We start from the raw sequence: 60,948 nt of genomic DNA, 5'->3' as shown, positions 1-60,948 counted from the left end.
GACGCCTGATGCCGTGAGTGCTGGGAAGCCCCGCAGCGGTGCCCGGTGGGGCTCCCCGGCAGGCACAAGGCAGCTCCGTGATGCCGGTTTCCCTCCTGCCCACCTTCCTTTGCTCCCTGCTGCTGCTGCATTCGTGGGACGAATTGACTCCCCGAAGGGTGAAAAGCAAGTTGTGTGGAAGAAGCTGGGAGCATCTGGGTAGAGCTGCTTGGACCCCCAGGAAATGCCCGCCTGCAAGCCAGCTTTGTGCTGCTTTGCCCAGACAGCTTCTCGCAGAATCACAGAATCATTAAGGTTGGAAAAGACCTGTAAGATCATCAAGTCCAACCATCACACCACCATGCCCACTAAACCATGTCCCGCAGTGCCACGTCCACACGTTCCTTGAACACCTCCAGTGATGGTGACTCCACCACCTCCCTGGGCAGCCTCTGCCAGTGCTCCACCGCTCTCTCAGTAAAGACATTTTTCTTAATATCCAGCCTAAACCTCCCCTGGTGCAACTTGAGGCCATTTCCTCTTATCCTATCACTTGTCACTTGTCTCCTCTGGCCCTCCAAGTCCTCTGTCCTGCTCTGCATCCTGGAGGCTCTGCATCTCTTCCGTCACCTCCCCGGGCTGGGAGCCTTCCTGCAGAGCTCAGGCTTAGCAGGGCAGTGCCGGCGGGCTGGTGCCGGCTTGGCGAGGGCTGAGGAAAGAGTAGAGCTACTACAGCCTTTGCCTTTGATGCACAGAGCCCACAGCTGCTGCCCGTGTGAGCCCCCCAGGCCCTGGGTCTGCTGCTGGAAAGCACCGGGGATGTTTTCTTGACAGTCCTTGGCTAGAGATGTCTCCTCCCGGCGCAAGCCCTGGGGTGAAGGGTGTATTGCTGGGAGGAAAGGGGTACGCCGGGGGCGCAGGGGAGGCAGCAGTGCCCGGACAGCGCCCGCAGTGTGATGCCCCAGGGAGGCAAGCTAGGACAGGACAGGAGCATGGCAGAGGCTCTCAGTGGCCTTGGCATTTCTGCCTCCTTTCCCGCCAGGGCCCTGGCCAGCCTCCCCTGGGGCCTCCACCAACACCTTGCCCATGGGTCCAGGAGCCACTCAGCTCAGCCCTGGGCCTCCAGACCCTGCCTGAGCTCGGTTCTAGGCGTGCCCCCCCTCCAGCTCCACCACAGCCATGCCCCTGCCTGGGCACGGACCTCGTTGATCCACATCTTGACCTGCGGAAGAGATTCATGGCTCCACCTCAGACCTGCCTCTCACCATCAGCTTGCCCGATGATCTGAACTTGTGATTGAATCTAGGTAGCGTCTCCGCTCACCCCGCTTGGAGGGCGGTGGGACGGGGCCCTGGCTGGCGATGCCCTTGTCCCCTGGCCATGGCATCTCCCCTGGTGCCTTGTCCCCGAGGGAGCAGCCAGCCCTCGCTGTGGCCTGAGGTCAGAGGGGATGGTTCCAGCTAGGCAGCACAGGACCTAACCTCCTAACTGCCCCAGGAGCCCCTTGCAAGGGCCAGGGCCAACGGGAAAGCCTGCAGAAAGTGCTGGGATGCCGCCTGCCTCCCCTTCCCTGTCCCGTGGAGACGCCCTGGCAGCAGCGCCAGGTCCCGGGGGGGCCTCAGGCTTGGGCTGGGGCTTTGAGCAGGGATGTGCACCGGCACTGGCTCTGCCCTGCTCGTTGCCGGCTCTGTTCCTCGCCTGCATCCGCCCGACCGAGAGCGTGCTGGCCGTCCTCGCAGCCCCCCCTGACCTGCAGGCTGGTGGTGGGACCTGGAGGTAGCTGGGGGTGGGAGCCAAGGGGTAGTGAGAGGGAAAGGAGGAGCAGGGGGGCTCGGGGGGGCTGTGGGAGCAGGGCTGCTCCCTGCTTTGCGGGTGGGAGTTTGTTAGCTTGGCAGCGGAGGGATGGATGGAGCGGGGAAGACTGGGGCCAGCCCCACAAAGCCGCAGACCGGCAAGCTTCCCCGGGAGGGGTGTAGAGCCCTAACACTGCCGCACGCAGCAGAGCCTGTGTAACATCACTAGGTGGGTCTGCGAGCTCCCGGGACACGCAGGGCCTGGCCAGGAGCATCCCCAGGCTCCGGGCGGGGATGAAGGGCCAGCTTCTGCCTGCAGCTCCTTCTCTGTGTTGGGCTCCCTCATCCCGACTCTTGGCTGTCTCCTCTGAGGACTGATCTTCTCGCTCCCTCTAGTGGGACGGTGCTGTGGCCTCCCCGCCGGCACACAGACCTGCGCCCACGTTTCTCCTCTCCAGCCTTGAGGCGTTCCTGGAGATCTTTGGCCACGCTGGATCTGGTCCCGGTCCGGCCACCCCTCTGCTCCCTGCAGCCCTGCTCGCCTCACTGTTCCCAGTCTGCAGGCTGGTACCCATGGAGGGAGCGGAGCATCCTCCAAGAGACAACCCTGGTTTTACGGGAAGCTGGCTCGCGGTGCCGTGGCTCGCTCCCGGCCCCGCACACGCAGCTGCGCACCTGCCCCTGGGAGCACCTTAACGCGGCTGCTTTCATCCCAAGTCAGAGATCCTGGCACAGCATCTCCCCTCCGAGGAGGTGCAGGATGCAAAGCCACTCTCCTCCCTGGTGTAGGGACGCTGGTTAACCCCTCGCGGGACAAGCAGCTCAGAGAGCTGACCCCGATATCGCACCATGCTGTTGACTGTTAACGGAGGTTTCTTCCTCCGTCCCCTGGGGCAGTGGTGTCCTGACGGCTTGGGAAGCGGCACCCGCACCGCAGCCCTGGCCCCTGATCAGGCCCCGATCCCCGATCACCCATGAGGTGATCTCTGGCCTTGACCCACCTCGCTGGCGAGGCAAACGTGGTAGTGAGCACCCAAGGAGCCACATCATCCTCATGCCACCATTGTGTTATCTGCAGCAACCACCTCAGTGTGGGACTGAGGGGCGGCCAGAGCCAGAAGCCCCAGCAGGTTTTGACTCGTGTGAAGGCCAACACAAGGGGCTTTGGACTAAGCGGGTCTCCATATCCCGCTGGAAAGGAGGGAAGAAAGCGGCCTGTTCCCTGCCTGCACCACGGATGGGTGGTATCCCCCGGGATGTCTCTTGGCAGCAGAAGCAAGGTGGTGAGATGTATCCTACCGCCACCCCTGAGGAAAAGAGAGGTGGGAAAAAGTTTCAGTGTTCTTTCCACTGAGCTCATTTGCGTAGCAGCGAGGAACATCGAGCCATGACAGTACAGTTCCTGGTTCTCTCCTCGCGTCTCTGCTAGCTCCCATTGGGACCTGTTCAACCCCGGGCATGGCCCTTCTGTTATCAAACGTAAAAGATGCAAATCCCCAACCACAGCTTCAATTCCCTCCCTCTTGTACCAATCAGTCTTTATTGTACGAACTTGCATGAACTTTCTTAAGATCTAAACAGTGTACATTGCCTTCTGCACAGGCAGGGGTCCGGCAGCACGCTGAGAGGACCCCAGCTCATTGCAAGGACAGCCCCCACCCTGAAGTTCAGGACCTTTGTTTCTTGGAAGCTTAAAGCCATCCATGAAGAGTGGATGAGGGAGAAGGGCTGTGACCACCCGTGGTACAGAACAGCCGACACAAACCCAACTATCTTTTTGGCTTTACCTGGGCTGCTTCTCCGTTTTGTTTTAAAACAAGTCCTTTCTTAAACCAAAGGGGTTTTTCCTTGCTTGGTTCCCCCATGTATAGATCTCCCTCACCTACAGTCCCTCAGTCTTTCTCCTCTTTTCATTAACTCTGGGGCAGTTAATTGTAATTAACTTTTCATCCTCAGTCCATCCCCAGGCTGGCACGTGGCCTTGACCCAGGAGGACAAGTTGGGAGATGACAGCGATGAAGAGCTGTCGGAAGAGCAAGACCCGGCCACCTACGGCATCTGGGCGTGCCCCAGCCTCCCGAGCCTCCGCCAGCACCCACAGTTCCTGCAGCGATTTTTTCAGCAGTTTGTTCCTGCGCGGTTTGTGCATTACTTGGCGCTCACTCAGGTTGTACGTACTCAGTTTGCACACATTCGGTTTCTGCATATTCCCTTTGTGCAGCACTCTGCGTGTGTCCGGGTTGCGCAGCAGGCTGTTGCATAGCCGGTTAGAATAACATAGCCAGTTACGGTAGCATCTGGGGGGGCATTGGAAGGTCCCCCAAACACCAGCACCCACCCTCCACGCTGCTGCAGGCATCGGGGGGGGGACCGAGGGACCCAGCCATGGCGGGTGCTGAGCTCACTGTGTTTCTGAAGTTGCTTGGGGCTGGGACTAGATGCCGCGGTGTTGTCTGAACCTGCCTTCACCAGGAAGCTCCCCTGCATGGAGGGTTCTCAAACCAGTTTGGTTTGGCTTAGTGTTTTTATGTATCTGTATCTCCAGGGTAGGTTTCGTCAGACACGAGGCCACGCAAAGCACCACGTAGGGTTTTGCTGCGGCAAAACAGCTGTGTTCATGCAAACACCCTTCACCGCCCTCCTAGGCTGCTAAGGTGACGGAAACAACGTGGGGAAGGGGAAAAAAATCCCCACCCACCTTGTACTTTACGTGATAAACCTTATGCAGGAGCGGCGGGAAGCTCGTTGGTCTCCCCTGCATGGGAAGAGCCATTTCTCAGCCACGATCCCATCCTCTCGCACACCCCTGCCTCGAGCTGGCGGGCTGCTCCGGCAAATTATTGAACCCCCATTCTTTGTTGCTGTCGTGGGCGCCTTTGCCTGCCCTCACAGTCCTGCAAAGGACCCCCGGGGCCGGGGAATATGTCAGTGCCGTTCCCCCAGCGCCCTTTTCGACCTGGCATTTGGGGGTTTTTTGCACCGTGGCAAATAGAGTGGGTACGTGAGGGGCACCCGGAGGCATCGCCTTTGGGTCTTTTCCTGCATGGTGAGTTTGGCCGCCCTAGGAAGGAGAGGGAGAGGGAGAAGAGAGGAAGAGGAGAGGAAGGGGAGAGGAAGAGGAGAGGAAGAGAGGAAGAGGAGGAGGAGAGGAGAGGGTGAGGGAGAGGGAGAGGGAGAGGGAGAGGACAAGAAAGCAAGAGAGGAAGAAGAGAGGAAGAGGAAGAGAGAGGGAGAGGAGGAGGAGAGGAGAGGGAGAAGAGAGGAAGAGGAAGAGGGAGAGGAAGAAGAGAGGAAGAGGAGAGGGAGAGGGAAAGGGAGAGGAAAGGAAGAGAGGGAGAGGGAGAGGAAAGGAAAGGAAGAGAGGGAGAGGGAGAGGAGAGGAAAAGGAAGAGGAAGAGGAAGAGGAAAGAAAGAGGAGTGGGAGAGGGAGAGGAACAAGAGAGCAAGAAGAGAGGAAGAGGAGAGGGAGAGGAGGAGGAGAGGAGAGGGAGAAGAGAGGAAGAGAAAGAGGTAGAGGAAGAGGAGAGGAAGAGAAGGAGGGAGGGAGGGAGAGGAAGAGGAAGAGGGAGAGGAAGAAGAGAGGAAGAAGAGAGGAAGAGGAGAGGAAGAGGAGGAGAGGAGGAGGGGGAGGAGAGAGGAAGAGGAAGAGGGAGAGGAAGAAGAGAGGAAGAGGAGGAGGGAGGGAGGGAGAGGAGAGGAAGAGGGAGAGGAACAAGAGAGCAAGAAGAGAGGAAGAGGAGAGGGAGAGGAGGAGGAGAGGAGAGGGAGAAGAGAGGAAGAGGAAGAGGGAGAGGAAGAAGGGAGGGAGAGGAGAGGAAGGGGGGCCGGGCAGGGGCTGCCGCAGCCCGGCGAGGCCCGCTCCGCCGCGCCGGATTGCCCAGCAGCCCGGGGCCGGGCACCGGGGCGGGCGGGGGACGCCGTGCTGCTGTGCCGAGGTCACCGCGCTCAGCGACAGCGACAGGGGCCGGGCGGGGCGGAGGCTCGGGCCCCGCCCCGCCCCGCCCCGCCCCGCCCCGCGGTGGCTCCGCCCGCCCCGCCCGGCCCCGCCCCGGCGGCGGGAGCGTCCCGGGGCCTCGTGGCGGAGCTGCCTCCGCTCCGGCCCCGCAGATGCTGCCCGTCCTCCTCCTCCTCCTCCTCCTCGCCGGCCCCGGCAGCTCGGCAGCCGGGCTGGGGATCACAGGCGAGTCTCCGCCACCGCGGGCGGGGGGGTGGGGGGGCTGCCCGGGCCCCCCCCCCCGCGCTGGGGCCGCCGCGGGGCTCCGCGCTGCCGGGGCTGCGTCCCGCCGGGGCGGGCGGGCGGTCACGCCGCGGGGGCGCCCGCGGACCTGGGACCGCGCGGGGCGGGGGGGGGTCCGCTGCCTTCTCCGCGGTGGCGGGGCGCGGGGGGGGGGGGTCCGCTGCCTTCTCCGCGGTGGCGGGGCGCGGGGGGGGGGGGGTCCGCTGCCTTCTCCGCGGTGGCGGGGCGCGGGGGGGGGGGGGTCCGCTGCCTTCTCCGCGGTGGCGGGGCGCGGCGGCTGCGCCCCCCCGGCTGCCCCCCGCGCTGCCGGGGCGCGGGAGGGTCTTCCTGGCGCCGTTTGGGAGCAGCGGCGGCAGGTGCGGGGCGGGGGCACCCCCTCGCCCCGCTCTTCCCCGGGAGAAGGCGTTTCAGGGAGGGTCGGGAGGCGCCGCGGGCTCTCCCCTCTCTTCCAGCCCCTTCTTGGCAGTGACCCCGCGGGAAAGCGCTTCTGCGCGCGGCGGGGGCTCCCTCGGCCCGGGCCCCCCCGGTTTGTGCCCGGGCAGAGCGGGGGGGCAGAGGGCTCCCCGAGCGGGGCCGGCTCTCACAGCCGGCTGGCAGCCGCAGCCGTACCCCGCTATGAGCCGTGCGGGTGCCTGGGCTGGCCCTCAAGGTGAAGAACTGCGGGTTTTGGGTGAGAGATACGAAGGGAACTCGTACGCGCCCGTCGGGGCCTTCTGCTTTTCTGTGTCGCTGCTTAAAGCCAGAAATAATCAAGTCGCTGGCTTGGAAGCTTAAAGCCATCCATGAAGAGTGGATGCTGTAGAGTAACATCAGATTTCTTTCTCAGCCCGCACGCTTTCTCCGTGCTACTCCGCTGACCTCAGGCCGGCGTCGGAGAGACTTGTCTCGGCCGTGGGCTGCACTGTGCTCTTGACGATACCGCCGCTGAAGGCCAGCAAAGTTGTCTTCTGGGAATACAAAAGCGGCCCGCAGGAAGGAGTCATCGTCAAGTATGCTTTCGATAGACCCGCCAACACGTCTCGCCCCTATGAGAATCGCACGAGGTTCAACGAAACAGACTTCTCGCTGCAGATCGTGCTGCAGCGGGGGGACGACCGGCTGTACCGGTTCAGGTCCGAGTCGGAGGCCACGGGCTGGTTCCAGCTGCGCGTTCTGGGTGAGTGATGAAATGGCAAACCCTCCGCCACAGCCGGAGGGCTTGAATCGCTGCGGAGGAAGATGCTCTGGGTCTGGCATCCAGGGAGTTGCTGGTTTGAATGCTGACAGTCGCTCTGTCTCTCCCAGAACCGCTGTCCGAGCCAGAAATCGTGGGCAACTCGTCAGTGAAGGCAGGCGGCAACACCAAACTGGTTTGCAATGTCCTGGAAGGTACGGCAGACTTGTACTGGTGGAAGAAAAACGGGGAGCTGCTGCTGGGAAGCGACCACATCCAGTTTGTTGACAACACCACCCTGTGCATCGTTAAAGCGTCGATGAACGACAGCGGCTACTACGCCTGCGTGGTCCGCAATGAAGTCAGCCAGAATGAAACCTCCTTCCTGCTCCACGTCCAGAGTAAGTGGGGATTTATTCCTGATGCCCAGGAACGGAGACAGGGGAAATAGCCCAAAAAACCTGATCCTCTCGCCCGGCGCCTCCGCGTCCCTGTGCCCAGTGTAACTGCCCGGCAGCAGGTTTTTGCTTGGAGGGTGTGGGCAGGGGGTTAAATTCTGTCTGGCTGCGGAGACTGTGGATCCTCTCCTTTGCAGACGCTGCGAACGTGGTGTTGCCCGTGATCCTGGCTTGCGTTATCGTTGGCTCGCTCGCAGGTGAGTGCTGGGGCTGGCTCTTTACCCTGGCTTTTTGGCCGGCTGGTGGGTGCTGCGGCAGTCGCTGCGTGGGAGAAGGGATGGGGTGAGAGGGTCTGTGCTGGCTGATGTGGCACGTCCTTGCTGGGACCTGGGTTTCCCACCCAGGCATCCCGTGGGCAGGGGCTGGGGCTTTGTCACTGCCGCTGTTTCAAGCAGGGCATCCCCAGTCCGGGGAGGTAACGTTCTTCTCCGCTGCCTTCCCTTGCCTCCCTGCTCCCAGACACGGGAGGGAAGGTTGTCATGAAACCGCCTCCTGCGTGTCCAGAGCAGGCATGGGATTATACTTTACTTGCCTTATCTGGGTCAACCCCCCCAAAGTCCCATGGGCGCTGGGGGCTGTCGCACATCCCTTCTAGGGTAAGAGCACTGAGCCCCCCCCCCCACGGCCTGCTGCGGTTTTCTGCCCGCAGAAGGGAAACGTGCTTCCTTACTCAGTGGTCTTGCTTTTCCTCCTTTTTTGGAGCTGGAGAGCGTTTTTTCCGGCCCATCCCCAGTCCCTGGCAAAGTGGGGATTTTAATTCTCAGATTGCCAACCGCAAACTTGGCCGGGGGCGGGGAAGAAACACCCGAGTCTGGACCTGAGAAGAGGATCTGGCAGTTTAAAATAGAAGCAAGGAGGTTCTCCCTAGGTGATTTCTGTGCGTGTTTTGCTATTGCGCAAAGTTTTCAGGTTTCGCCTGTGAAAAGCCTCCAGGGGCTGGGTAAGTGCTGGAAAAGCTCCTCGGTGTGCTCCTGCTCCCGTCACCCCCGGGACACCCCCCTTGTCCCTGCTCACACGTGGCCAGAGCTGGTGGCCGGCTCTGCTCCCCAGCCGTTGGCCGGGCTGGGGCGACCGGTACCTGTGGGGCAGCGTGGAGATGGGCAGGGGTGGTTTCCTCCCGACCCCAAACACCAACCCTGCGTCGGGGAGCGCTGACGGCCGCTCCCAGCTCGAGGTTTCCTGGCTGAGCGTTGCCACGCTTTGTCTGAGCACCGTCTCTGGGGTGTTTAACGGAAACGATGACTGGTTTGTCCCCAGGTGTCTTCGTCTGGTGCAGGAGAAGGGACCGCCAGTGTCACAACGGCTGTAGGTAAGATGTCTTCAGCCCCTCTCTTGGGGGTGGCCCTGCTCTTCCAGCCATGGCTACAAGCCAAAATTTATTGTTGGAACTGAGTAAGCCGGAGAAGTGGGAGGGCTCGGGGTCCTTTGCCAGCCTCTCCTTGCAGATGTAAGAGGCAGCTGAGGGGTTGCTCTCCCCACTCCGGGGGCTCAAAGAATTTGCTGTCCCCCCTGTTTAGTCCCCACTGGGATTTGCTCTGGAAATATCCTTGATTCCCCACCCACAGCCTGATACTGCTGGTTATCTCTGGCAAAGCAGGTGCCGGGCACCCCCGGGCAGGCTCGCCGGCAGTGGGGAACCTCGGAGTTCCTCCTGGCCCGTCATCCGTTTGCTCCATCACCTGTTCTCCCTCTACGCTGGCTTTGTAATTCCCGTTAACACATTTTCTGAAGCCGGGTGTACTGGAGTAATAAGTGGTGGTCCTGTCTCAGTTCTTCCCATCGCAAAAGCAGTCAAAACCTCACGCTGTGTTTTTTGGGAGAGCAGAATCCTGCCCGGAGGGGAGACGCTCGGCTTCTCCAAAGCACGTCTGTGGCTCAGATGGGGCCAAACTCTGGTTTCCAGTAATGCTTTCCAGATTGGCAGAAACCAAGCTGCCGCAGCCTCCGGGGCGGAGCAGATGCGGAGATGTGCAGACCCACTCTGAAACATGCTCCTTAACGGGTGGGGTTTTTGAATTCCCCAAAGGGCTCCAGAGGTTTCTGGGAAGTGAGTGATTCTCGAAATCTTCTCGGAGCTTGCTCACTCTATGTGACCACAGAAAACTCGGGCTGTTAGCTGAAGCTTCCTGGAGGGTGAGGAGAAAGATGTGATCCCCTAAGGATAGGAAACCCTGTCCCAGGTTGCGGCCAGTCGAAAATAAGAGAGCGCTCGGTTGTCTTGTGCAGCCGGGTCCCAGATAACTCCTCCCAGAGATAAGTTGGCTGAGGTGGCTCCTGAAATTGGAGTAGGGCACAAGTCCAGACCTTCTCAGCGCTGCCTGAGGCCTCAGAGGGTGTCTAAGTGAGTGGCAGATGGAGGATCCACACCCAGGAGATGGCTTAGATGGAGACCTCTCTCCTCCTTGCAGGTAGAGAGCTTGAGCGGCTGCGCCCTTGCTGCTTCCCCTGATGGTGGTGGATCCTGCCTGCGGAGCGCTGGACCTCTGATGCTGTCCCAACCTCTTCTGGGCTCACCTCTGAATTGCTCAAGCTGCCGAACCCCACAGATATTTGTAGAACACTGGCGTGGACTATTCCTGTGTCGTCCTGCCCTTCCCCAGGGCCCCTTGCACATCCCTGGGGGAGAGGTGGGCATGGCCGTGCCTGGAGCCCCGGCTGCTGCTGTGCTCCGCACCTCCTTACCTCTCCTGGCTCCCTCCCGATGCCGTGTGGGGCAAGTGCTTGCGGATGGGCTGGAAAGAGCCACCACCCCCGCCGGACAAACGCGCGGTCCTGGTGCTGCCGGCGAGTGCCGCGGTGCCAGTCCCTGCTTCCCCAGGGCTTGAGCCCCTCACCGTGGCCTCCCGGTGTGCTGCTGTGCCTGGGAATTGTCAGGGTGGCTCAGGGGCTGAAACCATGGGCATTCTACTCCGTTTGGCCCTCGGAGGCAGGAAAAAGGGCAGGATTTTGCTGTCGTGTGCACTGGGGAGTCCAGGAGATGAGCGGAGCCAGTGGAAGGCGGCAGGGGATGGAGGAGCAGCAAAGTAGTTTTGTTTCAGAAAGCAAATCCCAAAGAAATCCCTGTGTTAGAGCCCATCTCCTCTGTCCTCCAGCCTCGGGCTCTGGCAGGATCTGGGGACGTCCCCTCCTCTTCCAAGCACTAGCCACCTGGGTCGTACGTGTGCCGACGCAAGCTTGTCCTTCCCTTTTGCTGCGCCTGCGGGTGATGGTAGACTTGGTCTGGTTTGATGTGGCCAGGGCAGCCCCGAGTCCTGCTGCCGCCCCTCCCCGTGCTGCTTCTGCAAAGCTCTTCTGGGCTTTGCTTGTGAAGGGGTCGTTACTCGTTCTAGTTGAAATGACTTTGCCTGGAGGGCCCAACTGGCATCTTCACCCTGGAGAAAACTGGACGCTCTCCCAGGAGTGCTGGACCTCACAAAGCGCCTTGCTGGGCGTCAGGCCGGGGCGTTGGCACCCATCTTTCGTTCTGATGGGGACAGCCCCAGGTCCAGCGCCCTGTCTGAGCCGGTCCCCAGCACCTCTGCGGGGGCAAGCGTTTTGGGTGCCCTGGTCTAGCTACTGCATGGTCACTTCTCTCCCAGAGCAGCTGGTGGCTTGGGAACCTCTCCTTGCTCCCAGCGGTACGGGTGGATGGTTCTCTTGCTTGGGTCTTGCCTGTAGACCTGCTTCTGCAGCAAAGGGCTCTCCGGGCCGGGGGAACGGTGGGTTTCTCTCTCCTCGGAGTTATCCCTTCTCTGTGGGGAATAGAAGTGCACCCGGGAGAGGCTCAAATCATATCCCACGGCATGAGCGGTCGCTAAGCTGTCCTACGCCTCTTTCTGGGGCAAATAGGAAGATTGTGGGAGAGCGAACTGGCTCGTGGCTTGACCGTCTTGGACGCTGCCTGCTCTGCCGCTGCTCTGGCAGACGGCACAGCGTAGCTCTGTCCCGGGGAGATAACCGGGATATAAGGGGGCTGGCAGCAAAGGGCCACCTCTCAGCCTGGGATTTCCTGTTGCAATTAAAGCATGAAAGGAAGCAGAGCGGTTTAGGTGGTGTAAACTAGATTTCAACCTCAGTTTTAAGCTGCAATGCAGGTTGTCAGGTTCCCTGTTGCGCTTGCAGGTGTAAAACGATTGCAGCCACAGGTTTTACAAAAAATGCTTTTCTAAACCTTTCGGAGAGTTGTCTGTAAATCATTTTGGAGATGTTGTGGTTTTTTTAATGTCTGTTGCTACTAATAAAAGCGCGTGCATTATCCCGGTTGATATTGTCGTGACCTTCAGGGGTGGGAAATAACCCCTCGGTCCCCCGAGTGCTCCCCGCTGCCGGACCCTGCGCGAGCTTCAGGCTTGGGTGGTGGGTTGTGGCTGGTGGCAGACCCTGGAGATGCTGGATTTACCCGATGTCCAGCTCTGCGGGAGGAGCTGCTGCGCTCAGGGAGGTCGTTTGCCACACTGTGGGGCTCCTGCATCCCGGTCCCCTCCCTCCCCGGGGCAGCCTGGCTCCTGCTGCAGCCGTCGCAGCCTGGGGGACTGAGCTGGGCTTAAAACCAACCTGACAACCTCGCTCCGAAGCCGGGTGAGGGTATTTTTAACCAGTATCAGTTCCCTGAGTCACTGGGCCCTGGCAAGCAGCCGCCCTGGCACGGCGGGGCTTGTGAGAAGATGAGACAAGGTCGGAGATGCCTCTGGGGTTCACCCTGAGGATGCTTTTCAGGGGCGGTTTTCGCTTCGAGGTTGATCTGGTGGCCTTTGTATGCAGGTTTATGCGTAGCAGCTGTGTTTGTAATGAGAAAAGCCTCCTCTAGGCTGTTGGAAATAACTTTGTGTGTTGTAACAGCTAAATCTGGTGGGGGAAAAATAGCCTTTGGGAAAGATAGACAGTATACGCAGAGTCTAAACATGCCCTGAGGAAATAGGTCCCTGCGTTTGTATGCGTCAGATGCGCTGGGATGTACCTGTGGAAGAGCTGTTGCCAACATCCATCTCCTCCGCATCCTCGTGCTTGTGCCTTCGTGTCCTTCCTCCCTCCTGTGTCTCTTCCCCCTCCGTGGGAAGCCTTGGCAGCTTAACGCGCCATACACCTAATTAGCAAAAGACTGGGAAATTCCATCATTTTGCTGTAGCAGTGTAGACGAAATCTGACCAAGCACCTGTCCCAAGCAGCAGAAGCGTTTTGGCGTGCTCAAGTTTGCCAGGCAAACAAATTAGTACCAGTAAAGCAAGTATATATTTCAAGGTACTACAAAATTACGCCCAGAAAAGCAAGTATATATGTATATTTCAAGCTACTACCAAAATTACCACTACTAAAGCAGCAAGTATCTATGTATCTAGATACCAGTATTAGAAGTATGTATATCTATGATTAATTTCTTATATGAATATCTATGCATTATTTGAAGTGTTACCAGTATAGTGCTCATCAAACTGCCTCCAGGAGTGAGGCTAATTGGTGATGGACAAAGTCTCCCTGCATGGATGCTCCGTGTCAGGGAATCAGGAGCCATCCGGGCCCGTCTCACACAGAGAAATTCTTGCAGGGAGAGGCTCCATTTTGGGTAAAAGTGGGTAATTTCTATACCCTAGCGACATGAGGGGGTGTAGGACACCACTATTTGGAGCGGATGTTTCTGTTTCATCTGGAAGAGCCTATAGATGACGTTGTTTTCTATTTTTCTCAGACCAATTTTTGCTTTCCCGGGCTGTTTCTCTATTCCTCCCGCTGAAGCAGCCAATACCTGTCACCGATTCCTGCTTTCCCAGACTGTTTTTCACCTTTTTTGACTAATTTTCCCCTTTCCAGATGGTAAGTTTGTTGTCGGTTCTTGTTTTTGTGGTTATCGAGGGCGTCTCGGGCTGTTTCAGGTGCTCGGGTACCCAGCTGCACTTCACGGATGCCAGCTGTGCTCCTCAGGGATGCTCCCGGTCCCCAGGCTGGCAGTCATCTTCCGCTGTCGGCATTGTAGCAGGCATCTTCTGTCGGTGTTTTTCCCATTATAACCTTTATGGCTGCTCCCATCGGTTGCTCACACCAGTCCCCACCCGTTGCTGGCACTGAGTCCTTACAGCACGGGATGGAGAGTGAGGTGACACGGATGGTTAAGAAAGGGTTTAATAAGAGGCTGGGGCAGACCGTGGCGATCAGGGCTCGGTCAGACAAGTGCTGCTTACAGACAACCAGCCCCTTTTACCCTCCTCCTCTCTACCCCTTCCCCCAACCATTCCTTGATGAGTTTTGCATAGTGCCACATCCTACCTCAAGTATCCCAAATCCTCATCTTCCTCCTGCTTCCCCCCTCTTATCAATGGCAAACTCCAGGTGTGTGCTCTGCAAAGCTCTGCCTGTTGGTTCTTCGCGGCCCATCAATCCGTGACTGGAGATTTTTGGCATCGTCTCCCCTTGGGGTCCCCTGCACCCCAAATCCAGCTGAGGAGAGGGCTGTTCCTCCCCGCTGCGAGGAGGGACACCCTGAATCCAGCCTGGTGTGCCTACGTGGGGACGGGGGATGTCCCAGCGCAGCCAAGAGGAATAAGTGAAGGTGGGAAGAGAGCCCGCTGCTACCCACAGCATCCCTGCCAGCGCGGCTGGGGGGGATCCGGCACGGCCACGGGCGCTCAGCCAGCCGGGGCTCAGGCAGGGGAAGCGGGGCTTGAGGTAAGGAGGGCAACGGAGGTGGGGATGGGGTGGGGATGGAGTGGGGAATCCCCCCAGCCAGGGTGCAGCACCCACCACCCTCCTGTGGCTTAACAGCCCCGACGATTCCCGGCGGCACCAGGGGAGAGCTGGAGCCCCATCCCAGACTTGCAGTGCTCAACAGCCAGGGAAAAGCAGGTCCAGCACAGAGTGAGAAGCCGCCGACTTCCCAAAACAGCATTCCTCTTTCATGGACGGGAACCAGCGCCCGGCTGGGAGCCGAGGGCAGAGGCAGCTGCGGAAACGGCAGCAAAACCCTAAACTCACGCCTGGGCAGTGAAACCCGGTCCAGCACGTGCCAGGGCAGGAACCAGCCCGGGAGCGGTGTCGGGGATAGGATGGAGTCGTCTTCTGCTTGTGGAAGCAAGACAGGGATACACATGGAAGTATCCATGTGAAATACATTTATTAGAGCTGTTATAACAAAGTGAAGGAAAAAGCAACATAAGGGGTTTTTTTCTTTTTTTTTTTTATGGATGGACATGTTTTAGAGCTGACACCCTGTCCAAGGGGGACAAAAAACCAGGACCAGGTAGAACTTACTCCAACTTCACCTAAAATGCTACAACCTGCAAAGGAAACTGCTGAAGGCCATGGCATGAATGCAAGGTCGGTTAAGAGTCCCATGGAAGGGAAATCAGCTCAGGCCAATCTAGTTCTGGGCCCCTCACTACAAGAAAGACATCGAGGTGCTGGAGCGCGTCCAAAGAAGGGCGACGGAGCTGGTGAGGGGTCTGGAGCACAGCCTGATGAGGAGCGGCTGAGGGAACTGGGGTTGTTCAGTCTGGAGAAGAGGAGGCTGAGGGGAGACCTCATCGCTCTCTACAACTGCCTGAAAGGGGGTTGTGGTGAGGTGGGTGTTGGTCTCTTCTCCCAAGTGACTAGTGACAGGACAAGAGGAAATGGCCTCAAGTTGCGCCAGGGGAGGTTCAGGCTGGATATTAGGAAAAAGTTCTTTACTGAGAGAGTAGTGAAACATTGGAATAGGCTGCCCAGGGAGGTGGTGGAGTCACCCTCCCTGGAGGTATTCAAGGAGCGTGTGGATGTGGCATTGTGGGATGTAGCTTGATGGGCATGGAGCTGCATGGTGTTGGGTGGGTTGGTTTTTGGTGTGTTGTGGCTTGTTGTTGTTGTGTGTTGTGGGGTTTTTTTTGGGGTTTTTTTTTTTTTATTGGTTGGACTTGATGATCTTACAGGTCTTTTCCAACCTTAGTGATTCTGTGATTCTGTGATGCTTTAAAATACATTAAAAAAAAATCCCACCCTGAAGGTCCTTAGGGATGCTGATGGAGCTGCCTTTCCTGGTCCTCCCTCCCAAAGGCAAGGCAGCTTTTCCAAGGTGGGGAGCACAGGGTCACAGGTGTGCCCGGAGGAGCTGGCAGCAGCCAAGGAAGGACAGGAGCAGGCGTAGGACAGACGGACAAGGGCTTGGGCTGAGTTTTCTGAGGATTTGGTGTGACATGGGGACGTTTGCCTTGCAAAATCGAGGGAAGGCAAGCTGGAGGGGAAGGTGCGATCGCAGAGCTGAGCGGAGCTGCCACCCCTGAGAACCACCAGCCTGACTCGCTGCACCTTAAAAAGGGACTTACAGAGGCAGGAGGAGGAAGCGGCGCAGAAGGCGGCACCTCACATGGGTGGTGACCCTGAAATCCTCGCATGGGCAGAGTCCGGCAGAGCTCTACAGACAGCAAGATGCGGTCAGCTTAAAGCTTCGGAAGCAAAAGCCCGGGCAGGGCAGCTCTGGCAGCAGCAGACCTTGGCAGTGCTTGGGCAGCACAGGATGCGTATCTTTTTTACTGGAACAAACACTGGCCAGGCTAGCAGCTAAAGCTGGGAATTAGTCTGCTCTTCTCCAGTTGTCTACGCTAATTAATAGTATCAGTACATTCCAGCTGGGACAACTGGATCAGCATCAGCAAGAGCAATGGCTGGTATTGTCTCTCAGCCTGGGTTTTATGAATAGAGGGCAGGGAAAGTGGGGTGGGGGGAGTGTCATTTGTCACCTGGAGCTATTGCTTGGACATCTGCGTGGCAACATTTTGGCAAGATTTTTCCCAAAAACCATCGTCCTAAGGTAGAGGCAGAGTTTATGGATGCCTTGCTTTGGCCAACGGCAGCTTCCCAGCTCCTCAGGGCTCTTCCCTGGCTGCCTGCGGCGTGTGGGTGCAGCTCCCCGGCTGGCTGAGGGACCACTCTTTACTTCCCTCTTCCTGCTTCTGTCCTTGGGGTTCTTCCACCACCTGCTGAAAACAACAGGGACCATGTACTTTGGTGACAGGAAAGGGACCGGGAGTTCTTCAGCCACACTGCGAAGCATCCCACAGCAAGCCGCGCTGCTGGGGGGGGACAACAGGTTGTCCCAGCCCTGGGACGAGCAACCCCCGGCACACGGTGCCGTTGCGCTCCCCTTAAACATCCCAATCCCTCGAATCACCCCCAGAGACTGGCCTGGGGCAGGCAGTAAATCCCCCCCCTCCAGAGGCGGGGGGAGGCTGCAGCTGCACGTGCGGCAGCACCCCGAAATGCAGGGGTGCAGGATCAGCCGCCCCCGTGCCGACACCAAGCCTAAGGCTCAGCTGCAGGAAAAGTAAGGGGGGGGGGGGCTCCCCTGACCCTCAAATCCTTCTAGCATCTCTGAAATTAGGAGGCAGGAGGAAAGTGGGGCTGGGGCAATCTCCCGCGGCCACGGCGAGGCTGAGCGCAGGCGGTGCTGGGGTGGGAAGGAGGGAGGGAGGTTTCTCTGAGACAGAGCGGGGCGGAAGAGGGAAAGTGATGTGAGTGCAGGAGGTGTGTGTATTTAGTGTTCATGTGGGGGGTATAGGACCTGTGGTCTTCTGCTGCGTCTTATTTATAGCTGGTTTGGGTTAGTCATAGCAGAAAAGTATGTCTTTACCCAACTCAAGCTGCAGCAGCCCTGAGAACTGGCATGCTCAGGACACCAAGGTGCTTCTCCAGGCAGCTGAGCACATCCCTGCAGAGCTGGCACAGGCAGGTGAAACTGCAGCATCTGGGGCATCGTCCACCACACCCCCAAACCCAGGAAAGCTCCCCAGGACGTGGCAGTGACCCCCCGGATCCCATGGGACCCAGCTGAACTACGGCACCAGCCACCAGCACACTCGCTGTGTGCCCCCCCCAGGGTGAGGACAAAGCCCATAGCATTCTGCAGGAAGGCAGGCAGATGCTTCCTTGTTACTACGAATTAAATATTCATAAATATTCATTATGAATTAAATATTAAGCATTAAATAATAAGGCTTTGCAATAGTGGGGAACCAGCTAATGGCAGTGAGTTACCAAGGTGGCCGTGACTTGTGCGCTCCAGCTGGCACGCTGTTTTTTCACCATCTTCCCCTTCCACTTATTCCTGTGGTCTGGAAATAAAGGAAAAACCAAGTAACTCTTGGGTTTCCAACAATGCCCCGGCAATTTGGGCCGCACCCCGCATTTCATGGGATGGGTGAAGACAAGCCAGCTGCAGAGAGCGATGAAGACGGGAGCCTTTCACTGGGCAGAGCCCCTCTGTTTCCAAAACCAGGAGAGCCCTGTTTTGGGAGGGGGAGAAGCAAGAAGGCAGCACGGAGAATGGTCTTCTGCCTGCGACACCCGCCTTGCCTGCAAGTCCCCGCAGCTCTAACCTGCCTCCCTTTGGCTGTATGGACTCCGTGCAATATTGCCTCTGTTTCAGACTTGGAATTGCTCTGTGCGCTCCGGGAAAGCATAAGCATCCCCTTTCAATCCTTTCCTCCGGGGCATCCTCTCCTCAACATGCTGTTGACCCTCCTTCTTGCCAGTTCCTGAAGATGCTACACATGATCCCGAAGGCTGAGCCAGCATTTTCAGGAAGCCCACTGGGATGGCCAGCTGGCCCTCGAGACCGGGCTACCGCAGAGCCCCTGCAGGGGAGGCCAGATGCAATTGCTTACGAGGGGAGTCACATGGCAAGACCACAGAAATCAGGAACTTTAAAAGGAGAAGCTGGAAAACCCACGGTAGACACGTGGAAATCACCCCCCTGATCTCTTCCCTCCCACTCCAGAGCTGGAGGGATGGAAAATGAACTGTTCGACCTCACTCTGCAAGCCCCACTTCACTGGGATGACTGGTCAGCTGCTCTCCTGGGTCATGAGATGTTCCCAGACCTATTTCTGCCTGTTTATCAAGTAGTTTTCTCCTCCCAAAGCCTGCCATAGCTGAGGTTTTTTTGACCGGGGTATGGCTATCGCTAGGGAAGACCACAGCAGGACGTTCTGGAGGAGAAACTCTTTTCTTGAGCATCCGTGGACAAAGCAGAGGTGCTGGCAAGGACTGCAGGCAGGGACTGCTGCCTGCTGTGGCCTTCCTAAAAGGATGGACACCAGAGTTGGGTCCTCAGCTGATTTGGACAGTCCCGCTCTTTACAAGGGAAGACTGGCTGTTATCTCGTTGAAAGCATCTTTCCTCATACCCGCTGCCAGGGGAGGGTGCGAGAGCTGAGCCTGCGGGGTCTCAGTGGCTGAGCAGCTCGTTGGGGTTGCTGGAAGGAAACCATGGGGCTACTTACAGCATAGGAGGAGGAACAGCAGCATTATGAGGATTGCTACAGCAGTAATGATACAGCTGGTCATCAGATCAACGGCCTCCGAGCAGCCTCGCTCTGCCGAAGAGAAAGGGAGAGCTTGTCAGCAGTTACTCCTCCGGCCATCACCCCCCTTTGAACATTTAGGTGCCGTGAATTTAATCCAGGGACTTCCTACGCGACAGAGGAGGGGTGATCCCTGTGTTTCAAATCACGGAGCCACCGGGACGAACCTTGCTTTGCCACGTAAGAGCTACGACCTCCCTGCTCAGTGCGAAGCTGCCACGACTACGTCAACTATAACAAGGTTTCTTGCAGGACCAGCCACGCAAACCCACTGAAGGACTCTCGCTGCCCTGTGTGAAGCCGACCCCCCCCAGATACCCCACCGCAGAATCACAGAATCACTACGGTTGGAAAAGACCTGTAAGATCACCAAGTCCAACCATCACCCCAACCCCACCATGCCCACTAAACCACGTCCACATGTTTTTTGAACACAAACACCGCTCCCCAGAAGAAAGGCGAGCACGGGCACGAGCGGTGCAAACCTGGGCCACCCCCTTACCATGGAGCTGCTGGATATTGTGGAGCAAGAGGGTGGAGCACAACAAGCTGACGATCAGCGTGGTGGGGACTGTGGGGTTCCAGATGGCACAGTGACCTGGGAGAGGGAAAAACTGCTGAGGGATGAGAGGAAAACGCGTAAGGAGCGCAGGCGGGCACGCGGAGGAGCCGGGCTTCGGTGGGAGGGTGGACAATGTCTCTGGACGTGCGCCACAGCAGCGTGCCAAGCCTCCGCTCCCTCCTGGGAGTGGAAACCTGAGGAGTTTACTCCTGGGCTGTTATCAGGCTTTTTCCCCCCCCCGAGGTTTAGATCGTAAGGAGCAACTTACACATTGTGATTTTGAGGTGGCTGAGAGCTGCAGGTCTCCACACCGCTACTGCTGCCGCCTGGAGAGTTCCTATCGCCGCAGCAAAGAAGAACAGCCCAAGCAAGACGAAGGCAGCAGAAAGACCTGCGGGAGCAGAAGTAAGCCAGAAGGTGAGATGGAAACTGGCGGAGGCAGGGGCCTGAGAACAAGGCGACAAAGTTGGCTTCTGGCGACCCTGCACCCAACCGCTGCGTCCACGCAGGACCCCTCGCCCTGTGCCACGGGGCTGTGCAGCGGGAGCGGGGCTGCAGGCTGCAGCCAAGAAGGGTCCCCGTGGCCTGGGGACGGGTCTGGAAGCAGGACTGGCTCAGCGCTGCTGGCCAGGGGACCACATCCTACCGCTGAGGATGGCTGTTATCCTGGAAGTTGGTAGCAAGCAATATTTATTATAAATATACACATAGGCAGCACCCTCCTTTTGACAGAGAATGGGGAGAAGACCTGCATGTTTCGGGGGGTGTGTGTGTGTGTCTTTAGGCTTGTTTCCCTTAATGCCTGCTTGCAGCTCAGCACGGAGCAAATGAGCACCCATGGCATGACACAGAGGTAGCCTCAGCCTGGGGCAGGGAAGAATTGGCTACGGAGCAGTTTCAGAACAGCCGAGCTTTGAGTTTGTCGTCCATGGTCCCTTAAGGTCTGGTGGAAGTGGTTTCTGAACCACTTTTTAATTTTTAAGAAGTCCTGGAGAAGGGGCAGTGGTACCTGAAGAGTGCCAAGGGACAAATGCAGCCCTTTGGTTTCAAAAGAGCAGAGAAAGAGGAGCCTGCAGGCTACAGAGCAGTCAAGTCTAACTTCAGTTTCTCCAAATCACGTACCGCTACATCAAAGATGCTACTGTAAAGACCTGGAGGAAAAAGAAAGATGAGGCACTGAAGCAGCCAAGAACAAATCAGGTTAAATGAATCCTACCTTCTTCCTGCATCCAGATGATGGAGATGGCAAAGAGGAGGAGAGAGGAGATACACAGCAGTCCGTGGGTGGACAGAATTATATATTTCCATGCTTCCTCTCCTGGGAAAAAAGGCAAACATACTCAGTACCACACAAACAGGATGGGTGCAGCCTGCAAAGGGAAGATAAACAACGAGCACAGGTTTTCTTTGTAAAAAAATTAATCCCTGAGGTTTAGAAACCCTGAGGTTTAGAAACCCTGAGAAGAGAACCTGGTGAACTTTCAAGGGCTTGCTTTGACTTCAGGAGGAACGAGGAGAAACCAGCCAGATTTGTGGTTGTCCCACACTGAACCAGACACCAATTCCACCTAGTGAGACACTTCACTTCTGCCCGAGCTTCTGCCTCCTATAATGACCTGACAAGTGCTGGATTTCCTCTGGAGACCCACTTCATGGGGGAAAGCCCACATGGCACAAGGTCCTGCCCCAAGCAGCAGGCGTGGAGAGCTCCTCAGGGGAGGTTACCCCCAAAGGCAAGACCTCATGCCACAACCTGCACATGTCCCCAGTGCTAATGCTGAGAGACAAATACACACGGGACAACTTTCCTGCCAGCTGTAGGGCTTCACCTCTGCTCTCCAGATGGTCTCCGCTATTTTGGGGATTATTCCTGGTGGGCAGAAGAACGCACTGGCAGATTACAAAGACTGTGTGGGAGGACTTGCTGTTGGCAACGTCTTTAGGTTTGTTTTTTCTTAATACGTATGTTGCTACTGAAGCACCTATGTTAACCTGTATGCTCCTTGGGTACAGAACCAATGTCATCACCCAAACCCCAGTGTGCTTGGTCACCAAAACCCATGAGACATGATCTTTGGCCAGCTCCAGGCAGGAAGGCTCTTCCCATGCAGCCTGCGTGTCCTGCACTTTTTATTTCTTCCCACGGATGCCCGAGGAGCAGGAGAGGAATGACTCGTGCACTTGGTACTGTATATTTGGCTTCATCTCTCACAAAGCCATTTGGGATTAGCTGCTTCTAGGAAGTTTTATTTTCTGTGCAAGCTACAGAGGCATGAGAAGGAACGCAGGAGCCGAGCACATTTCCTCCCACTACCAAAGTGAATCAGGACGACAGAGCTTGGCTGAGGCTTTCTGCCGCCTGCCCTGTCCACGGTGGGAAGGGTTTAGTTTTGGGGGGGCTGGGGTGCAGTCCTGGCACTCACCGAACCTGTGCTCCCTCAGCTGATAGAGCAGGATAATGAAGCTGACGGTGGAGGCGGCGACAAACATCAGCGTGACGACGGCCATCCTCCACGCGTGGTGTAGAGGAGGCGTGAGACCTGCAAGACACGGCAGGAGGGAAACCCCACGCTGGGGACAACCCCGAATCACAGCGTGGCAATCCCAGGAAACTGTGAAATGCTGGAAAAACTGAGGGGGAGAGTCCTGGGTCTTTCTTGCTGAGGGAAGCCCATGAGAGACAGTTACACCCTGCGGGGTGGACCTGCGACAACAGGACAAACGGCCGGACCCGGCGAGGCAGGGCAAGGCTAACCTGTCACCGTCAGGTTCAGGGCTGCCTCCTTCCAGCTTATCACGTTGCTGACGTTGCAGGAGTAGGAGCCGCAGTCCGACTTCTCCCCCTTCCTTATCTGCAGCATGGCGATGTTTCCAGAGAGCAGATGGCACTTTTCAGGGGGGAGAGGATGTCCATCCTTCTTCCAGGAGACGGAAGCCACCGTTCCCTCTGGCATCATGCAGACCAGCTCGATGGGCGAACCTGCCAGGTTGGAACTGCACTGGAGCTCAGGTTGGGGCACAGGCTCTGAAAAGCAGAGAGCAGCATGGTAGCACTCCCAGGAGCATGAACCTTGCTTTGGACCTGAAAACTGGCCAACATGCAAGAATACTGAGCCCCTTGGGGAGTGAGCAGGTCCTTCCCTTCTGATTTACACCCCAGGTCGGTTTGGAGGGAGAGAAGATACTGCAGGAGAAGGGCAACATCCACCAAGTTCAAAGCAGAAGCACATGTCCCCATCCCTGCCACCGCACCACACCTAGGATGGACACTACCAACCCTTGGGGACCAGGCACGGCACCCTGGGCTCAGGGCTACCGACCCGAAAGAGCTGTGAGTTGGGATTACGCTGGGAAGTGATGACAGGGACTTTCCGGACACTACCTGCCATGGGGTGTCATGAAGGAGAGGGCTTTTCCCACACAGCAGTGGTGTGGGGAAGTTTGGGAGCGGTCAAAGAAGTCATGACATTCAGCCAAAGAGCAGCAACGTGGGACTCAGCTGCTGCCCGCATTTAAACTGGTCCAACTCCACACGGGCCAAAGGACAGAGAAGCAAGCCTTGCATGCTGGAGACCCCTGCCACGTGCAAAAGGAGGGCTGACTCCGTCCCTCAGCTAACGCCTGGGTACCTGCAGCGGTCGGGGCTGCTCTTAACTACGTCTGGACTTCCACAGGATAGCAACCACATGCTCCTGAGCCCCTTCATCCCTGGATGTCCAACATGCAGTATGCTCATGTGGTGATGTGGAGCTCTAGGAAAGGGCAGTTCAAAACTGTGTGAGCTCTCATTTGTGGTTTTTTTCTGGGGAAATTCAGAGGCAGAGAAAGGCAATGCTGGCGTGAAGGAAGAGAGTCTGCTAACGGGGTGACATCAGACTGGCGGCCAGTCACCATTGGGGTTCCCCAGGGCTCAGTTTTAGGGCCAGTACTTTTTAATGTTTTTATAAATGATCTGGATGCAGGAGTCGAATGTACATTAAGTAAGTTTGCTGATGATACTAAACTAGGAGGAGCTGTGGGCTCCCTCGAGGGTAAAGAGGTCTTACAGAGAGATGTGGATAGCCTAGAGAGCTGGGCAATCACCAACCATATGAAGTTTAATGAGAGCAAGCGCTGGATTCTCCACCTGGGACAGGAAAATCCTGGTTATACGTACAAACTGAGGGACAAGAGGCTGGAGAGCAGCCCCGCAGAATGAGATCTGGGGGTTTGGGTGGACGGAAAGGTGAATATGAGTCAACAGTGTGCCCTGGCAGGCAAAAGAGCCAACCGTGTGCTCAGGTGCATCAAGCACAGCACGGCTAGCTGGTCGAGGGAGGCGGTTGTCCCACTCTACATCGCACTGGTGCAGCCCCACCCTGAGTACTGGGTGCAGTTTTGGGCGACTCAATACAAGAAGGACATCAAACTATTAGAGTGTGCCCAGAGGAGGGTGACCAAGATGGTGAAGGGTCTTGAGGCCAAGACTTCCGAGGAGTGGTGAGGTCACTTGGCTTGTTCAGCCTGGAGAAAAGAAGGCTGAGGGGTGACCCATTGCAGCCTACAGCTTTCTCAAGGGGGGCAGTGGAGGGGAAGGTGCTGATCTCCTCTCTCTGGTGACCAGCGACAAGACACGAGGAAATGGAATGAAGCTGCATCAGGGAAAGTTCAGGTTGGACGTTAGGAAGAGGTTCTTCACTGGGAGGGTGGTCGGTCACTGGAACAGGCTCCCCAGGGAAGTGGTCATGGCACTGAGCCTGTCAGGGTTCAAAAAGCGTCTGGCCAACACTCTTAGTCATACGGTTTAGTGTCAGGTAGTCCTGCGAGGAGCGGGGAGTTGGACTCGATGATCCTTCCAACTCAAGATATTCTACGATTCTGTGACTCTATTCTGGTTGCCATCTTGTGGACCTGTCCACTGCACTGCCTGGCGAATCTTTGTCTGAGAAAACCATCCTCTCAACACATCTGACTTACTGATAACTTCAAGGAGGGTTGTCCTAGCTTTATGTTGCATCAGATTAACTGTTGCTTTATAGATGCCGCTGTCTGTCTCTCGTAAACTCTGCAGAAGAATCGAGCCATTCTTTGGATAGAAAATCACTCTGCCTTGGTAAGCTGAGTAAATGGTTGGAAACTGGTAATCTGCATAGTACTGCAGGATGAATTCAGGGGTGGTGTTTCTTATGTATTCCCACTCGGTGAAGTTTACGTTCTTGATATCCGGCGCGTGCATCAGTACGGAGGATCCTTCAGCCACAACTCTTCTTTCTGTGATTTCCAGCACTGTGGAGGACCCCTGCCAAACCAGCAACAGGTCTGGAAATAGGAGAGATGCCAGAGCAGGATGGGTTAGTTTAAAAGCAAAAGCCAAAGAGCAATTTAATCTGCTTGTACATCCTGTGGTGGGTTTTTTTGGCCCAAGTTACCAACTGACTTCCTGGAGCATGTTATGCCACATGTCTGATTTCCCTCCTCCTTTGTCAAGATAAAAAAATATAACGTTTTTGTTGGTGTGTTACATAAATGCTTCTTAGCTGGTTAAGACAATTCCTTGCCCTTTGGAATGAAAATGATGGGAATCTGGACTTTTGGGGGTTTTCTGCACATCAGGAGTTGCTAACAGGGACCATAATAAGTGCAGCTTCACCCCTGGATCTCGAGCTGCTCCCTCAGCCCCTGAAAGGAAGAGCATTTCTTGGAAAACATGCTCTGAAATGCACTTTGTTGGGACTATGTAGCCCTGGCTGCTAAATAACTGGTGTCTGAGGGCTGACCTTTCTGAACGCTGTTAAAACCTACAGAGGTATTCAGCCTCAGCCTCACCATCCTCTCACGAGGAGGTTAAGCCCTGCAAAACTGATGCTCCCACTTAGCTAGGCACCCAGCGACCTTATGCATCTGGAAGGTGCTAATTCATCACGTATTCACCTCTGAGTAATGCAACGGCTCTCTGGTGCAACTGCCGTGTAGACGAGCTGCTTTTAGCACAAAAAGGAATCTAACCAGGCCTTTACATAAGAGCCTTTGTCCTGAAAATGTTTTATGGTTTCCCCAGGGGAGAATGAAGCTAATGTGGGGGTCAGTCTGCAAGCGCGACCCTGAAACGTACCCTTGGCCGTACAAAACCCAGGGGTGAGAATCCCATCGTAGCACTGCTGGTGTAAAAGGACTTAGCAAGTGGAAAGTCACATCAGATATCTCCAGCCCCCAAATCTTCCAGAATGCTTTTAGCACGTTTAGAAGTTTATGCTGGTTGCTGAAGAGAGAACAAGCTACAGGAAGAGGTACCAAAAGGAAAGATCACTTAAGCAAAGAGGAAAGATGATGGAGGGGAGGCTCAGGGGAGGGTACCAGAGGGTACACCATGGTTGGAGAGCAGAGAAGATGCTCACAGGGAAGCAATCCTTAGGCATGTAGTGGAGAAGAGCTGCTTGTAAGAGGAGGCGGTGGTGGTGGTACCCAGGTACGGTGATGCCGCAGCTCTGGGAGGAAGGAGGCACCGGCCAGGATGCTCGCCAGAGCACACACCTGTACCAACACTGCCGCAGCCCGAAGCAGGGATGGAAGGAGAGCACAGAACTGCTGCAAGCATATGGTCTCCAAGGACGTGCACGGCCCTGTTCATACTCACAGCCTGTGATGGCCACTTGCAGCCAGGTTGACATGGTAAAGCCCTGCAGGCTCTTTCAAACCAGCACGAGGGATGAGCTCCTTCTGCAGCGACGTGCTCTTGGGATGGCTGCTCTAAGCATGATGGATGGGCCTGTGAAGGACACTGTGAAAAGCACCATCGGCACCTGCCACGCAGGCGTTGGGAAAGGCGAAGGGTGCCCAGTGCAGCGGTGGGGGATTCCCCGACCTTCTCCATGTGTCCCCACAGCACTGGCATCTCCGCAGGCGGCACAGGCTGAAGCAGGGGGTTGCTCTACAGCAGCCCGAGCCCAGGCTGCTGGTAACAGCCATCACGGCCATATCTGTGTTCAGCGCCAATTCACCACAGTGATTAAAAAAAGAAAGATCTCCCAGACACCAACACCACTGATACCCAACAGCATCAAGACCAGCAGAGGTACAGCAGTTTTGGGGGGGGACAAGAGTGCCTGGCTGCTTTCTGCAGCCCTTCTTGTGTGCTGCAGCTTTACAATGCTAGCAGATACAGCCCTGCCTCGCCCCTTTAGTATTTATTTCTGCATCTGCTGGCCATGAAGTTGCCCATTTGTATTTAGCAATCACTCCACAGGCTCCCACGGTAGCAGGAGCCACATGCTCACACCCCGACGCCTACACAAGTACTTTCACTTCTCAGGTTTAACTCATTTCATCACTTCTTCGAGCAGCCCTGACTCTTGTCCTGTGGCACAGAGTGAATATGGGCTCCACATCTGCCTTATGCATCACCTTCACAACTTTGAAAACCTCCATCCCATCCCCTTTCCCACCCCCTCCTCTCCAACCTGAAGGCTCCCAGACTTTTCAGTCTCTCCTCGCAAGCTCTTGATTATTTTGGCTGCTGTTCTCTGGGTCTTCTCCAACTTTTAAGAGACCTTTTGCCTTATTTTCTTCACTACAGAGACTGCAACACGCACCGCACCAATTGGCGGGCATGAGAGAGCTCGAGAAGAACCCGCCTGCCTCCGACACGCTTTGTGATGGGGCGTTATTTGAACAGCATCAGTGCTCGGAGCTGGTTTGCAGAGCCAGACAGAAAGTTTTGGCGTTTGGACAACAGGGACTGCATTCACTGTCGGGTTTTGCAAGGCTCTGGAGCAAGGGTGAGGGCGGAGGACAGTGGGAAAGCGGACAGTAGGACAATTTTTCGGCAAAGGGTTTTTCACTGCCCTGTGATCAGAGACTCAGCCAGGACCAGAAGAGATCAGGATGGTCTGTTTTAGAGACGTGGTTTATTTTAGGAACAGCCTGCGGCTGGTGGTGGCTGAGGAACTGACTTGTGACACAGAGGTGGGGAGGTGTGCTTAAGGCTGAGCTCCCTTTGGAGAGACGTTACCTCCTGGCAGCATCCAGCTTTCCTCCGGGGAATCCAGCAAACAGCAGAGCAGCATCTGAAAGGGAAGCCATTTCCACCATGGAGCTGCCCACGTGCACAGCATGCCCGGCATGCTCTCCTGGACCAGCCAAGCAGCCCCCCAGCCCAGCTCCCCACCTCAAGAAAGGGAAGAGAAAAAAAACCCACCCCCAAAACCCAAAGGGAAGAGGAAAGAGCCAGGGTATGTCATCTTCACCCCTGCAACAGAGACCTCTGGCCCAGGACGTCCCCACCACCAGAGAAGCCAACTGCACGTCCCTGGTTTCTGCCTTGCTAGAAGGACTTCAGGAAATAAGGTTCTGGGAAAAATCACCCGAGTTAAGAGTGATTTAGCTTCTGTGCAGCTAAAAACCTACATTATCTGGGAGAGAGTGGCTGCTGCAGGCTGCAGAGCCATATTAACGTGTAGAAAGCTGGTTATTTGAATGCCTTCATGTCTTACATGAACTCCTTGTTGCGCTCTTCCTAGGAGACCATGAAAAATCCTGTAATTTCTGTTGTAGGATTTCCTCACAACTGGTATTTTATTTGCTCATTAACCAACAGGTCTAATTAGAAGTGGAGACGAAGCAGGAGACTGTATCTTCTTTCCCTTTGCAAAATGCCTGAGATACTGGAGGAGGGTTTGAGATGGGAGGGGTGTGGTGCTAAAATTAGCCTCTCTTTTGGCCGTGTTCCCTGGTACGTCTCTTGCTCGCTGAAATTTGGGCAAAAAAGGGTTGTGGCTTGTTACAGGGAAATGAGAACCATGTTTTGTTTTATATCTTACAGGGATATGTTTTATAGCTTACAGGATATAAGAACAATAGCTGTGGGAAAAGCATTTATGTTCTTTAGAGATGGAGGATTTCCTTTATCCAAGCAAATAGGCATGGAAATGACCTTCTCCCACGCAGCGCAGCTGGGTATGACAGGCTTTCCCTGTGCCTACGGAGAGGGGATGAGGCTTATCCCAGGAGAGGGAGAGTAAGGCGTGTTTGGGAGGAGGGCACATACCACAGCTCCTACTCAAAGTGCAGCTGCTCTTTTGGAAAATTAATCCCTCCTCCTCCCTCCTCCCTTCTCCCCTCCACCAGAAGACCAGGATGCCTCAGAATCGTGGCTGGGGAAATGGATGAGAGCCTTCGGGCAAAGAGATGCCCATGCAAGGCGGAGGGTGGGTTAGATCTGCCTGCAATCGCACAGACTGTTTTATCTCTTGAAGAGAACCTCTCGTCTCACACAAGGCATTAGCGCAGCCAAAGATTTGCAGTCTGCGAAGCGGTTGTAAATGTGAACCAACACTTTCGGTAAGGGGCAGGTATTTTCAGAAGTTCCCATGGAGTCTTACACGAGAGGAATCGGACTCGTACTTAAGGGTATCGTGTTTTCTATCATGTTTTCCCCTGGGCCTCTAGCAGCGTTGCTATGCTGTGTTATTTTTTGTTTTTACGAAATCCGCACGGAAAAGCTGAAACAGACGCACGCTGCAGCCTGCCGGAGTTTTACCAAGTGGTCTTTTTAGGAAATACCTTAGGCTCTTCATTACAAAGCATGTGTGTGGTACTTGGAAAATGCATTCAGCCTCGCATCCAGCCTTTTACAGGAAGGGGATGTGCGTCAGCTGTTTTTCAGCTGAAAAAAAAGAGCTCATTCTGTGAGCCGGAGCTATGATATCAGCAAGGAACCGTTTGTCCGAACAAAAAAATGTCTGTGTAGGGGGCAAGGGAACCTCCCCCAGCTCTACAAAGCCCTTCCAGGCTGCGAGGGCTGCCAAGGATGTTAATCAACAGCCTGCAAGCAAGGCGGCGAGTCCTCCCAGAGTCCTCCCCGAGTCCTCCCCGCTGCTGGAGAGGGGTGGGAGGCTCCCTTAGGGGCAGAAGGAACAAAGAAACACTCCGCCCGTATTACGGTTTGTGGGTAGTGCAGACGTTGGCAGCTGGCAAGGGCTGCCGTGAGCTGAAGGGTCTTGTCTTGATCTGGAAAAACAAGCTGCATCCGCATTGCAGCAATCAGCACGGGCGCAGGCGCTGCGCTTTGCCGTCCTTGCGCCCGTACCCGCGCAGCTGTGCTAGGGAAGTGAAGATGATGGGTAAAGAGGTCTTCATCAGCCCCTGGCAAAAAGGAAGCCCGGGGAGGTCTGGGGCTAGGGGTGATCTGAGCATGGGTGGCAGGGGCTGGCTGGCCCCGGGCGGGATGGGGCTGCTCAAACGCCACGTTTAGCTGGAGGCATGTCTCCGGATCGAGGGAGGTGATGTGGGTTCCTGCTGGAAGGGTGTCGTGTCCTGCGTAACACATGAGTTTACATTAGCAGTCAACAAAAGCATGTACTTCCCCTGACCGAAGCTGATGGATGATACCAGACTTCGTGATAACAGACCTCGTGATGGAAGGAAACAAAAGGGATGTGTGATTTGCAAGGACAAAGGTGGGTTCCCACAGTGGGGGAGCACAGGCACCTCTGGTACTGCCTGGTACCATCAGGCCCTTTGATAAGGTTGTATGAGAAACATTAAAAACACTGTGTGCTCCTCCTGCTCTTACGTAAAGCCCTTACTGCAAAATTATAAGGAATGATCTTTGGTCTTCCCGACATAATTAAAAAAAAAGAGATGCAAATCATCCTGTTATAAGTCATCCCACAGCTTTGAAAGATTAAATATCACATTAGCAAATACGAAACCCTACTGAGCATCTAGCTCTGCTCTCTCGGTTTCACATAGGCATAAAGAACAGCAATAGGGGAATTGCTACAACTGACGACAAGTAGAGAGAAACTGTAAAATACTACTTGGCAGTAATAGTTTGCATGGACGGGAAAAACATTTTCAGCTAAAATCCCAAGTCCCCTGTAAACAGCAGGACTATTGTGAAGGTTCTTTATGGCTCAAACCAGAAGTGAAGGTAATCAAAAAAGAAGCAGGTATAACACTCATCTAAAAAAGAGCAACTTTATGCATAAGTGAAGCTCTGAATAAACCAAGAAACCCCCTTCCTCATAAACGAATTATGAGTCGCTTTTGTAACTTTTACCCTGCCTTTGTCTAATGCTCTTCAGATCCTATTATCGGGACGGAGAAATTAAGCTTGGCAAAGAGTCCTGAGACCAAGCAGCCCAAATCGCATGTGCAAAAGGCCACCAAACCCGACTGCAAGTGCCGTCATGAGCTCCTCCAAGTGCGAGGGGGCTTCAGCCAGCTGCCAGCCCGCTACCAGCACAGCAGCCAGCTCCGATGGTGCCGGTGGCACGGGCGAACGGGGCTGAGCAGGCGAGGCTGCAGATGCTCGAGCAGAGCTCTCTGGATGTGTGCAAATAACTAGGGAAGGAATGGCGGGGGAGAAGCGGCTTGTTTAGGTGCTATAAACAGCACTGTGAGGACTTATGATGAATCCGCCTGCCTGTAAGTATTTATTTAACATTGCTGGGGCTGGGTAGGAGGGGAGAGCTGAGCCTGGGGAGCAGAGCCCAGTTCGTGGTGTGGGAGAGCGCCTGCGGCCCCTGGGGAAGGGTGGCGGGGAGGGGGGGGTATCCCCCCAGCCCCTGCTTCATCCCTCCATCCCCATTGCTCCAGTAGCCATCCCTATCACTCCAGTCCACATCCCCATCTCTCCAGTCCCTGGCCCCATGGGTCCAGTATCCAGCCCCCACCGCTCCAGTCCCTGGTCCCCTCACTCCAGGTCCCCGGCCCCATCGCTCCACTGCCGCGCCCCACTGCTCCAGTACCCAGCCCCACTGCTCCAGTGCCTGGCCCCATCACTCCCCACTGCTCCAGCACCCGGCTCCATCGCTCCAGCACCCAGCTCCTCTACTCCAGCGCCCGGCCCCACCGCTCCAGCGCCCGGCCCCACCGCTCCAGCGCCCGGCCCGCCCCGCGATGCGACCCCGGGCCGCCCCGCGACACTCACCGGGGCGTCGGGACCGCCGCCCCGCTGCTGCCGAGCGCGCAGCGCCGAAGATCGGGGTGGGGAGGGGCCGCGGCGGGAGGGGCTGTGCTGGACGGGGCGGGGGTTCCGCTGCCCGGGGACCAGCGGCAGGCAAAGCCGCCGCCGCCTCTGCTCCCTCCCGCCGCTCTCCCTCTGCTTGCGGCGGGACGGGGACCCCTGAAATAGCCGTGACCGGGTTCCTGCCCAGCCCCTGGCTGCCCCACGCCCGGGGCTCGGCCGCTTCCCGAGCCATGGGACTGCCACGCAGCGAGATGCTCCCTCTGCCCTACGCACCCACCTCCGCAGGGACCCGGACCTTCAGCTTTCCGCTCTGCGGGAGATGTTTTGGCTGTAGGAAATACCCCCAGCCCGTCCCTACCCCCCCGGGACCTCTGGCTCCTCGCTAAGTGCCACCTTCTACCTTCAGCTTTCCACTCTGCGAGAGATGTTTTGGCTGTAGGAAATACCCCCAGCCCGTCCCTACCCCCCGGGACCTCTGGCTCCTCGCTAAGTGCCACCTTCCACCTTCAGCTTTCCACTCTGCGAGAGATGTTTTGGCTGTAGGAAATACCCCCAGCCCGTCCCTACCCCCCGGGACCTCTGGCTCCTCGCTAAGTGCCACCTTCTACCTTCAGCTTTCCACTCTGCGAGAGATGTTTTGGCTGTAGGAAATACCCCCAGCCCGTCCCTACCCCCCGGGACCTCTGGCTCCTCGCTAAGTGCCACCTTCCACCTTCAGCTTTCCACTCTGCGAGAGATGTTTTGGCTGTAGGAAATACCCCCAGCCCGTCCCTACCCCCCGGGACCTCTGGCTCCTCGCTAAGTGCCACCTTCTACCCACCACTTGGCAAGCTGGTCTTCCGAGGCCGTCTCTCATAGCATCCTCACCAAGAAGCCGACCAAGGCCGGGTCAGATAAGCGGGCAGTGGGGTGGGCTGGAAACTGGCTGAAGAGCCAGGCCTGGAGGGCTCTCACTAACGGTGCGTCCCGGGGGTCGGTAGTGGGGCCAGTCCTGTCTAACACCTTCATTAATGGCCTGGACGGTGGGACAGAGTGCAGCCCTCCATGTTAAAGCTGGGAGGAGCGGCTGGTACAGCCCAGGGCCATGCTGCCATCCAGAGGGACCTCAACAGGCTGCAGAAACTGAGAGGGACCTGGAGCAGTTCAACATGGGGACAGGACAAGTCCTGCCCCTGGGGAGGAACAAGCCCAGGGCCCAGGACCCGTAGGGGCTGGCCGGCTGGGAAGCAGCTCCGCAGATCCTGGGGTCCTGCTGGGCACCACCTTGACCTAGTGCAGCAAAGGTGGCCAACGGTGCCCTGGGCTGCATCAGGAGGAGCATCACCGCAGGTCAAGGGAGGTGACCATTCTCTGCTCAGTACTGGTGAGTCCCCATCTGGAGTGCTGGGGCCAGTTCTGGGCTCCCCAGTACAGGAAGAATATGGGCTTACTGGAGAATCCAGCAAAGGGCCACAAAGGTGATTCAGGTACTGAAGCATCTCTCATCCGAGGAGAAGCTGGGAGAGCTGGGACTGTTCAGCCGGAGGAGAGGAGGCTCAGGGGGATCTCATCAAGGGCGATAAATATCCCTTACACCCTTTAGGGGGGTGTAAGGACGGAGCCAGGCTTTTCAGTGGTGCCCAGGCCAGAGGCGATGGGCACATGTTAAAAAGGAGATTCAATCCAAACACAAGAAAACACTGCCTTACCCTGAGGGTGACCAAGTGCTGGCACAGGTTACCCAGGGAGGCTGTGGCATCTCCATCCTTGTCAGCATTCAAAAGCCATCTGGCCACGGTCCTGAGCAACCATGTGCCCTCAGCATGTCTACTTTAGCTGGCTAGATTAAATCAGCCACTTTTTTTTTTAACCTTAATGGTATCACAGAAAAGCCAGAGACCCTGCTGTCAAGGATTAAGCAAACACAAAGTCAATAAATTAACTGCTACCAGGGCAACAGGAAAGCAGGACATAAGGCTCAGAGATACACAAACATGGCCCATGCCCCAAAGCAAAGCTCCTTTCCATCCATTATTAACTAGAGATTCTCCTGACTTTGCACTTGTAAGAGGGAGGAAATTCCCTTTACAAATGGCAGTAATGATCGGTCTGTTTGTGTTTGCTTCCCCTTGGGCTGGCCATGAGATTTCCCGCAGCAGAACTGCTCCTCTATGTTTGCAGGAATACCGTGTGTGTGTGGAACTGAGAAAGAGACTTTAAAAAGCCATAGAAATGGGTGAATTCTTAACTCCTACCTCTAACACAGCTGCGATCTCTGGTACGGCGGAGCAGGCTGCTCTCAGGTACCAGCAAGAAGCTGAGCATCGCACTGGCATCCTGACGGGATGAGGACATTTTGCCTGAGACACTTGCTAGGTCTGTGAGTTACTTCGTCTCTGACTGCTCCCCGCTGCCTGATTTGCTTCGTGCAATTAGCTGATGCCAAAGGCCATAACGACCTCTGTGGCCCCTCGCACAGCCCCTCAAACTTGCCAAACTCTGAACACTCAACCTGAGATTAAGCTACAAGTCGGGGTTTCCCTGCATCCCGACGGCTAAAAGCAGCCACATATCATTGCTTAGCCGGGGGGTAAAACCGCAGGGTGCTCAGGGACTAACCCCCCACTTTTGATTTTAATGTATGTTTTTCTTATGTCTCCACCTTACTTAACTGCTGATCTTCAGTGGCATGCTCCTCCTGAGTCGGGCTGTTTGGAGAGGGGTCCGTAGGAAGTACAGTAGCAGGATTTTTCCCCATTCTCTTGCTCCAAGAGGCCCAGGAGCTGTTGTTTTTCTACGTGGGAAGGGGGGAAGTGGCATGGGCTGAGTTGCAGATGCGATGCTGCCTGTTCAGGCAGGAAAAACCAAGGCAGAAGACCAAAAAAAAAGATCCAGATTCCTGCTGACCACGAGGAGCGAGACCTCCCCTGCCCCGAAGCACAGGCAGGACAGCATCCGAACCCTGGCCCCCCCATCACCACCCCAAAAACGCCCCACAGCCCAGCCCCTGCTTGTAGGGAGGAAAACGCAGCAGGGCATGGAGGAGATCGTGTGAACACTGCCCGACACAGGGTCAGGGCTTCTATAGAGTGGTTTGCATTTAAGCAAAAGGATTGAAGAACAGGCTCAGGTCAGCTGCTGCCCCCCCCCCCCGAGCCTCACAGTGGGGGGACAGGGGTCCCCTGGAGATGCTGTCCCATACTAAAGGGGACAGGCAGCACATAGACCCGTGGATTCAGGGGGAGACAGCCTGACACCCCACACCCTCCCCCAAAACATACCCTGAAATCATCTGCAGGGCGGGCGATAAGTCAAGCATGGCAGTGGGAAAGGGAGGGGTGGGCGCATTTGGTTACCCACATACAAGGTGCGGCCTCGTTATTGCGATAAACTAGTGAGAGAGACTCCGGCAACTATTTCTAAAGGCGCTTCTCTACTTTAGGGCCTGGTTTTAAAGAGGAATAAAGGGAAAAAAATGTGCATTTGGCCTCCCCCGGTTCTGTGTTAACAACAACAAAAAAAAAAAAGGCAGAAATGAGTTCATTATGTTGCTGTTTATTGCAGGTCTTGCAGAAGCTCAAGCCTCCTGAAACCGAGAGCCCTGAACCCATTAAACCTGGGAGAAAGGTTGAGTTGACTCAGCCGAGCGAGAAACACCCCGACCGACCTCTAACGGGTGGAAACAGCGTCCTTGCTGCCGGGCTGAGACATTTCAAAGGACCTGGAAGGAGGAGGAGGAGGGACGTGCTGAGCATCGCCGGAGCCAGGGGCTCTGGTGTGCCCATCCAGACCTGCCCCGTGTGCCAGGCAGAGGTGAGGGCTGCGGTGGCCTCTCTCCGCGCCCACTCTTGCATGGCCCAAAGACACATCAAGACCCCATGAACGTCTGTGGCTGTGATACTCGTTCCTCTGTATCTGAGGATGGTTTTGGCCAGGGCAAAGAGAAGCTGGCTGAGGCCCATGAGGTTGCGATGCCCTGGGGGCTTCTCCGCAGGACACGCAGGTTGGCTATGCCCAAAGGCACCCACCGCACGGCTGAAATCCAAAGTGCTGGGATGAAACCAGCAGGAATTAAGGCTTAAAAGCTTCAGACTGAGCCCACGAGGGAGAGATTTGTGGGGAGATTTGAGCAGGCACTCAAGCGCTTTGCTGGATGGGGACCTCCACCAGAGCGACCTGCTCTGAACCCAGGGTGAAATCAGGGCTGGGAGGGCAGCGCTGGCCTGCATCTTTCTTGGGGTCTAGGACTTAAAACAAGGCATGGGATAGTTTCCGTATCCTGCTTTTATCCCTTCAAGATGGTATGGATTTACGCGGAAAAAGACAATAGAGGATCTACCTCGCCTTGTCCACCCAACTGCAGTCACGTTCCTTCTGCCATCCCTGAGTCGTGTGATCTGTGAAAGGACAAGTCTGTTCCCAGGCATCGGGAGAAAGCGTGTGAGAGGCACCGAACGCACGGAACGGGATGTCGTACTCAGGGGATGGTGTCTGGGGCTCACCGGGGAAGGGAAACGGTCAATGGAGAGGTCTTGGAGTCTTCACAATAGCCGAACAAATAATTTTTAAATATTTCACATGGCTGCTTGATCGTGTGGGGACAGAGGGAACCCAGCTCGCTAAATATAAGGCACTCGGAGAGGCAGGGAAATGAAGGAGCAGGGGGACTTACAGCAGAGGAAGATGGCGAGGAGCGGGAGGGCGGACACGGCCGCCGTGCTGACCGTGAGGGTGGTCACATCCACGAACTCTGTGCATCCTTCTTCTGTGGTCAAACAAACCAGAGGTCAACACAAAATGCCGTCCGAAGCAGGAGAGAAAGGAGAGAAGGAAATTGCCACCATGAAAACATGCACATGCAAAAAAAAAAAAAAAAAAAAAGAAAAAAGGGGGGTGTGTGAAAACTAGTTTTGTTTTTGTGAAGATTTCACTTTCCTAAAAACCCCCATTTGTTGAATTTTTTTTTTTTTTTTGGAGCAGGTCTAACTCCGAACGGCCGAGTTGAAGGCATATCGGGATTACATATCGTGGACAGGTTTTAGCCTCAGTGTGACAAAGCCTTGGGGTGGTCCCCAGAGCATCCCCTCTCACCGTGGCGATGGTGGATGTTCTTTATGAGGAAGCTGGTTGTCAGCGCCACCGAAACCACTCCTCCGGGAGCAGCGTAGCCCATCGTGTGCTGCGCTGGCCGAGGGAAAGACGACAAAGTGATGTTAATGTGCGTTACGAGACGCGGACGGGGGTCTGCCCTCACCCACGGTCTGGTGTGGAATCCACCAGCCTGAGTTAGCACAGAAGTAGAAATAAAGTTTTCATTTAAAAGAGTTAAGGATGAGATTTTGGGCAAAATAAAAACCCCGTGGACCAGTTTAATCTCCCTCCCTGCCATCCTGGGTAGAACAGCTCGCCTGTTTTGCTTTTCAGTTGGATGAGCTTTGTAGGCTGGAAGGTCACGGTGGCAGAGACCAGGAAGGTTACCACCATCACGTATGTAAGGGCGATCTCTGGCAATATGATCGCAACAGAAGGGCCTGAAAGAAAATGGGACAAGGCAGAGAACCAGTTCTTGCATTCGTCTACCACCTTCATCGTTTTGTCATGCTCCATCTTATCCCTTCCCCACCCTCTCCCGACTCCCAGCCTTTTCAGCCTGTCCTTGCAAGCAGCCTCTCCATCCCTTGATTGTTTTAACTGCCCCTCTGCAATTAACTCTGGGAAAGGGCTCTGGGCAAAGGGGAATAACTATATCAATTATACGGATGGGTGTGTAATCCATACGGTGGTCCAGGCCCCCACGACTAGCTGAGATCACACATGGGGAAGCCACGTGTCGCTCTGTCTGGGTCTATCCCCGTGTGTTCCGCCGCGCAACCCTCGCTCTCCGGGGCACTGCCTTCCTCTCCGACCCCCATGAGACTCTACATCTCCCACGAGGTCTTCACCCCATACGGTTTGCACAGCAAGGATTGCTTTTCCATGCTGCACCCTGCAGAGGGGAAAGGAGTGGGGTCTGCAGAGCACCGCCCCCCGCCCCAAACCACCCCGCAGCCACCTCCTACCTTCCTCTCGCATCCAGAGGATCCCGGCGGTGCCTGCCAGGATGGAAGCGATGCACACCAGCCCGCAGGTGTAGGCGCTGAGCCACCTCCACAGCTCCCCCCCTAGATGCCCAGAGCAGCGGGGGGTGACTGCTGTGACCCCTCGTGACGTCCCGCGCCAGCCCCCACGCCTTCCTCGGGGTGGGGTGCAGCCCCCTCCCCACCTGGGATGCTGTGGGGTATCCCTGGCCAGGGCCCGGTGGGTTTGACCCCCTCTTTAGTGTGGGTAGCTGGAAAGGGCTCTGTGCCCCCCGGTTTAATGTGCCCCCACTGTTTAATAGAGTGTATTAAGCATGTGCTCTTAAAAATGGAGCCTCATAATAAAAAAAAAAAACGCTCCTGAGAAACATCTTTTTCTATAAAAGTGTCAATCACCTCAACCCTCTAGAACAAAAACGTCTGGGAAGTACCAGGGTCTAACCCAGCTTGAAAACAGAGTAAAATCAGTTTTCGCCATTAAAAAAAAATTGCCAAGGAAAGTTTCTCTACTCTTATAAAGACCTGCCAGCTGATGTGAAGATGAGGTGTTTAGACAGCTGGAAAGGGAATTAGCTGATGACCAGCTCCTCGCTCTCCCCAGCCAGACAAAGGAAATGAGGGTTCGGATCCCCCTCAGCTGCGGACTCACTTATTCTGAGCTTTTCAGACTGGCAGACGGGAAAAATTAATCCCCATCCCGAGACGGCAGCAAAGACCACAGCAACCACCGCAATCCTCAGCACATCCTGCAAGCGGGGGGAGAGACCTGGAAAAAAACACCCCGAGGACCAGGAGTCAGGCCACCAGCAGGACCAGCGTGGATGGCCGTGGGGCTCCTCCATCCCCAGGACAGATTCAATTTATTTGCCAGCTCGTGGCCAAATCAGTGCTTTCTGCTGCAAGCTGTGGTCCACGAAATGTCCGACCTGGGACACGTGCTGCCCACAGGCTCCCCGGCCACCCCCCCCACCCGTGTCCTGCTCACCCTCACCTTGGCCAAGGGCCATCACCTGGGACCTTCTCCAAGAGGGAACAGCCAGTCCCCTGCCGCCCATCCTGCCAAGGACTGTGCCTTGGTGGGATCAGAGACTGGGAATTGCTGCTGATCACCCTACAACGGGAGGCAGAGGGATGGGATGAAACCACCCCGGGACCCCCAGGGAAGGGTGGAGAGAAGGAGGAGTGGTGGGAGGTGAAACCCCAGCAGCGATCACCTGCAATGGTGATGTTCAGGGAGGTTTCTTGCCAGCTTATCCCATTGCTGGCGTTGCAGGAGTAGGAGCCGCAGTCTGACTTCTTTGCCGACCTCAGGTACAAAACGCTGAGGCTGTCAGAGAGGTGGAAACCTCTGTCCGAGGGAAGGGGCTGCCCATCCTTCTTCCAGGCAATGGTGTCCACCCTGCCCTCCGCCACATCACAGAGGACCTCACCGGTGGCCTGGGCCACGAGAGCTCTGCTCCGGAGCCGAGGGCGAGACACAGGCTCTGGAAAGGGGACAGAAACACCAGCACTTCACTCAGACGTGACCTGGAGCATCTGTGATGGGGATCTGGGCTGCAGTTATCACTGCAGCATCCTTGAGTCTGCAACAGTGCGATTGCAGGTGCCTTTCCCTTGGAAACTCCTGTGCTGCACAGGGCTGCTCTGCTTTCCGCCTTTGGGCTTTTTTTTTTTCCCTAGCTGAGTCATTGCTTTTATTGCATTTGGGTAAATACAGGGCATTTTAAAAAATGTCAGGAAAGGAGAAAAAAAAGAGGAAAAGGCTGCAGATTCCATTCAGAATTATGTGTGGTGGAAAGGAGAAACGGGTGGTGAAGGGCTGTGGTAGCGTTATGGCAGCAACGTTATTACAGCAGAGAAAAGATAATGCCAAAGCAAATTAAGGGAATTGCCGAGAGCGATATTGAGGATGAACTTCTGTGTTATTTAAAGTGTGCTCTTATCTCCGCGACAGCAGCTGGCGCCTGCAAATTGCAAACAGACTATCAGTCAGTATGGTCTGAGGGGGAGATTTTTTTTGTGACTTCTCCATAAAGCCCACCCTGCTGGGCTTAGCTCCATCGGCTCTGCCTGGTCTCCCTTGTAAAAGTGCCAGAGGTACCCTCTGCAGGTGGCAGCGGATACGCAGCATCCCACTGGTCCCTCCATGCCTGCACTGAGAGCAGAAAACAAGGGAGGAAATTGCCTATCCAGGATGGAGCCCAGCCCTCTGTCACAGCCAGGCACCCTGGAAGGTCTCCTTGGGCAGCACCACCAGATCTTCTCCACTGGGACAGGTTGGGAACCTCCTCCCAAAGTCTCCCTGGTGATGTTCTCATGCATGGCAGGTTCAGACAAACTCATGACTGGCCCAGTAGACTTAGCTCAAGTCCCTTCTCCAAATCCTTCTGTCTGGCTGATGGTCCATATACAGTCAAATAACGCCACTGCTCTGCTTGCATCCATCACCCCGCTCCTCCCTCCCATGCCCACCACTTACTGAGGACATCCAGCAAGATTTTCAGGCTCTCCCTGCCTCCCATGTTGACTGTCACTTTGTAGATGCCACTGTCATTTTCCTGGACGTCCTCCAGCAAGAGAGATCCATTGGATGGATGGAAAATGGCTCGTCCTGTGTAGGGCGCGTGGATGGCTGGGTTGTGAGACCCCCTGTAGTACCGCAGGATGGTGTGGGAGCTGGTGCCATTGAGGTACTCCCACCACATCGAGTCGATGTGCGTGACATTATCTGGCCCAGGAAGCAGCACCGAGGATCCCACAGCGACGGCTTTTCTCTCGAGGGGTCCTGTCGCTTCTGCAGCCTGTTGCAGAGGCACCAGCAGCCCTGGATGGCAGGGGAAGGGAAGATGAGCGGGGGGGACGGAGTGTGTTGGCATGGCTCGGGAGAGGCTTTGGTACCCCCCGTGCCGAGGACATACACGTGGTACCTGGACCGCTTGGTCACAGCCTCTCACAAAGCCATTGCCCGTCATGCTGCCAGGCAGGGAGACATCCCAGCCGGAGCTGATACAGGTGCCTAAATACAGCACAGGGTGCTTGGAGGTACCTGGCTGCAGGGCTGCGAGCTTTTCCTCCTGGAGTTTGCGTGTATTTGGGTGGCATTTCCCCCCCAGTCTGTGCCCAGAAGGCACTTTCTAATCCTGACCTAATTTCCGTGGCTCATTCCCAATTCCTGGTCTTGTTCGGGGCTCAGAGTGTCCACACGCTCCCAGCAGAGCGGGAGGCAGCTGTCTCCCCAAAACACAGGGCAATTTCTGGGCTTGTCATGACTCGGGCTCTAACAGGCGCTTGAGGACTTCAAGAGGAGCTGCAGTAGCGATTTCTGCCCGGCTTTCCTAGAAAGCTCTCTTTTTCGGGGGGGCTGGGAGCTGTGACCTACCAACAGCAGCTCCTCTTGAAGTCCCAGAAATCCTGGTGCCTCCTTCAGAGCAGCCTCTTAGGAGTACTAGGATTGCCGCAGGCAGATAAATACCCTTCCTTTCGTTACCTCTGCCTAGGGCTGGCTCCTTGCTTTAAACTCTTTAACCTCACCTTTATTTTTAAAGAATCCACTTTAAAAGATAGGACCGCAGTAGCTGCCTTTCTGCTAAAGGTCCTCTCCTCCTCGCCAAAGCTGTCAGTCTAGCCCTTGCACGGGAGCGTCTGGTCGGAGACTCGCCGAGACGGGGACCGGCGGCAGCAATCCCAGCCTGTCCCCAGACACCTGCCACCGAGCAACCGCAGCCACGCTTCCCGAAAAAGGAGACGTCATGAAAACACGTTTCCAGCACCGGCGCGTCCTCAAACACCCAGCTGCCTGCAGCGAGGCGGAGGGATGCTCGGCAGGCAGGATGCGCCTGCCTCGGGCGGCCGGCTGCCCCCAGCGCAGACCCACCAGCTGCATGGGCTGTGTTTGCTCTTCTCTCTCCACCGTGCTGCGGTTCCTGCCCCGATAAGCAGATGCTCACATGCATTTACACTGCCGCCTGCCGTCTCCGCGAACAACCCCGAAAACTGTCCCTTATGCTCTGACCGGTGATTTCTTTTGGCAATTTTGCAGCACAGGCGGGAAAGAAAACAGGTTTAACAAACCAAGTAAAATCAAGCTCACCTGATGATTTTCATTTCTCACTCTCAGAACCTTGAGAAACTGCTGTCGGTTTTTATTTTTGTGCCTTCATGCCCCCCAAACTGTAAGATGTGCCGGGAGAAGAAACAATCTTACGACTGAAAATCCCCTTGCTCTAGGAGAACACTATACAGAACATGCAGTACCGCTAGCAGAAGGTAAGAGAAAATACTTCATCACAGGCAACTTTTAACAAGTGCAATATCCAAAGCCTATCCTATAGACGCTCAAAGCTCAGTAACACCACGGCGTCTGAAAATCTGGGTATATTTTAGCCGGTTTCTTTTCTATTTTAGATGCTCGCCCTGAAAATCTTTGTACATTTGTGCTTCAAGGCAGATGGTGCAATATATAAGGACCACAGCGAGATTGCTCACATGAGTATAACTGCAATAAGTTTTGTGTTACTTCCTATATCAGCCCCAGTATAAATCTATCTGCAGTAGACTTTTAGCCATGGCACCATGCCTAGATCTTGAGCTGCTTCTACCTCCTCTGTCTTCGGGCAGCGAAGCACAGACGCCCTTCCCTTTCAGGTTAAGCATTTTGCCCGTCTAAAAAGTCTAATTTATATGGACCAGAGATCCTCATTGCAAAGCTCCACTGAAGCCTCAGGCTCTCCGCGGGTTTGCAACAGGCGAGGATCTGGCCTGGAGCGCACGGGACGGCATCGGCACCTCGCCCAGCCTGGGGACAATTTACCTGCAAGGAGCACCCAGCTGGTCCCCAGCAGCTCTGTGGGACGGCACATCAGCATCCGTGAAGGGAAAACGGCTCAGAAATCGCCACGCTTTTAGAATAGCCCTTTAAAAGTCCACGCTGTAACGAGAATAACAGGTCGGGCTGTACCGTGCGAGGAGTTTTCGCAGCCTTAAGGACTGGATTTCCGATGCGCCTGAAGGCAGTGCCGTGGACACTCCCAGCTTGGACTGGCTCCAGCCTCACTGTTTTCCTGCCGATTGCTCCTCTCCGTCCTTGCTGCCGCCTCTCCTGCCCCTCTGCCGGGGGACCCTTCCCGGTGATGGGGGGCAGCTCCCCGCTCTCGCCCCCATGCTCCCCGCTGCCGGCCGCTCCCCGGCTCGCCTGCTGTGAGCGGGCAGCACGGGAGGGCAGAGCTGCCTGGTCGCTCCCTGCACCGCAGCTGGGAGCAGCGGCTCCCGGCGCTCAGACCCCGGTGGCCTTTCTGCCGGGGCAGGGCAGGGGGGGATCCCAAAGGGGCCGTACTGCAGCCCCACAGGGCAGATGGGCAGAGCTGCAATGCAGCCCAGAAGCGGCCCCGTTGCAAGAAACGCCAAGCTTGATTTGCCAGGCCAAACCAGGGAGGATAATCCACCTGACTCCACTTCTAGGGGAGGTTTTCTATGTCAGTTCTTGCAGCAATATAAATTACAGGGGATGTCCCAGATCTTTTCCATGCCCTGAGTCCAGAAGGTCCCTCCCCGTCCCTTTCTTCAACTCAGTCATCCTCCATCCTGTCCCTGTGAGAGGACCCCAGCTCCCCAAGCAGAGCAGAGGCTGAGCTCATCCTCCAGCCTATTTCCAGTGGTGGCCAGGGGCTCAAGCGGGCTCTGAAACACTTGCCTCGCTGCAAGTAGCATTTTCCTCCACCAAGGCAGATGGATGATCCCAGCCCACATGTCCCACAAGCTTTCTGCAAAGGGAATTTCAGGGAGAGACACTGCAGGGATCAGAGGAGCACCTGGGGACCAAGTTTCATGCTCTAAACTGAAGAGCAGAGGGATGAGAGACTTGGGAAGGTTTGAGCTCTGCCCCAGAGCACTGGGGAAAGCTTTCCTGCCTTGCCAAGTGCCACTGGCCCCGTCTGACTCCCAGGAACCACCCAAACCAGAGTGAGATGGATGCTGGGACAGGACAGCTGTGTGTAAAGCATTAAGAAAAGGTGGGTGGATGCAGATGTCTCAGGTCCAGAGCACCAGCACGGTGATACCCGTCTGCTCCCTGCCAGGGAAAGCACCCAGCCCGTGCCTGCCAAAGCACGTGCAACCTGTACACCGTGGTCAGCCCGACGCTGACCTTGCCATCCCTTTTCCCATTTCTCGACCCTTCCTTTCTCCACCTGTCTCCTTCCAAATAAATATGCCTGTCATTACTTTTCCTTCATCGGTCCTCATTTTGCTACGTCCATCCCCAAATGTGGTATCCCTTACACCATTACCTAGGCAATCTCAGCTTGAGCTGGTATTGCCCGTTTGGTTTTACCTAGGCAATATTGGCCTTGCAAGTCTGCTCCCCACGGTTATCTGAGAAGTTCAGTTGTTTCATTTCCCCCACCTCGGCCACCGTGAAGCCCAGCCGCACCTCAGGCACCAGCTCTGAGTTTTGATGCTCCTCACACCGTAATCTGTCGCATCCGCTGATATCAGTAGTTTCCTATACCTTAGGCTAGAGCCTAGGCAGCGACTGTGTCATTGACCTACAGCCCCAAGGGGAAGGACAGACACTTTTGGACAGGAAAGACAATGACCTTTAAGACAAGCAGAGCTTACAACTAGCTCAGTACAAACTGTATGCCAAGTAAAACTTTTTAGTGTGCCGTCTTTTTTTTTGTGTTAAGGGGGAGGCTGCTCCCACTCAGATTCTGCCTTTCATGCTGTTTTGAGGCTAACTGTGCGTTTTCATTTTTAATGTGACTTCTCTTTCTCCCCGTGCCCCGCAGAGTGCAGGTTCTCTGTTCCCATCCGCTTGGTTCCTCAACGCAGAGCCGGGTATTTGCGGGGTCATACCACACGTCCATCGGCATTTTGTCACCGCAGCAAAGAGCTGCTGCATTCTGCGTGCGGTTTACGTGAGCTTGGGACATGTGAGACGCTAAAAGCAAGTGAAAGCAGTGCAAAGGCACGGGCGCAAGACACGAGCAGGAAAATGCAATTTGTGAAAAGGAACAACAGCTCTGTCCTTTCCCCAGGGACGTTCCCTCCCTGGAGCAGCACGTTTCTTGGGCAGCCCTTGGCAGCTGCAATGGATGCATCTACGTGCAACAGCAACGTTTGGAGTGACCATTGGCCTGAAGGTGTCTTCAGAAAGACACTGAAGGATGAAGCTTTTGTTCTCCAGGCAGATATTTCATTTGCTTGCAGGAAGGATGAGCTGCCGTAGACGAGTGTTGCCCACCCACCGCTCCCACCACGTCCCCATCATCATATCCACCTCTTCATTTAACTGCTCCAAAGAGTAATTTTTATCAGTCAGGCCACTCTGGCCCCATTAATCCTTCCAGGTTGCTGGAAGGAAACTTTAAAAACATATTCTCCACTTATTCTTAGATAAACTAAATGAAAAACTGAGGCAGGCTTCTGCTAGTGCTTAACTCCTTTCACAAGTATTTTAAAAGCTTTTCTGGCACTTGCTTTGCACCCTGCACCTTTTGAGGGGCCGGGAGAGACCAGACAGCAAAGACAGCGGCACAAACCTGTAAATATTCGTTGTGAGGAAGAGTTTGCACACCGCCGCTTGGGGCCAATGCAGCTTATTGTGGTTGGAGAGATATAAGAGCAGGCAACCATCAGCAGACGTGAAACTCATGCCACAGACCATCTGAAAGCACAACCCCAAGTCCTTCTCTCTTCCCGCTCCCACGCTGCTGCAACCACAAAATCACAAAGGGACGATCGTTGGTCTCTGCCAGAGATCAGAAGTGTGTGGATGAAAAAGTAAATTGCATTTTCTAGTCAAAATCAGCATCCCTGTTGCAGACAGCAGTTGGAGACCCCTCCACCCGCAGCGGGACCAAGCCCAGGATGCAGCGGGCATGTGCACGGAGCTGGTGATGGCTGCTCCCCCCCTTCTGCGGTTCCCAGGCTGGAGGAGACAAACTGCCACCCCCCTACAGTCAAGGGCAATGGGGAAAGACTCATGAGTCCTGCCCACAAAAGTACTGATCTGGACAGCAGCATGATGGGGCAGTCTGGGCAAGGAGAGGGCTTTGCTGTGGCCAGGGTGCTCCTCACCGTCACCAATATTCACGTGGGTGCTCAGTGGAGGTGGCAGTGGAGAGCTTTGCGTATGGGGGAGTTCCCAAAATTCTCCACCTAGGATTAAATGAGAGAGAAAAAGCAATCAGTAAAAAGGAGTCAGATTCACCTGATAAGTCCCAGTGAAGAAGGTGTTGTCTGGAGACCCCGCTCTGGGAAACCGGGGGACAGTGAGCTCTTCCAGCCTGCTCACATGCAAAGAGGCGCAGTTTGAAGCCTTGGCAGGCAGCTCTAGTCTTGACTGTGCTGTGTTCATCACTTCAAATCAGCTCAGGTAGCCATGGTGTGCATCCCGTAGGCTCTGAGCAAGCCCTGTGCAAGGGACAACGGTGACACTTTTTTTCCCTCTAAACAAATAGTGCGGCTGAATCCCAGACCGACAGAATAGCTGAGGTTGGCAGGCACCTCTGGAGATGAGCTAGTCCAAGCCCCTGCGGTCACCTAGAGCAGGTTGCCCAGGACTGTGTCTGGGTCTGGTTTTTCAGCCAGTTTTCAACCCATGAAACTGATAAACCCACTTTTCTAACCCATACTTTGTCAGCTTCTCTATGAGGATGCTATGGGAGATGGTATCAAAAACCTTACTGAAGTCAAGGTAGACAACACCCAGTGCTTTCCCCTTGTCCACCAAGCCAGTCACCTTGTTGCAGAAGGCTATCGGGTTGGTTAAGCAGGATTTTGTATTCATAAATCCATGCTGACTCCTCCTGATCACCTTCTTGTCCTTCACGTGCTGGGAAATGGTTCCCAGGATCAGCTGCTCCATCACCTGCCCAGGGATTGAGATGCGTCTGACTGCCCTGGAGTTCCCCAGGTCCTCCTTCCCTTTCTGAGGATAGGAGCTCTCCTCCGGTCTTCAGAAACCTCTCCCCGTTGCCACAACCTTTCAAAGATTATCAAAAGCGGTCTCGCAATGCTGTCAGCCAGCTCCCTCGGGGCCCATTGGCATGTCCAGCTTGCTTAAGTGCTTCCCAGCCTGATCCTCTCCCACCGAGGGAGTCCTCCTTGCTGTGGACTTTCTCCAGCCCCTTGGACTGCTGAAGGCCAGTCTTACTGGGAAAAACCGAAGAAGGCATTGGGTGCCTTGGCCATGTCCTTTGCCACTAGGTCCCCCACCCATTCTGCAGCAGTCTCAGAGGATGATATTCAGCCACGTGGGCCTGACGCCTGCAAGCACCGAGCCGTTGGCAGCTACAAGGAAAGCCATGCTGACCTTTAAGAGCTGCAAAGAGCAACAAAGAAGGGCCTGGGGGGCAAAGCCCTGCAAAGAAGCTGCTCAGAGAAGGAAATGAAAAGGCAGAGGCAGCCGGTAAGGCTGATGTGTGGGTTAGAGGCAGGGACAGGAGATTCAGCGTAGGCGAAGACCAAAGGTGGTCTGTGGTGGGAGCTCAGGGTGAGCAAAGAGGGGGAGAGGAGAAGGTCTAACCAGGGCAGCGTGAAGAGCATCATGGAGCAGATGCGGCCAACCTTGTCTCCTCTCACTGTTATTTTTTTTTTTTCCCCATTAATTTCTGCAGTTTCCTCTCGGCTTTGCACGCGGCGTGCTCTCCTTCCCGCAGAGCCGAGACCCAGGCTGCAACCCTGCAGGCGCTCGGTCTCTGGGGCTGCAAGAGGAGCTGTGGGCTTGCTGCGAGGTCTTCACAGCCGCTCAGCTGCACGAGGCGAGCGTAGGGGCTGCTTTCTCCTCCCCCAGGCTAAACTTGCAGTCTACTAAAGAAGTGGGGAGTTTCAACAGCACGACGCCACAAATGCAGTTACCTGTTAGCATCAGGGGCAGGTCTAGGCTAGGCTCATCAGCGCAGAACCGCGTGTAATTAGTACTAATGCAGCGTCTTGCCAGCCACCAGCAGACCTTGCCTCTCTCCGGAGGTGCATGGATGTACGGCTGACCAGCTCCGCTGTCTGATGGGAAGAGTAACTGCTGGTGGCAGGGATGCATGGGCTAAAGCGACTGACCCAAAGCCTGGGACCTCCAGAGCAGGCATGTAATAGAAGAGCCTGGTTTTCCTGGTTGACGTATTTGGCAAATGACATGCACATTACACAACTGACAAAAAAAAGAGAGCGCAAGTGGCACCTCACTTCCAGAATCAGGCGCTGAAATTCCTGTTGAACCCATCATCCTGGACCTCCAGTCCAGCCAAAAGGCATGGTTAGGGGGAAGGCTGTCTGAGACAGGCTGAGTGTGACAGAAATTGAATTTTAGCTCGAAACAAGAGGGGAAAACAGCAAGTGAGTTTCCAGAAAGAAAGCAAGCTCAGTCTCCCTATAGGCATGTTAAAGCAAAAGCGAAAACTGCAGATCTTGTGTGAGATGTCCAGGAAGCTGCTGCAGTTGCCCTTTGGCTCTAGATGAGCTCGCTGAGACCTCCCGGCTCCCTTCCTCTCCATGCCACTGCCGGCTCACCCGGCCGGAGAGGGTCCAGCCCCGCTGCACGGCTTCTTCCTGCCAGGGCAGCGCTCCTCACCCTCCATGCCAATGACTCCAGCCCCGGAGAGGTGTCTTTCAAAAGCTGATGCTAGTTATTGATGGGGAATAAACCTAAAAGGACAGCAGATTTCACCCCTGGGAAAAGGGTTGATCACAGAAGTGGCTCTAATGAGGCTGAGGGGCATCAGTGAGCCACAAGAATCGCGGTACGCCTTCGTGCTACGACTTGTCAAGCCCCACACCAGCACCCTGCTCAGAGTTAAGACTTGTACCACCAGCACTTCATATGCAGAAACGAGCCAGCCCATCAGGCGAATTTTGCTAGATAGCTCTGTTTTCCAAGTCCAAAATAAATTCCGCACTAAATTGACCTGCCAATTTGGCACAGCAGCTCGGCGGCGGTGTAATCTCCCAAGCTGCGCTCCTTTATCTATCTGGCCCCTCACAAGCCTGTATATTTTTGTACAGAGCCGCAGCAGTTAGTCTGTGTCAAACATACTCTGTTCCTCTTCCTCTCCACCTCCCAACCTTACCAAAAAGCAGGATAAAGCAAAATTCTGGAAACACTCACAACACTTCACTTCCTGCTGTTTTCATCCCATCTGAGGCTTAATTAGGGAGAGATCTGTCTTTCCGCTGATCGCCGAAGTATAATTTCATTCCCAGAAGGAACTTGCTATCAGCTAGCTGGTTGCTTAACCCAAATCCCGTTTTTACATGCCCAGCAGCCTGTTGGCAGCACACAAAGTGTCAAAAGTTTCCTTTAGCTGAACTCAGTGTTAAGGAAGACAGCCGGTCATAGCTTACCTTATTTCTGTAGCCCAAGAAAACCTTCAAACTGAGATCACCCCACTTCGCAGGGGTGCCACAGCTCCTGCTGTAACGCCAAGACCCGAGTCCCGCAGGGAGGGTTTAATCCCCCCGTGGCATGCAGGTCCATACTGCAGATGTCCAAAACAAAGCAGCAGCTCAAGTGTCCGGCTTCAAGGCAATGAGATTTCCTCTCCCTCCGCAGGATTTGGCACCACATGGTACGAGGCAGCCGGCGGAACCACCTGGGTACCGCTGTGCAAAGTGGAAGAGGACAACGCAGAGGAGATACGGGATGGTCTGTGCGTGCCCTGCAACAGCTAGAAAGCTTTACTGCAGACTCACAGACCTACAGAGGGTCAGGGCTTGCTCCTGCCTCTTGGTACCATTTTCTGGGAAGCAGCGGCTCGTCCTGGGGTGTTTCCGTAGCACAGCCCATGGGCTGGGCTCCCCAGGGGTGTTTTCTCCAGGAGGCAGAGGCTGCTCTGGGAGGCACAGATGCTGGTAATGGGGCAGTCGTGTTTCTGGGTGATTAGCGGATACAGGAATTCAGTTCTAGGTCTTCATTTTGCTCCAGGGCTGAGATTATTTTGTGGCTTACCAGACCTGGGGGGAGACCAAGAGGTTATTCTGCTGACCCTTTCAACGGGCTCCGTGGCTGCTGGCGGGTGCTGAGGACCAGATGCGTGTCCTGAGCAGTCCTCCCTTGCTCTTCCACGCTCCCCAGGGATGGCATTTCCAAAGTCCTTCGGTAGCAGGGCAGAGACAAACCCCCAGCTCTGCCGAGAGGACTGTCAGTGAGGCACCGACTGTATGTGCTTTAGCCTAAGGAGTGAAAGCCATATTTCCTGTGTATTAATCTGCTACTGCTTCACTTTTAGTACTTTCATCGCTCCTGCTACTCAAGGGCTCACATTAACCACAGCAGTAGATCCGTCTCTACCTAATGCAAGTTTTCAGCTTTTGTGGCTTCATCGAACCACAACATCGAACGCTTCTGTTTTCTGGAGCAAAGCTCTGCCTCCACGAACGCCGGCAGGGCTTTCCGAGAGCAGAGCAGCCGGGACACCAGGCAGGTCTTCCACCGGGCGCGGGGCTGGAGGACACACAGCTGGAGACGCGGGTGAGAAGAAAGCGAAAGCTGCGTGTGCCACTGCACGCCTCTCTCCAGAAAAAGGTTTCTTCCCTCGCTAACAGCAGACGGGAGCGTTGGAGGCAGTCTCCGGTGCTGCTGGAGGTGTTGGGTGCTCTGTCCTTCCTTCCAGCAGGGAAGAGGGCAGGAGGGAATGCGCAGTACCGGTGGGAGCGGACTCCTTGTGCTTGGCGCTTTGAACATTGTCTTCAGCATCATCCCTCTTGAACATCATCCCAGACGACAGGAGCACCCAAGAAGGGAGCGAGGCAGCAGCAGCAGTTTCCATTCTCTGCCCAAGGGAGTCCTGACCCGCAGCCTGCATGTGCCGGCAGCGGCTGGGAGATGCCAAGGGCTCTTCTCCCTTTGTAGCATCCATTTATTACCAATGGGGCCCCACGTTTTGGTACATACTAACTGTCTTTCTGTGAAACCCAGAGGGAAACAAAGCCAATTTATGCTCTGACTGCATTTTAAAGATGGCTGAAAATGCTGGCGCTGCTGGGGGAGATACGGCCTGTTAATTTTAAACTAGAATCACACAGCTCAGCCTTCTTCCACCCATGCATACAGTTTTGAGGAAATGGCATTACGTGCCAGGAAATCCGTTGCAGAGAAAACCCCATCTCCTTGTGCTTCAAAGGGCCATTTCAAAATGACAGCAGAGGAACTTGTTGCCCTGGGATCCTGAGGCCAAGCAAATTTCATTGAGGGAAGAGTCTGCTCAACAATTACTTGGCACACTTCTAAAAATAAGGACAACTTTTCAGGTCAAAGGGTCCACATATATTCTTTCAATATGACAAGACTATTGGTAGTGAACCTGGGATGCATGGTTAAAATCCATTTAATGCTCTCCATTACCCCTCAAATTAAGGTGAGTTTATGGAAGCAAGCTTCCCACGGATGCACTGTTGATTTGCCTTTGCCTTGAGCATCTTTCAGTTATGCCGGGTGTCTTTGTACTCTCAAGAAGTCTCAAGGAGAAACTAAAACCAGCTCATCCCTCAAGTTCAAGAGAGACTGCGGTTTGAGGTAAACTAATGCATGTCTGTACTCCGTTGCTCCAAATCCTTTACAGCCTAGGCTCAGCGTGAGGAGCTGCTGGAGGAGGAGCACCGAGGGCACAGCATCAGTAGAGGCAGCATCAGCGACAAAAACATCCCCTTCGCTTTGCGGCACAGCCACCTTCTGCAAAGCTCCCGCTCGAGGTGGCTCCCGCAGTCAAACCGGGAGACGGTAGGGCCCCGTGTCCCGTCGAGGTGGACGAGGAGAAGCTATGGATGTGTACACAACCTCTGGTGTCAGTCCCAGCTGTGGCTGTTCAAAGCTGTCTCCAATTCTGGAGTAAATGGTTACCGTGTTCCTCACCACAGTGCTTTCCACATGGCACTCCTCCTCACTTGATGCCTGGAGAAGTACAAAGAAAACACCAAAGATGAGACAGCCTTCTCCAGAGGCTGTGCTGGGATCAGGAGGGGTCCAGAGCTACTGACTGCACGCAATGAGGAGTTGGCAGAGGCAGGAGCTATGTAAAGCCCAGATGGTTTTACCTGCAATAGCCACGTTTTACCCACGTTGGTCCCAGCTCCCCTACCCCTTGGATGGAAAACTGGCTCAGCCCATCAGGTAGATGGGAGGGTGACATCTACTTTGCCCAAGGACCTCTCAGACAAAACAGAGACAGCCTGGAGAGCAGATGGGGGAGCTCGAGGGACACTGGAAATGGGAGAAAACCTTTGCTGAAGTTTTGCTGTGGTTTCCAGACCAGAGGGCACAGGGTGGGGAGTCTACCTTCGACCTTGACTATTTTCACTGGAAAGATAATAATAATCACAAAACCCTCCTTGCCCTCTTTGTGTGGAAACAACCATAGGTTGGGAGGATCTGCAAGACACACTCTCTGGGGTACTCTATTTCTTCTGGGTCACCTGCCACCCCCTCGGAGACACCTTCCCCAGCACTACGTGGTGGGCAGAGAAATGACTTGAGTCATCTTCTCTCACATCTCCTTCTTAGGTTTCTTTGCCTCCCTCTCTGCTTTATTTATTTTTCACAGGTAAAACTCTGTGTGAGATGAGTCCCTAGCTCATCCACACCCATCCCTAGAGAAGTGTTTTAACATAAATTCATGAGACTAGGAAGCAGGGAGGGATGATAATCCGCATATTTCTCTGCATTCAACCGTTCTGCGTTTTCCTTGCTGGCCAAAGCTGTCCCAAGGCTTCTCAGCCACGAAGGTAGGGTTCGTGTTGGTTTGGGGTCTGGCTGGGAGGGAGGCGGAGGGGAAGTGTGCAGCCGCGGTGCAGCTGGGGAAAGGGCAGGCACTTTGCAGCCTTCCCTTACAACACTGAATTCACTTCCTAATTTCATATCCAGCACCCAATTCTTGCAGCTCAGCACATCTTCTTCAAGCCAGCGGTTAGAAGTTACCCAGCTGCCTGTGCCCAAGAGCTTTCAGATTTTCCCCTGTACCTCCTGTTGTTTAATGATTCTCCTCTTCTGCTGAGCTGCGCCTAGGAAAAGGAGAGTTTTATTAGCTGGCAGACACGCTGATGGTCTGTGCCTTCCCCTCTCCCAGAGCTGGAGAACCAGGATTACTCTGTTGGCACTTTCACCAGCGGGGCGATGCGGATTTTGCCTTTAAGATGGAGATTTCTGTAACTACTTTCTCTAAGTGCAAGTGAAATCTCCCCCTTGGAAAGAAATTAATTTGTTTCCTGACAAAGGCATCCTCAGGGATGAAGGTTTTGAAGGCATCGCTGATGGAAGCTGTGGAGATATGCACCTTGTTGGCTTATTTTAAAGAGGAAACACCCCAAGGTGTTCTCTCCAGCTGGAGTTTTAAAGTAACTCCAACAGAATAGTCATGGCCACACTTAGAGGATGCATTTCAGGGTCCATGAAATTGTACATCATTTACAGACTAGATATGTATCTTGATTCTGGTCTTGGCAACAAAAGGTATGAGTTCTCCAGAAAACCGTTGCACAGCACCGTGCTGTGCTTCTGCTTCGTTAAGCTGCATTACGAACTTGAAATGCATTCAGCAACTCGTATGACTGGAAGGAGGTGGCACATTTGAGAGGTGCTCTTACAGAAGGAATAATTTTGGTGTGAAGAGCAGAACCCAGGCAACTCTGGAGCCCTCCACTACCTTTAACACCCAAGAATATGCCTGGGCAAGCTGGGGGATGCAACCTGGAAGGGTAAAAGGCAGGAGCAGATCCACTCACCCCGGTGCCGTATGCAGCAGAAGAGCAGGAATAGCAGCAGGAGGGAGATTGAGGAACAAATTCCAGTTGCGTAGTAACGGATGTGGTCTTGCCCCTTCCTGCCTGTTGTTTGCAAGAAAACAGGTGGTGGAAGTGTTTGCCAAACAAGCAATGGCAGCGGTTTCACCGCATTTTCGAGAGCATTCCTGCTGCCTACAGCGCTCTCCTTGATGTCAGAGAGCAGCACTACGGACACACAGGTCAAAGGAAATACTGCATTGCAAAAAGCCCACCCACGTCTACAGCTCAAGTATTAATGAGTTTCCTTTCCTGCGCTGCCTGCGCCCCACGGGCTGCACGTACTGTGCTGTGGGGTTTGCTGTGACTCTGACACCGCAGCCCTTGGAGCTGCCGGACCCGGGAGCTGCGGGTGCTCAGCACGGAGCCAGGCAGGGCTCAGGCTCACAACCAGTCCCTGGGGTTTGTGATGGGCGTCTTCCCCCAGCCCCATGGAAGTGCGGAGGCTGTGCAGGAGGGTTCCCTGTCCACACCGCCGGGAATACGGCTGACAGCTTCACCATGTGCCGGCCAGAGGCTGGAATTTGTGTGTCAGCCCAGAAAATATTCTCAGAGAGATTTCTGTCCTGGAGAGAGTATGAGTCATATGCATGCCCCACGGCACGACCGGAGGGGATAGGGAAGGAGCTCACCAGTCTTAGCACAGAAGGCACAGACGTGTGGGTGCTACGTACAGCAATTTGTACCGAACTGTGCCAGATACGGCCACGGAGATTATTTCATGTACTTTGTACGTAGGGTGGCAGCTGAGATGTGGAATAGTCATTGGTACGAAGGAAGCGTGCTCTGTTTTGTGCCTTGAGAGATGGCAGAGATCCAGCAGAGAAGGCAAAACCCAGGGAGGGAATTGGGAATTTACTGAATGCAAAGTCAGGGCTTCAAAACCCCTGTGTTCACTGTGGGGAGTGATAAACCAGGCCAGGGAACAGCAAGAGACAAAGACGGAGAGATTGGTGCGAGGCACATCATCAGCACCGCGTGGCAGCATGAATAAACACGCCAGACTCAGGCAGGTTAAAGAAGGAGCCCATCCTGCCAAAGGGACCGAGGCTGCCAGCTTACCTGACTGCCCCTGCCCCATGACGCACACATCTTGCACAGGCATAAAGAGCAATCATTTGGTGTATTTTCCTTAGCCCATGAAGCCACAGATTTATCCCTGAGCGCTCTGTTCTCCCCAGTCAATACTGGATTTATTCCAGTACAGGACCCAAACCCAGTGCTTAGGTTTCTCAGCCCACCTCTCTCATCTGTAGCCATTCACGTTGGATAAACGCAAGGCTGGCAAAAGAGCATTTCTCATGTAGAGACAACCAGCTGCACAGGAAGCCCTTATACTTTGATTAAGCTGGCAGTGCGGGGCAGGATGGGTTTCCTGTCATAAGAAGAAGAGGCCGTCAGCACCATATAAGACATCCCTGGAAATCCTCTCTTTACTGCAGAAGCTCATCCTTTCGAGAGGAGGGACAAGTACTCTGCCAGCGCCCGCGGACGTGGCCGGGGCAGCGCAGGAGATGTCTGTGCTGAGCACGCTCACGCTTCCACTCACCTGGATGCTCAGGGATGAGACGCTGCTCGAGCACGGTCAGGGTGATGTGCCAGGTTCGGTATGGTGATCTGAAGATGACACTGTAAACCCCGCTGTCGCTGAGCCGCAGGTCCCGCAGCAGCAGGGACCCGTTCTCGGGGAAGAGCTGAGTGCGGTGACGGTACTCAGGGTGGGGGAAATATAGTGCAGAGCAGTTGCTGGGAGCCCCCCCGGCACCCAGGGAGCAGTTCAGCAACGTGCAGGAGATGAGTTTGTCCAGGCTATTATTGAACATCCAGTCAAAGGACACTGGGAAGCAAGGGGGACCATCAAATCTGTAGGAGATGGGCAGGAGCATGGACTGACCCACGGTGCCATTGACCAAATCCTGATGGATTTCAACGAGGACACCCAGGTTTCTCCCTGCAGAGAAGGGGGAAGGGGCAGATCAGCGACACGCTTCTCCCCACGGCACGAGAGCACGGGCTGCACCCACCGCCCCTTCCCCTCTCCAAGCACAGCCCCGTGCGGGCGCTCGCAACGCGACTCGCCCCACCACCCCGTATGCTGCAGCTCCATGCACAGAAGCCGCTCCTCAGCAACATGCAGCTGCTGCATCGCTATTTTTGGGGGGATTTTATGGAGGAGCTGAGCTCTGGCAGTGCAGGACTCTGCCTCTTTAGGGCTTGGAGGGAGCTGCACGGGCAGAGTTTGCCCGTAAGCCAGGGCAGCAGTCCTGGGGAGGGCTGAGAGATGGGCTCCAAACATTCAGCACCCTCAGCGGTATTAGTCCCGTGGCACTTCAGCACACTGTGCCACTTCATGGCCGGGTTCGCCTCTCCAGCCATCTACACGTGAAGCAGCTCCCAATCCTTGTGCCCCGATAGGAAAGGGGGAGGCAAAGGCACAGCCCCATCCTGCTCTTCATCTACTGGCGAATGGAGCAGCCCCTGCCACCGTGACCCTGCCTGGGGCTGATGCTGGCACATGTCCCTGATGGCATATGTCATTGGGACGATGGCCCTGGGGACCACCAGCGAGCTGCCACCGCCACCCAGCCAAGGAGCCACACCGGCATCACCCTCCACGGCACCCATCAACCCTCCGGGCTCCTCCTGACAGTGCACCCCGTCCCCCGGGACCCCCAGCTCAGCCCAGACTCACCGAGGAGCAGCAGGAGGGAGCCGAGGCTCCAGCGGCGCTGGCCGGAGGACATCTCTTGGTGCTGGGGGCCAGCCCCAACCACAGCAGAGGATCCGAAATGGGAGCTCTGGCTGGTCGGTCACCACGCCGCCCGCACGGGGTCGACCCACCAGGCTCTGCGCCGAGGCACCAGCGAGCATCTCCGAGCTGTCGCCTCGGCACGGGAGGAAGTCGGCGACTCTTCCTCAGCCCCCTGCATGCCGCAGGGTTTACGTGCAAGCGCGCGAGCCCAGGCTTTCTTCCTGTGCTCGGCAATCGCAGCTCATGGGCTGCGAGGAGCACTGGTGGTGGGCCCTGGGGAGAGGGGGGTCCCGGCCAGAGACCAGCCCAGCTTGGCCCGATGGATTGGCAGGGAAGAGCCGTCTCCGCGCCCCTGCCCTGCTCGCTGCTGGCCCTCACCCAGGCGAGAGGGTTTGCAAAGCTCCCAGCCAGAGGTGCCAAGCCACAGGCAGGTTCAGCGCAGGACGGCGGAGCTGCCTAAGCCCTCCTGGAGCAGGCAGGGCTGCAGGCAGGTCCCAGCAGGCAGAGATGAGAGGAGGCTCTGGGGCTGCCCAAAGGGAAGTGCTTCTCCCCGAGCGGGGCCCGGGGAAGCGCAGACATGGCAGCGCTTGTGCCAGGGAGCCACCGCTGTGGACACGGGGACCTGAGCCTGGGAAGGAGGAGGGTGAGCTGCAAACGTGGCTGCGAGGGGACAGCTCTGACCCAGGGAACCACCAGCCCCCCCGTGCTCCTCGCGGCTGCACTTCTCCACAGCTCCTGCTCCCCAAATTAGTGACTGCCAGCACCCCTCCACAGCTCCTGCTCCCCAAATTAACATCTGCCAGCACCCCTCCAGCGAGGGTGGGAGCAAGGCGGTGGGTCAGGACCCTCTCGCACGCAGCCACCCCCTCCGAGAGGCAGCCGGAGCGGAAGCGGAGCCCCGTCCATCTATTTTAATTTTATCTCGGCTGCTGCTGCTCAGAGACGACCACAGCTTCGTGGCCGCAACAGCAGGACGTGGGTCAGGGCTGGGGGAGCCTGTCTGCAGCAGGGACAGGGCTACGAACGTCCCCAGCCCCTTCTGCTGCAACATGCGTGTGGGGTCACGTCCTCTCATCAGGACACGCTCAGGGGAAACCGAGCATAGTTTACAGTGCACCGACCATGCCGAGGGGTGCCCAGCCTTTCACCCTCGGGGAACGAGGGTGCAAAAGCAGCCTCTGGTTCCTGGCAGCCCTGTGCTGAGGTGCCTTGACCGCTTTGGGCTTGCCAGAAGCTTTGGCAAACTATCTCCCCTCTCGCTTGGCTGCTGGAACAGCCCAGAGCGATGCTGCAGATGCAGCCTTGGCTTCCATGGGGAAGAAGCAGTTGGTGGAAGGGGTGTTTATTTGACTGGAGAGGAGGTACTGAATGGGGAGAGGGGTGTCCGAGTGTAGGGAGTGTTACCGCACGGGAGGAAGGGGTATTTGGTTGGCAACAACAGGTCCCCTTCCCCTCACCGGGACGAAAAGCTGATCCAGGGGAGGAGGAGGGACACAAAGTGCTGCTGCAGAGGCGGCTGCACCATCGCTGGCACACAGGGCTATGTGGGGGGCGCGGGAAGTGCTCGTGTGAGACCCCAACCCTGGTCCCGCTGCCCTGTGGGGACAGAGAGGGGGTGCAGGTGCCCTCCACCATGCACCCAGGGGCAGCTCGGGGCTGTGTGGGGCCCGGCTTCGAGCGCGGCAGCCCCTGGGGCTGGGCACGGGGTGAAGCACGTGCCACCTCCCAGGGAGGAAAGACGTGCCTGTTGCATGGGGCCAGGGGAAGACCATTTTATGCTGGGAAGCCACGGGCCTCTGCCTCATCTCAGCAGGCACACCCCGGGCGCGTTTGCTCGTGCAAAGCGAGCAGGAGGTGACGCGGTGCACCGCGCCTTCACTTTGCGGTAGGACGGCTGCCACGTTCAGCAGCCCCCGGGGCTACTCCAGCAGCAAGGGAAAACCCAGAGCGGGTGACACAAGGAAAACGAGCCTCAGGGAAGAGTTCAGTGCATTTAACCTGCGCAGGCATTGCTGTGAGGTGCTGCCCCGAGCTGCAGCGCTTCCGTCGGTTACCACCTCTGGACACTCCCACTGATTCGCCCTCTTCTCTTGAGGAGCACCCAAAATCTTGAAGAAGCGGCATCATTGTGGCTGCAGAGCTGCTCTGTGCTGTGGCTGCCTCTGCCTACTCTCAGCCCCTGGGATGGAGCAGGACACCATGCTTGATGCCTCCCAGGAGTTTGGCTGTGGGCACAAAGCAGAAGTTACCTGAAACTGTCAGGCTGCAGCTGTGAAAGTAGAGACCGGGGCCAACCGCATCCCTTGACCTATGGATCCACTGCGTCCCTCCGGCACCGCTCGCCAGTGGGTCATGGCCTTGTGATGGGTCTGCTCCTGGGAGCGGCGTCGAAGGTAAATCACCTCCATGGCGCTGGGCTCGGCTGCCCCCAGCCCCTGCGGAGGAGCCGGCTCCATCCCCGGCATTTCTGGGCTTCCCATGGGACCCAAGAGCCCAATGCACCTCAACCAGAGAGGTGTGCACTCACCCTGTGCCATCAGAGGTGGACGAGCAGCTGCAGGAACAGAAGGATGAAGCAGTAGCAGCCTCCGAAGACATAGCAAGGGATGCGAGTGGCAGTCTCTCCTCCTCCCCCTGGCTCAGTGCCTGCGGTAGGAGAGATGGCAAGCTGTTGGGCACAGTTTGCTGCGGAGCTTTCTTCGTGTCCGATGCCTGACACCCATGCAATCAAGCTGACATTGGCAGCTGCCTGCTCTGCTGCCGGATGAGGAGATGAATCCTGCTCCGAGACCCAAAAGCACACCCCGTGTTCCTTTCTGCTATGTGTCTCCTGGGGTTCTTACCTTCCCCAGGTGCCCACAGGACATCTCTGTAGGGGTACAATACCATCCCCAAACGTCCTCCGGTCCCACGCAGAGCAGAGTAGCTGAGAGACCTCAATGCCTCCCAGACCCTCCCAGACCGAGTGTGCAGTGCCGCGTCCCTTCCTGAGCACAGCATGAAACAACACACACCTTCCCAGGACGTGTCCTGCAGCTAATGACCCCTCTGCCTGCCTTTGCGGGGTTCCCCTCCTGTTACTGGGAAGACCGAGCTCTGCTGCTTGCCCTGCACGTCTGGGAACGCCAATGCTGTAAAACGCTTCCCATCACCTCTGATTTTCAGGGGAACAGCAAAGAGAACCCTGACCTGGTCCATCCCGTAAAAAGAAGCTCCCGATTCTAGCCTGGTAACTGCACTGATCGTAGCCCTGGGCATCAAAGATTACTTCTTACAAGGTGAGGTATGGGAATACGACCCCCCCGTTGCCCCAAATACACCACCCCTGACCAGGGCCCCCGTGAAAGGTCCCCTATAATGGTGATGAGAGTGCTGAGATAGGGTTAGTGGACAGGAACGGAGGACAGGACGACAAGGCTGGTCCATAACCCTGGGCTCCTCTCCTACCTCCAAAGCCTGTTTGTGGGAGTCATCAGGCTCAGGCACAGGGTTTGGCAACCACGCTCTAGCAGAGGGTTAGACCTTACACTTCCACTCACCTGGATGCTCAGGGATGAGACGCTGCTCGTGCACGGTCAGGGTGATGTGCCAGGTTCGGTATGGTGATCTGAAGATGACACTGTAAACCCCGCTGTCGCTGAGCCGCAGGTCCCGCAGCAGCAGGGACCCATTCTCGGAGAAGAGCTGAGCGCGGTGACGGTACTCAGGGTGGGGGAAATATAGCGCAGAGCAGTTGCTGGGAGCCCCCCCGGCACCCAGGGAGCAGTTCAGCAACGTGCAGGAGATGAGTTTGTCCAGGCTGTTATTGAACGTCCAGTCAAAGGACACTGGGAAGCGAGGGGCACCATCAAATCTGTAGGAGATGGGCAGGAGCACGGACCGACCCACGGTGCCATTGACCAAATCCTGATGGATTTCAACGAGGACACCCAGGTTTCTCCCTGCAGAGAAGGGGGAAGGGGCAGATCAGCGACACGCTTCTCCCCACGGCACGAGAGCACGGGCTGCACCCACCGCCCCTTCCCCTCTCCAAGCACAGCCCCGTGCGGGCGCTCGCAGCGCGACTCGCCCCACCACCCCGTATGCTGCAGCTCCATGCACAGAAGCCGCTCCTCAGCAACATGCAGCTGCTGCATCGCTATTTTTGGGGGGATTTTATGGAGGAGCTGAGCTCTGGCAGTGCAGGACTCTGCCTCTCCAGGGCTTGCAGGGAGCTGCACGGGCTGAGAAGCACGAGTCAATCAGCCTGAGAGATAACTTTTTTTGCCTTGCAGGAATGGGCACAGCCAGGGGTTGGGCCAGCAGTTGTGAATGCCCTCCCAGCATTAAATTTGCTATTTCCAACCCACATCTAAAAGCACAGAAAGCCTTTTCACATGTATATTATCATCACACAGATGAAAGCAGAAGAGATCTTCTGAAGTTACAGCCATCCTGCCATTATCACCCTTTGTGGGCTGTCCAGAGATTTACCACTGGTAAATAATATAGCAGTGACACAGCAGTAGAAGCAGCGAGCAGGAGCACCGTGAACGGCTGTGCTGGGTTGTGAGTATATGAACCATATTGTGATGCTTCCCCACAGATTTCCAGCCTTCCGTGGTTCAGCAGAGCACTCCGTGGTCACCGTCAGCTCCTTCCCCTTATCATATCAGCTCAGCATTATCCCAGTCCCAGCTTTTACATCCCCCAAGTCGCTTTCTGCCTGCCCCATCCCAGACCTACCAGCAAGCATCAGGATGGAGCAGAGGGTGCAGCATCTCTGCAGAGAGCTCATGTCTCCTTGCCTTGGAGGTGCAGCAAAGGCACAATCGTGAGAAGCTGAGCGTCTGTGCTGACCTCAAAATCTGCATGAAGACGTGTCCCAGGTAGAAGATCGGTGGCTAGCAGCTCGGGGCTGTTGGCTTTTTACCACTGGTGAAGTCCGGCTGCAGGTTGGAGCCT

General features: G+C 55.7%; 2 protein-coding genes and 1 long non-coding RNA gene across 4 annotated transcripts; 1 reads left to right on the top strand and 2 right to left on the bottom strand.

Annotated features, from left to right (window-relative positions):
• Positions 1-5,866: 5,866 nt before the first annotated feature.
• Positions 5,867-10,062, top strand: LOC132318156 (contactin-4-like). The gene is made up of 6 exons (XM_059824472.1): positions 5,867-5,952; positions 6,836-7,165; positions 7,294-7,563; positions 7,758-7,817; positions 8,878-8,929; positions 10,029-10,062. The coding sequence occupies exons 1-6, from the start codon at positions 5,880-5,882 to the stop codon at positions 10,030-10,032; spliced, it is 789 nt and encodes a 262-aa protein (XP_059680455.1). The 5' UTR covers positions 5,867-5,879; the 3' UTR covers positions 10,033-10,062.
• A 4,626-nt stretch (positions 10,063-14,688) lies between these two features.
• LOC132318158 (uncharacterized) lies at positions 14,689-18,926 on the bottom strand. Of its 2 annotated transcripts, none has more exons than XR_009484290.1 (3): positions 18,839-18,926; positions 17,593-17,669; positions 14,689-16,538 (listed from the first exon to the last, which is right to left on the bottom strand). It is a non-coding gene; the product is annotated as an uncharacterized LOC132318158 (long non-coding RNA). The 2 variants fall into 2 exon arrangements; XR_009484291.1 differs by having other exon boundaries at positions 14,689-16,535.
• Positions 18,927-19,150: 224 nt separating this feature from the next.
• On the bottom strand, positions 19,151-31,428 carry LOC132318190 (carcinoembryonic antigen-related cell adhesion molecule 7-like). The gene is made up of 10 exons (XM_059824593.1): positions 31,393-31,428; positions 27,469-27,523; positions 26,095-26,238; positions 24,438-24,779; positions 22,237-22,506; positions 21,905-22,021; positions 20,698-20,799; positions 19,750-19,872; positions 19,422-19,517; positions 19,151-19,209 (listed from the first exon to the last, which is right to left on the bottom strand). The coding sequence occupies exons 3-10, from the start codon at positions 26,126-26,128 to the stop codon at positions 19,151-19,153; spliced, it is 1,143 nt and encodes a 380-aa protein (XP_059680576.1). The 5' UTR covers positions 26,129-26,238; positions 27,469-27,523; positions 31,393-31,428.
• Between the last annotated feature and the right edge of the window lie 29,520 nt (positions 31,429-60,948).

This window comes from Gavia stellata, chromosome 14 (assembly GCF_030936135.1).
Source record: "Gavia stellata isolate bGavSte3 chromosome 14, bGavSte3.hap2, whole genome shotgun sequence".
NCBI classification, from domain to species: domain Eukaryota; kingdom Metazoa; phylum Chordata; class Aves; order Gaviiformes; family Gaviidae; genus Gavia; species Gavia stellata.
The sequence above is the reverse complement of the archived record's forward strand: the minus strand, read 5'-3'. Positions and strand labels throughout refer to the sequence as shown.

Bases quoted from the DNA above. Each gene is read 5' to 3' on its own strand.
- LOC132318156 (XM_059824472.1), top strand. From the start codon at position 5,880: ATGCTGCCCGTCCTCCTCCTCCTCCTCCTCCTCGCCGGCCCCGGCAGC. The intron at 7,564-7,757 runs GTAAGTGGGGAT...TCTCCTTTGCAG, and splicing joins CTTCCTGCTCCACGTCCAGA to ACGCTGCGAACGTGGTGTTG. The intron at 7,818-8,877 runs GTGAGTGCTGGG...GTTTGTCCCCAG, and splicing joins TATCGTTGGCTCGCTCGCAG to GTGTCTTCGTCTGGTGCAGG.
- LOC132318190 (XM_059824593.1), bottom strand. From the start codon at position 26,128: ATGTCAACCTGGCTGCAAGTGGCCATCACAGGCT. The intron at 22,507-24,437 runs GTAAGTCAGATG...TCTGCTTTTCAG, and splicing joins AACCCTCCTTGAAGTTATCA to AGCCTGTGCCCCAACCTGAG. The intron at 22,022-22,236 runs GTTAGCCTTGCC...CGTGTCTTGCAG, and splicing joins CCTGAACCTGACGGTGACAG to GTCTCACGCCTCCTCTACAC.